This window comes from Miniopterus natalensis, chromosome 1 (genome assembly GCF_054644295.1).
Source record: "Miniopterus natalensis isolate mMinNat1 chromosome 1, mMinNat1.hap1, whole genome shotgun sequence".
Taxonomy (NCBI): Eukaryota; Metazoa; Chordata; class Mammalia; order Chiroptera; family Miniopteridae; genus Miniopterus; species Miniopterus natalensis.
Genome location: NC_142081.1, coordinates 27,612,373 through 27,682,950, shown reverse-complemented (window position 1 = coordinate 27,682,950; position 70,578 = coordinate 27,612,373). Strand labels below are relative to the sequence as shown.

At 46.0% G+C, this 70,578-nt stretch overlaps 3 protein-coding genes across 6 annotated transcripts; 1 reads left to right on the top strand and 2 right to left on the bottom strand.

Moving 5' to 3' along the window:
• The first annotated feature begins 22,401 nt into the window (after positions 1-22,401).
• On the top strand, positions 22,402-36,888 carry CHURC1 (churchill domain containing 1). Of its 2 annotated transcripts, none has more exons than XM_016223823.2 (4): positions 22,402-22,521; positions 28,570-28,705; positions 30,292-30,362; positions 34,612-36,888. In XM_016223823.2, the coding sequence occupies exons 1-4, from the start codon at positions 22,402-22,404 to the stop codon at positions 34,702-34,704; spliced, it is 420 nt and encodes a 139-aa protein (XP_016079309.2). In that variant the 3' UTR covers positions 34,705-36,888. The 2 variants fall into 2 exon arrangements, with proteins under 2 accessions (XP_016079309.2, XP_016079308.2); XM_016223822.2 differs by having other exon boundaries at positions 22,441-22,521; positions 30,289-30,362.
• Positions 36,889-40,554: 3,666 nt separating this feature from the next.
• GPX2 (glutathione peroxidase 2) lies at positions 40,555-43,787 on the bottom strand. The gene is made up of 2 exons (XM_016223821.2): positions 43,519-43,787; positions 40,555-40,972 (listed from the first exon to the last, which is right to left on the bottom strand). The coding sequence occupies exons 1-2, from the start codon at positions 43,738-43,740 to the stop codon at positions 40,622-40,624; spliced, it is 573 nt and encodes a 190-aa protein (XP_016079307.1). The 5' UTR covers positions 43,741-43,787; the 3' UTR covers positions 40,555-40,621.
• A 3,346-nt stretch (positions 43,788-47,133) lies between these two features.
• RAB15 (RAB15, member RAS oncogene family) lies at positions 47,134-70,005 on the bottom strand. Of its 3 annotated transcripts, XM_087819815.1 has the most exons (7): positions 69,823-70,005; positions 53,375-53,435; positions 52,500-52,560; positions 51,931-52,008; positions 51,127-51,216; positions 49,894-49,959; positions 47,134-49,715 (listed from the first exon to the last, which is right to left on the bottom strand). In XM_087819815.1, exons 1-7 carry the CDS (start codon positions 69,944-69,946, stop codon positions 49,557-49,559), a joined length of 639 nt encoding a protein of 212 aa, XP_087675941.1. In that variant the 5' UTR covers positions 69,947-70,005; the 3' UTR covers positions 47,134-49,556. The 3 variants fall into 3 exon arrangements, with proteins under 3 accessions (XP_087675941.1, XP_087675947.1, XP_087675954.1); XM_087819821.1 differs by lacking the exon at positions 51,931-52,008; XM_087819828.1 differs by lacking the exon at positions 69,823-70,005 and having other exon boundaries at positions 52,500-52,667.
• Positions 70,006-70,578: the final 573 nt, after the last annotated feature.

Here is a 70,578-nt window from a genome sequence, read left to right as displayed (position 1 = left end):
ATTCCCTAGACTTGCAGCTCGGCAGCTACATAATTATAGATTCCCAAGCTATAATTCCTTAGCTATAGGTTTGTGGCACTGAACTGAAAACCTGCACAGATTTCTTTGTAGCCTTAAATTTTATAATTTTTAACCATGAGAAAAAAATTAATATAAGAGCACCAACTCGGAGGACAGATTACTCCCGGACTTTACAAACCAGCTCAGCTGCTTTAGTTATCTCCACTTTAGCTGAAAGCTAAATAATTCAACACAACCTCATTTGCTACAGAGCCTGTTGCCCGGACAGCATCCCCAAATGCTTTACAGCTAATAGAGTTACAGTGAAATGATCAATCAGAACTGAGGGAGAGAGTTTATTTTTTAAAACTGATTTTTAGAGCTAGGGGAAGGGAGAGGGAGAGAGATAGAAACATCAATGATGAGTCATTGATCGGCTGCCTCCTGCACGCCCCCGACTGGGGATCGAACCCGAAACCCCGGGCATGTGCCCTGACCAGGATTCGAACCTCGATCTCCTGGATTACAGGTCGATGCTCAACCCCTGAGCAACACCAGCTGGGCCTGAGAGAGAGAGTTTGGACGTACAGGCAGACCTCGCTCCTTGTGCTTTGTTTATTGTGCTTCACAGGTGTTGCGTGTTTTACACACTGAAGGCAAGACCCTCCGCCAGCGAAAAGATTACAACTCTCTTTATTTCCATACTTGCCTTTTACGGTGGGCTGGAACCGAACCCACAGTATCTCCGAGGTAAGCCTGTACGGAGGAAAAGGGCACTGTCAAACGAGGAGGGGGAAATGGCAGGTCCCAGGGAGTGGGAATTAGACATTGAGGAGAGTGAAACAGAAAGGAAGAAAAGCTGATACAGGGGTGGATAATTGAGGTCATTGTTGTGGGCAACAGGGGTTGGTTCTGCAGGGACTTCCTGAGAAGAGAATGTCCCTGGAATTATTGGAAGTGTGGGAGATTGTCGAGGGGCTGCCTCCTCTGACCACCACCCCAGACTGCCAACCGGTGATGTGCAGCTTCGGAAGAGTTCTGGGCCAGAAGGGAAGGCGTGCTCTGAAAATAGATGCTGTCAGCCAGGAAGTCTACCCAGCTCCAGCTAAAATCAATAGGCGAGGCCAAGAGGATGTAAGTCAGGTCACTAGAGGAATCTGATATAAGAGGGAACATTCACTTTTTATCTGTTTCTATATTCTCTGAATTTTTCACATTGAACTTGTATTATTTGATAATAGAGACAATAATATAATAGGTAGAGATTGGATCAAGATGGTAGGTTGAACAATATGCCTTTACCTTCTTTTCCATCTCAAATCTTATAAAAAGGTATGTCTTAGCCCTGGTGGGCGGGGCTCAGTTGGTTGGGCACCATCCTGTGCACCAAAAGGGTGCTGTGCACACACCCAGGTTTCAGGCTTGATCCCTGGTAGGGGGCATACAGGAGGCAGCCGAATGAAGTTCTGTTCTCACGTCTATGTTCCTCTCTTCCTTCCTCTCTCTCTAAAAATCAATAAAAAAATATTTTTTAAAAAGGTTATGTCTTAAAGAGAACAGGAAATCTAACAGCACAGAGGAACAAGAAAAAGGGTGATCAATTCTCCAAGAATTTTTAGGAAGTCCTGAAATATAGAAGAGAGAGGAAGGATCTGATCTAAAGAGAAACAAAATCAGGGGAACCAAAACAGGTCCAGAAGGAATATTTTAGGCAAGTTTCAAGAAAGAGTCAAATGATACAAGAAGAGGAAGGGGCCCTAGAATAATTCATGTAAGCCTCCTCTCCCCTGCTGGCATTAAGTATCAGAGGTTTGCCTATGGGATAAAGAAGTTAGTGGGGATCCTGGGGCCAGAGGGGCAGAGTCTGGGTATCTCCTGACCCCCAGAAATGAGAGGGAACCCTCATTCTTTCTGCAAAGCATGTTGTTATTATAGTTTAACAACTCGCTTCACAGCCCCTGAAGAGAGGCTATAATAAACAGAATGGGCAGGCAAAAGCATTCTCAAATGAAAGAGGGGTGGGCAATTAAAATCAGCAAAAATTTTGTGGGGGAAGGGGAACCAGTACCATGAAAGAGAAACACCAAACTCAACTAACAGAAGTAATATCAGAGGACACTAAGTTAATAAAGGAAACAGAAGATGAAATTAAAATGAATTTAAATGTTACTCAGTAAGACTTGAAAGGATATTCAATCTATAACAGTGAGAAATCATAGAAATTAAAAAGTAATTTTCTGAAATTGAAAATTCATTAGCTGATAAGCAGAACAAACCAAATTGAAGAGCAGATTAGTGGAAGCAGACATTCTCCCCAAACAGAGCAAAAGACAAAGAAATGGAAAGTTTATGAGAATTTTTTCATGATTGAAAGCCAGGGAGGCAAGATCCTCAAGGCCCAATATCTATCTAATAAAAGTTACAAAAGGAAAGGAGAGAGAGAGAGCAGAAGGGGATAATAAGGAGAAAGTCATTTAAAATTTCTCAGAGTTGAAGAAAAATATGAATTTTCTGATTTTATTTTATTTTATTTTTTTAAAATATATTTTTATTGATTTCAGAGAGAGAGAGGGAGAGAGAGAGAAACATCAGTGATGAGAGAGTCACTGATCGTCTGCCTCCTGCATGCCCCCTGCACGCCCCCTCCTGGGGATCGAGCCCACAACCAGGACTTGAACCTCGATCTCCAGGATCCTAGGTTGGTGCTCAACTACTGAGCCACGCTGGCCAGGGTGAATTTTCAGATTTTAAAATCCTACTGAGTTTACAGCAGGATGAAGAATTTAAAATTTTATTTATAGTTTTATGTACAGTTTAAGGTTTATGATTTTATTTATAAACTCTAAGGACTTAAACCATAAACCAAGACTATAATAAACTAGACTAAATTGCTGTGCCATGAATTAAATTAACCCTAAAAAACTGCTTTTACTGGATCACAGAACCAAACTTATTTGAAGTACACTTAAAAATAACTTCACTTAGAAATGAACATATATATCTGAAAGGTCCTTAGAAACAGAAATGCAAAACCAAATAAACCTGAACTTACCTCATGTTTGGCTCATTCAAACCCCTGCTGACAACAATAGAAGAATCAATAAGTTAGGGTAAAGTACAGAAAAATAGTGCCTGGAGCTTAAAAAACATTAGTTCTCTCTTCTCTACCCTTTCACCAAGAGATGCTTTTCATGAAACTAAGCTGAAATTTTCATTCCTTTTCTGGAAATATTGAGGGGAACCACACCCTCCACACGAAAACAAAAAAGCAGGAGGACCAATCAGAAGCCCACCATTCACAATCTAGAGCAGCCAAGCACAAGGACCAAACTTTCCCTTCAGATGCCTCAAACAGAATGGTCACTGGAATGAACCAGAAGGCCTGCAGCAGGCCTGCAAATACCAAACTGACCACCCTCTGAAGGAGCAGGTGACACCAATGTCAAATCTTCCTCCATCAGTAATGGAAAGAAGTGGAAAAGGCTTACTACCTCCTGTCATCCACTAGTCCGTGGGAGCACTAGCCAGGCATGAGCGTCTTTCCTTAGATAGCTGTTCCTGAGCTTTTCCTCCCTTCTCAGGACTGGGCTCTCTGTTACCTAAGGGATGCAAGCTTGTGGAGATATAACAGCAGGCTGATGTTGGGGGTGCTGATGAACTCTGCCTGAAGATGCTGACGTTCTGCGGTTGCCTTGTTCAGGCTGTATTAATTCGTGAGGGCTATCATGACAAATACCACAGTCTGGGTGGCTTACACAATGGAAATTTATTTTTACAATCCTGTAGGCTAGAAGTCTGAGATCACAGTGTTGGCAGGGTTGTTTCTTCGGAGGCCTCTCTCCTTGACTTATAGATGGCTGTCTTCTCCCTGGCTTCACAGGGTCTTTCCTCTGTGTGTCTGTGTCCTAATTTCCTCTCTTCCTGTAAGGACACCAGTCATATTGGGTTAAGCCCATCCATATGACCTCATTTTACCTTAATTACCTCTTCAAAGGCCCTATCTGCAAATATGGTCACTTTCTGAGGTAGGAGTGGGGTGGGGTGGGCGTTAGGATTTCAACATATGAATTTGTTTGGGGGGTGGGGGGCTTGTACAATTCAGCCCGTATCCCAGGCCTCATCTTTTCTCACATGAATTGCTTCTGTTGGCCTCCTCACTGCTCTCCCATTCTTCAGCTTCACTCTCCTTCCATTCTTTTTCCCTGTAGTAGCCAAAGTACAGTTTATTAAAAGGAAATTTGATCATTTCACTCTCTACTTTAAAACAGCCAGTGGCTTCCCATTGCTTTCACAATATAGTTTTAAGTTTCCCAGCACTTAGCGCAGTGCCTAACACAGAAGGTTCATTTCATAAGTGCAGGAAGGCCTGATAAGTAAAGGAGTAAATAAATGAATTAATGAGCAAACAAATAATGGAAGCTAAAAGAAGGTTGCAACCTTGGAGATCAACAAAGAAGTAGGGAGTCCAAAATCATTTCTATTTGGCTTAAAAATGCATATTTGTGATTTTTTCCCACGAAATTCACTTTCCTATTTATGTTTAAGGTTATTTAAATGAATTCACATTCCCTGAGACATAATTGGCAATATTTGTGCCTGAATTTCGCCAACTCCTTAGCCACTATGGCACATTCTTACCTAGCTTACTGTCTGTGGGTGAGAAATGGAGTAATTAGATTTTATATTCACACCTACCACCAAGTTCACCCATGGGAGCAAGAGCCTAGTATCTTCCAGTGTCTCATTTATAATGAGATATTGCAAATACAACAGTGATGGTTGAGCTGTGTGGACTTCTGTCTCTGTCTGTTTCACCCTCTCAGTGCCATTTCTGACCTTGTCCTTGGGCAGTGGCCCTGCTCCAGTCCCCACACTCCAATATGCCAAAGCCTTGACACACATAAGCAGCAAGTTGATGTTGTTTGACATTAACACTCTATCTTGAGTGTTCCACAAAGTGGAGAATCTATATGTGGATAACTGAGAGTACCTAAACCTGAAACCTTTGGTCTCTTTCCTTTGTGAGTATTTATCAAGCCAGGAACTTAAATAAAGGGGAGAAAATAGAATTTCAAAATCAAGTTTGTTAGAGTTCTAACAATCCAACCAATTAAACAATTTTGTGTTTCTATGATAATTATTGCCAGCATATATGGTCTTGTTGCCTTTATTTGTTTGTGGGCAGTTTCCAAATTCACACAAAAAAATTTTTAATAATATTAACTAAGGCCTTTGGGTAAATTTCAATAAAGTTTGGAAAGATACTGCAATAAAAGACTCCATTACCTCTGTAAATTCATCTCATTTTCTGTTCTGTGGGATATTTCTGCAGCTGCTCAGCTTCAGTTTGAATATCTCTTCAAGGCTTTGACATCTACAAAAAACTATGATTCAACTCAAACATGATTTATTTTGTAGAGTAACTGGTTCTTATAAAAAACATCACTTTTTCTTGTTTCTTGTTTTTCTTTGTGTAGAGCTAATTCTATCTTTAAAAGATTATTTATCAGTTTCTTTTTGCCAAATGCCGTATAATCATTTCTATTCAATTTCATGAAGTAAATTGCTATCATTATCCTTATTGCTAGATAAAGAAACCAAGAAACTCAGAGTTTAAATGATTTTCCAAAAACTCACATACAATTCCAAATCCCTTGCTTATTAAAGAGTTGTTTATCTAGGAAGCAGTGTCCCATAGTTTATTGTTGTTTTTTTCCCCCCATAGTTTTTAAATGAACAGATTCCCATGATATTTAATGTAGATCATCTATATTTTAGCCTAATATTTTAAGTCAGTAATTAAGAATTTAGCCCCCAGTTATACTGAGCATGTGGACAACTCAGTGACAACTCTATACTACTTGTTCTATCACCCATCATCTTAACCTTCAAAATATACTTGATTAAGCATCCAGCTCTGGATCTTCCCCAGCAGAAATGGAAATAAGGGAAAGCTGTAGACTCTTCCTTTGAGAGGGTTTCAAAGCTGCGAGAGAACATCTGTATTCATCAGTGGCCCGGCTACTGCCTAAACCTACTTCCCAACTTTCACCCTCTACCTTTACCAAACATTGCCAGAAATTCGTAAGTCAGAGCTGCCCACGTGATTTCAGGTACTAGAGATATTCCCTGCCCTTGCCCCAAAGATTATGTAGGAGTCTACTAACTTATTTCATAACTAACAATAAACATTAAGATGCAAATAACCCTGGGAAGAGTTAGCTTTAATTTTTTTTAAATGTATTTATTAATTTTTAGAGAGAAACATTGATTTGTTGTTCCACTTATTTATATATTCATTGGTTGATTCTTGTATGTGCCCTGATCAGAGATCAAACCCACAATGTTGGGGTATCAGGATGATGCTCGCACCAACTGAGCTTCCTGGGCAGGGCCTAAGAGTTAGCTTTTAAGGTATAGCCTTCGGCTATTAGAGTTACAAAAAGTCAGTGCCACTTAGTGGCATTTTAATAGTCAAGCAGTTTCTAAAAAAGAGGAAAGCAGAGTGGATTGGAAAGATCAGTAGGCATAGAGTCAAAATACCTGGATTGTACTCCCCCTTAAACCTCTCTGTGCCTCAGTTTTTCTTCTGCAAAATGATGGCATTGAACTAGCTGGTCTCTAAGGACTCTGTTAGCTCTACCTACCTATGTTTTACATTTATAGTAAGGACATACTAGATATACATTATAATGTGCATTAAAATGGAAATTGGAAGTCACTGTCCATCAAAATGGAATTAGTTAAACCAACTATACACACACACACACATAAATTCTATGTAGCTAGTTAAGTAATGATGGGATTTTATATTTATTGCTAGGGAAAGATGTCATGACATACTGTGGAATTTTTCAAAGTAGGCTTCAAATAATTTCTATTTGACTAAGAAAGTATCTTATATAAGGGAATATACTCCTAAAAATCTTGTTAATTCTAGGTGGTGGGATTATGAGTATTTCTTACTTCTCTATTTTTCTACAATGTTTGGGTATTTTACAAGCATCTCCATAATAAACAAGAAAGATATTTTCAATTTGGGGAAAATATAGTAATGTATAAATAGTAAATATCAGATCCTTTTCTTGTGAGCCAGTCTTGATGGAAAAGAGGGCCATGGCAAGAGTAAAACAGCAGTGAACTAAAGGTAAACAATGTCTGAATATTTTCATCAACAACCCAGATAATGAAGTAAATATGTGCCATGAAGGTGAAGAACTGCTCTTGTTATGTAAATTGGGCGCAGCTGATCTGTTTTCCTCGGTCATCTCCATCAGCACCAGTGCTGGGAGATGCATCTGCCTGACCGGTGCTCAGGCAGATTCTACTGGATCAAATATGGGGATATTTGTCACGCTGTCCGACTGGCCATTGGATCCAACCCAAGGCTAACCATCTTATGATGACAGTATTAATCCCATCACTTTGTCTCCTTTGTTACTGTGCTTTAATTATTTAGAGTTTCCTAAGGTTGCCTAGTCAATCTTGATAATTATACTTATCACTCAAAACAAATTTGGAAAAAAACCCCACAGAACTAATTATTAGAAGATTTAATTATCCATTAAATCAAATAGAGATTCATGCATGGTAAGTTAGCAAAGGAGGAAGAATAAGCTTCCTAAATACAAAATGGTGAATGATAGTTTTGACCCAAGTTGAAAATTGGTATGAAAACAAAATCTTGTGGAAGATCATAAATTTAATACAGTTCAGTACTGTAGTTATCATTCAAAAAGTGTGGTGTGGCTGCAACACTTGGCAGAAGGATCCTGGAACCAATCCCCCCTGCACCCTGGCCTTCCTGCAGATAAGGAAGGACGGCTGCAGTTAAGTTTTGGGAAAGTCAAAAGTTATACATGGATTTTCCACTGCGGAGGGTCTTGACACCCCTAACCCTAGCATTGTTCAATTACTTGTCACCAATTATATCAGGCCTTCTATGCTAAAATTAACTTCCTTGCTTTAAGTTGGGGGTCAGCAGCTATACAGTGGTACCTCGGTTTTCAAACGTCTCCATTGACGAACATTTCGGTTTAGGAACGCCATACACCCAGAAGGAAATGCTTCGGTTTTCGAACACACCTTGGAAGTCGAACATGCCACGCAGCTTCCACTGAGGACAAGATCCTGAGGCCCAGGTATCGGCTGTGGATCCCTTGGTTTTCTCCAACAGTCTTCCAGAACGGATCACATTCGGAAACTGAGGTACCACTGTATAGGTTAACAGTCCAGGAGCTAGAGAGGGCCACTGGGAGAGGAGCTATGCCCACAAAGTAGAGAATTTCTGTTTCAGACCTAGAGCAGCTCAGGAAGTCTGTCTTTTGGCTGCTGAAAGTGCTTGCAGTTTGTAAGGACGATGGTAGGAGATGGTAAATCAAGGACAGCTTGTGTATAAGTAATGGTAATATTATTTTGTGAATGTATTTATTATTTATCATATTCTGCTTCCTGAAAGGAATTTTTGAAAATATTTTTATTGATTTTTTAGAGATAGAGAAACATCAATTTGTTGGCCCACTTATTTATGCATTCATTGGTTGCTTCTTGTATGTGCCCTGACCAGGGATCAAACCCACAACCTGATGCTCCAACCCACTGAGCTACCCGGCCAGCCCCTGAAAGGATTTTATTTACTAGAGCAGCTTCATGTATTAGTCTTCTCTTCCCAACTAGGTTGTATATAATGCCCGATACTCAAAAGCACATCCTCAGTTTCTTTTCTAGGTACCTAGTATAATGGCTGAACAATGATAGGTAGGCTTACATAAAAATATACTGAAGACTTCAGTAATCAACATATGTACACAGTTACTACTGGTTGCTTTAACTAGCAAAACCATATTATAGATTCTTGCTCTCCTCCTGGGTCCCACAGAAGACATAGTGACCAGAGGGTGACCATATGCTCAGTTTACCTCAGACTTACACCTTTTGTCCTGGCAGAATCATCAATAGTGCTCCCTTGTGCTCTCACAATTGTACAAATTATATAGTGACCCTATTGACGAGGTATCACTAAGGGGCTTCCCGGTAAGTTCCAATATACAAAAAGTAATTTGACTTTAGCAGGAAATGAAAACTTCGTGGCAAAAGATGACCACAGAGTACAAAGTTAAGATTACATTATTAACTACTTGCTATTTCCTGACAGTTTATCTCTCTGTAAATTTAAGTCAACTCTGCCCTCTGCTGTCTTATGACAGTATGATGACATCACGAAGGGGGCACTGCTTGGCTACATTGAAGCTGATTGCATTAGTCCTGTTGATTGCTTTAGAGAGCTGGTCCCCAAACCGGGCCTACTGTTATCTCAGCTTTTAAAATTTCCCACTGCCTGTGCCGCACCCCCAACCAATTAAATCAGAATCTCTGGGAATCAGAGCCAAGTGTCGATTTTTTTTTTTAAAGCTCCCCAGTTGCAACCAATGTACAGTAAAGGCTGAGGACCATTGTTTAGGTGTCAGATCAAATAGTCTGTTGTGGTTCATTTATTTTTTTATACCATAGCCAGACTATATATACTACACTCCTAACCATACTGGGAGAAGCCTTCGAGATTGGAAGAAAAAGATGAATGAATCAGGACAAATCTACATCACTATGTGTGTGTGTGTGGGGGGGGGAGACTGGGGGACTGGCATTAAAAAAAAACACTCTAAGGGATGGTGTCTTCCTTGGGTATCCATTTTTAATTCATAGTGATGATACAGATAGAACCTACTAGGAAATGAATCTGTTGCTTAGTCATCAGCTTTGAAGCCACAGCTCGGCCCTGATTCTATGTTGATGGAATTATCTGCTGAAGAAGTTCCAAGGTAGCCAAGAAAAATGGACCCGAAGACGGGTCAAATGAGGTAGAGCCCGTCGCACTAAACTGCTTCCTTTCCCTTGAATGTTCAGAGACTTGCTAATGGAGTTCATCAACTGGGAGAAGCGCCGAGGGGAAAGCAGGAAAGCTGCGGAGTCGAAGTTGCACTAATTAGAACATTACCTAAATTAAGTCCCGGGGGGGAAGCGAACCCCAGAGGGAATAAGAGAGGAAGCAGAAAGATACGGAAAAATCACCGATGATCAGCGAGAGGGAGACAGCGTTTGCAAAAATTAACCAAGAGGCAGGTTAAGAATAAGCCAAAAGCTTACTTCCCACTCCCTTTTTCTCAAGTTCATTAGAAAAAGCTAATGGATCTGGTATCTGAAACCAACCCTGTTAGAGGAGATTGTTGTCCTTTTAAACTCTTAACCCAAGACAGTGGAATCAGCCAGAATGTTGGCGTGGAAAGAAGGGGTCATTTTGGAATTCTGACAGTGGGCATCAGGGTAGAAATCCCCTGTGAAACAGCAGAGGCCTCCTAATACTGGAAGGATGGGCCCCGGCCAGGTAGCTCCGTGGGTTGGAGCGTCGCCCCGATACGCCAAGGCTGTGGGTTGGATCCCCAGGCAGGGCACATACAAGAAGCAACCGATAAAAGCATAAAACAGTGGAACAAATCGATGTCTCTCTCTCTACCCCCCACCTTCTCTAAAGTCAATTAAAAAATAAAAATAAAAGGATGGGAGAGGAAGATGTCTGTGACAGATGGTGAGGTTCCTACACAGTGGGCATGAGATTGCCGGATTCAGTTCTTCAGTCCGGCCAAAGGCAAGACTTGGCATTAGCAGGGACAGAGTAGGGGTCTGAAAGCAGCATCAGGAATTATTCTAAATGATTCTCTCTGGGCTCCTTCCATGTCTATGGAACAACTACTGATACTTTAAAAAATTCCTTTGCACCCGGCCGGGCGTGGCTCAGCGGTTGAGCGTCGACCTAGGATCCAGGCGATCGGGGTTCGATTCCTGGTCAGGGCACATGCCCAGGTTGTGGGCTTGATCAATGACTCGCTCATCATTGATGTTTCTCTCTCTCTCTCCCCCTCTCCTTTCCTCTCTCTGAAATCAATAAAGATATATATATATATTTTTAAAAATTCCTTTGCAAGAAATGAATGGGGACAAGGTAACAATGTTTCCACAGATGTATTGATTCATAAGAATGGATTTATGAAAATTATTATAGCCCATGGTGCTCAGTCGCGGGTTTGATCTCAGTCGGGTGCGTGCAGGAGGGAGCCCGATGTCTCCCTCTCACATTGATGTTTTTCTCTCTCCCTCTCCCTTTCCCTTTCTCTCTAAAATAAATAAATAAATGTTATAATAAAACATTAAGAGCTCATATACACAAACCTTTAAATTGAACATTCCATACACACTAAGTTAAATCGTAAAAAGTCCTTGTCTTCTGGCTCCTAATAATTCAATATATAATGCCATTACAACCTTGTAAAGGACAAGTAGCTGCTACATTGAAAAACAAAAACATTTGCATCTTGATAGGAAGGAGGAATGACATGGTGAGAGGTGGTGGGCAACAGCGGAGTTATTTAAGGACCCGCAACCTCTTTTCAATATAATCAGGGAATTAAAAAAGAAAAAGTATTGAATGCCCCCAGTGCAAGGCATAGTGCCAGACCACGGAGGGATCAAAGATGAGGATCCTATGGTCTTTGTCTTCAAGCTGCATTTACTCTACAGGGCAGAGACAGGAGCAGCACACAAATCACTGTAGTAGAAGGCGGAACTTATTAAATGCCATATAAAATTTACAAGCAAAAAATCTTGGGGGAGGGTTCAGACAGCCAGACCACATTTCACAGGATGTGAAAAATGACCTCACCGTCTCCTACCTTCTTTCTGGGTGAATTCGTTGTTGTTTTCAAAAGGGAATTTCACACTGACCATTTGAGATAGACCAAGTGACTCCTTTTTCCTGTCCCTATAAATCAGTTTGAATATAAGGAAATTGTGAAAATTATGAGAGAAAGGGTAAGCCAAAGCCATACTATGACTGGCTTTAAAAGCCAGGGTGAGGAGCCTGTACCTAATTCAGTTGACAATGGGAATTTGTTGAAGGCTTTTAAGCAAGGCAAGATAGGATCAGAGTGGCAGCAGGGTGCCGGAGAGCTGGAGTGGAGAGAGACAGGGGACAGGCTCTTACAGCAGGCCCGGTGAGAAGTGACGGGGGCGAGGAAGCAGGCTGGATGTCAGGCTGGGAAATTTGTGGGCCACTGAGGGCCTTTTAAACTGGGGGGTTGATTGGGGGGTTTAGAGAAACCTCAAAAAAAAAATCCACCGTATTTTAGAGATGTCCTCTCCTAATCTAACTGTCTGCCCCAGCTATAGACACATGCAGTTCCTGCCTGACTCGAAAGGGGCCCAGCTCGGTGGAAGAGATTAGCAGCCTGTTGATGACTGACTGTTGAAGCTTCGTCAGTTCTTTCCCTCTCTGTACCTGCCCCCGGCCTTGCTCTAGCCAGCTTCTTGCTTGGAACTCAGAGGAAGAAAGGCACCGTGAGCAATTTCAAAAATCAGAGTTCATTCTAAGCAGATAAAGTGCTATCGACGGTCCAAAGCAGAACATGAATTCCTTCTCATATCCTTTTAAAAAGTCCGTCCTTCATCCTGGCTACCTCTTAAACTTTCATTATATTGTTTTCTCCCTTTACTACCAAATTTATCACCAGCCCAGCCTTCATTCAGATATCCCCTGAATCACCACCGCCTCTCGTCCCTTAACCCATGGAACAATGGGGCCTGCCTCTATGACCACAGTAACATAGACCCCTCCGAAGACCCCATGCCACCCTCGCCACCCGCAGCCCTAGTGCTCAGTGTCCGCTTTCTGACGTCTGACTCCGTGGATCCTCTCGGCCTTGAAACTTCCTTTTCCTTTGGTCCTCTTGACTACCCACCCTCCTGTTTCCTTCCACCTCTGGGATCTCTCGTCTGCTACCTTTGCATGCTGTGTCCCTTCCTACTCTACAAAATATAACTGCAACCCAAAGGATAATCTTGGAGTGTCTACTATGTACGATCTTGCAGGAGAAAATGTTTTCATTCCATTTTTCCACTCTCCACAGAATTCCTAAATCTACACCTCCAGCCATCCCCCCTGCCTCAGCTCCAGTGTAATATTTCCTGCTGGACATTTCCACATGGATGTGTCAAACTCATCATGTGTGAAGGGGAGCTTACCAATCCTCCCCCCCCCCAAAAGCTAACTTCCTTTAACTCCTGCAAGTTCATCAGTGATACCATCATTTTCTCGGTACTCAGGTTCTAAATCTTGAGTCACTCTCCACCGGGCCCCTCTCTGTGTGTAGTTACCAGTTACTCCATCAATCCTGCTTTTGAAAACTCTCAAGTCTATCTCCTCCTATGCCTTTCTCCTGCCACTACTGTAGACTCTTACCATCTCTCTCTCAGGCATCTCCAACACTCTTTCTTCTCTTTTCAATACATTGAACACTTTAGTTGGAAATATTAATCTTCCCAAACCATTTTGTTGTAGGTATCATTCCCTGCTCAAAACTTTTCAGTTAAACTCCAATCCACTACAGGATAAATTTTAAATTTCTTAATCTGGCATTTAATACCCCCCACTACCTATTCTTTGCATGCTTCTATTATTATTATTATTTAATATATATTTTTTTATTTCAGAGAGAGGAAGGGAGAGGGAGAGAGAGATAGAAACATCAATGATGAGAGAGAGTCATTGATTGGCTGCCTCCTGCACGTCCCCTGCTGGGAATGGAACCACGATCTCCTGGATCCTAGGTTGATGCTCAACCGCTGAGCCACAGCAGCCGGGCCATGCTTCTGTTCTTAGCTTACACAAACTCTCTATACAAATTCTCTTCTCCAGCTAAAGTGATCTTGCAATTGTTCCCCAATTATGGCATATCTTTAGAGCCAACAGTTGTACAATCCAGAGGGCACCATTCTCAGAGAACATAATGTGAACAGTGCCCTGTGAATCTGTGCCATGGCTGTCTTTATTCCACACCCATTTTGGCACCTCTGTTCTTGATGTTCTCCTTTAGAACACTCTCCTCTTGCCTCTGCCCTAACTCTTCCTTCAAGGTCCAACTCAAGTTCTACCAGCCCCATCGACTGCCCTTAATTCCTAGACCACTGATCTGTAAATAACGTAACCATATAATTTATCATCCAAATTGTGATGTTTGAGAATTAAAGGGGGCACAATCACTCTGGGACAGCAGGCCTAAACTGGGAGTGTTCAGGACAAACTGGGGCATATGATCTGCTACTTACATATTACTCATCTGGCACTCAGTATGTTTTATCTGGCAGTTCTTGTTTGTTTGTTTAAATCTGTGTATCATTTATTTTTTATAAATATTTTTTATTGATTTTTGGGGAGAGAGGAAGGGAAGGGAAAGAGAAACATCAAGGTGAGTGCAACATCCATCAGCTGTCTCCTGAACACCCCCCACCGGGAATCGAACCAGCAACCTTTCAGTGCACAAGATGACGTCCATCCAACCAAGCCACATCGGCCAGGGCTAAATTTACATTTACATTTACATTATTTAAATGTACATTCCTTATATCCTCAACACAATAAGCCCTCTGGGTACAAGTCATATATGCTACCTCTTCGTTTACCTGATGCCTGGCCATATAATATACACTGAAAGTTGTTTTTTCATCATGATGGTATCTTTACTGTTATTTAGGAATGAAACTTGGACAAGGAGTGAACTTTCAAAAGTAGTAAATTCACCTAATTATCATTCTGGCAGGAAGATGAATTTTCTATGTCCCTACATACGGACATCAAAAATTTCCTCAAGTCTTAGGTACGGGCTGGGTTGTGGATTCTGGGACGTGTTCTGCCTTGTTACCTCATAACATCCACTCTCTCTATCTTGACAGCATCCCCTTTCCATTGCTCTGTCACGACGCCTCACAGAAGAAAGCTGACAGTCCAACCAGAGGGCTTCCATAACACAGCAAAATAAAACCACATCTAAGGAAACGCTAACTACCCTGAAACCAAATATTTGGAAGTTTTGATCTGCCTGACTTATTTTGCTTAATTAACACCTGCCCCCCCCCACCCCCGTTCAGCATTATCTCTGCTAACCTACCAGTATGCAAAGGGGGAGAAGGGAGACCTGACAACAGAAAAAGACAGCCTGCAGTCATGGCAGCACAGGCTCCGAAAACAAACTGAAAAATGAAAGACTTGTGGGAAAGAAAGAATTAGGACAGAATCACCTCTGAGCAAATACTTAACAGAGAGCAATGCTACCAAAGAGCAACAAGTAAAAAAAAAAATTTAAAAATGGGAGAGTGAGTGGATGTTGAAAAGCTCCTGGAAGGAAAACCATTTTGTTCAAACTTACATGGTTTAGGCCTTACTAAAATCCCTCCTGCCAAGCAGGCAACTTGCATTAGGCAGCATTCACCTGTTTTCTACACAGAATCATACGAGGAACTTTGCCTTTGATTTCTCTGAAAATTTTGTTCTCACAGAGATTTCATCTGTAAACCTTTGGTCTAAGGTTTTTGCTCCCAGCAGTCTCTGAGGCCTTCCAGACATCAGCAGTCTCCCTAAACACAATAAACAAACTACCTAGGGATCCTCACACTCTCCAGAGTCTGACAAAGAGCTCCTTAGAAAGAGCTCCCAAATATCCCTGTAGATGGCCCTTCTTCCTTCTACTTAGGGTTTTTTATACCTAGACCTCTCTGGAGGTATTGAACGTATGACCTCTTGGAGTTCCCAAACCTTTCACCTGATTCTTTTTATCTCCAATAAGGTCACGGTCTGCTCTGGAAGACTGAAGCCTGGAATAAGCATCTAATGGTGGCAGGTGTGCTGCTGTGTGTATCTCCTGCCTGCTCTGACCATTCTGATGCCTTTCCCCCTTATCTCTCACTCCCTCATTTCTGCTTGTGATTTTATTTTGTTCTCTCGCTCACCCCATCTTTCCTCAGATATATTTAGGGACCGTGGTGGCAGGCAGGGCCTAATACTGTAGATTTAAGCACTGATCTTCTTAGATGTAGAGGAGCATATTAGAAAACTTCTTGAGAGTTCTCCCTCTGGGCCTCTCTGGGGCCACAGTCCATTACCATCCCTTGATTACCAACCACCCCTTATATCTTTATTAGATTCTCTGGACTCCTGTTCATCCATCTAGCTAACATTTATGAAATATTTAATACATATATCAGACCCTGTGCTAAGCAGATTATCTCCTTTAATTCTCACAGCAACTCCATGAGGTAGGCGTATTCCCATTTTGCAAAGGAGGAGAAAGGCACAGAGGAGTAACTTGCCTAACGTGTCACGGCTAAGTGATGGAGCTGGGCCGTGAACCCACATCTGTCTGTCTCCACGAAAACACTTTGGGGGAAAATGTGATGCTGATATATATTAGGAAGAAGCCTGAGCAATTTTAAAATTCATTACATGATAACATCCATCAGGGCTGTGTTAGGCGTAATAATGAAATCTCCCCTGACTTAGGGCCAAAACTCTATCCTTCACATGAAAAGACTGAACGTTACTTAGATCTAAGCTACCGACTCTACGCACCAGCCTTTCAAACTTGATTTCCCATGCCTTGTGCTTTTGCTCATGTCGTTGCCCCTGACCAGGGGACACCCTGTTCCCTGACACTGTGTGCCTCGTCTGTCCAACCTCTCCCAGGCTGAGATGCCTGCCCTTTCTCTGGGCCACACTAGCATCCCTAAGAGCAGCTATTAAGCTATATTGGGATCACTGGTTTCTTTCTTCCCCTCAAGTCGTAAGCTACTTGAAGGCAGGCATAAAGTAGGTATTTCAAACATTGCATGAATTGAATCAAGTTGAATTCCTGAGCTTTAAAGTTATCGTATTACTTCTTCCAGGCATATTTGCACTTTCAGCACTATTTTAAATTTTGTAAGGAAGGGATCTCTGACGTAGGCATCTCAAGCATTAACTGAATTGGTGAGAGAAGACTAACCGCACTGGTAGAAGAGTCTTATACCCACCTTCAACTGAAATCAACAAACCATTATGAATCCAATTATCTATAAAAGAAAAAGACAAAACAGTGGTTAGAACCAATTAAAGTTAAGAAGATGTTGCTAAACTTCCAGGAAAGAGGTGACAAACTGAACTCTAAGTTTACAGATAATATCCTAGAGAGCAATGAGGTGTTAAATTGAATGATATTAGGGCACAGAATTCTCCTTGCTGAGTCATCCAGGCCGTAGGCAGAATCTTCCTTTTGGTGGGCACAGTATGAAGACATGACTTAGCAACATAGTCTTGGTGAGTAACTGGAGGCTATTGGGCTTAAAACAATTTTTTAAACCAAAACTCCTTCTCCTAAAAAATTTTTTTCTCAAATATTAAAAGCTTTGAAAGCAATAACCTAGAGTGAATAGAAGGAAGTCTCAATGAGATGGATGGAATGATGGTTGCTTTTGGTCATAGAATGTGGGGTAAGTTGGTGGGATAGGTGAAATTGTGTGTTCAGCTCTTTTAATCAATCAAAAAACATTACCAAGCACCCACTATGTGTCAAGCATAAAAGCTGGGAAGCAAGCATCATTCTCAAGGAGTCCTAGTCTGTGGTGACTGTGCATTCCATAGTAGGGGAGTGAATAACATGTTATTATAGGAGTTCAGAACAGGAAACCAATATCCAGTCTTCATGGAAGAAGTGATGTTTGATTTATGTCTGAGAGACTACATATGACTTCAACACGCAGAGAAAGGACCATTCTGGGAACAGGGAACAGCACACAAAAAGCTAGAAAGAAGACTTGAAAGAATTTGGTGTGGTTGGGCCCCTGAGAAGTTCAATGAGACTACAAATAGGTAATGTGTGAGGACAAGGACAGGAGAGCAGAAGGAGAGGTGGGAGCAGCTGGACATGAGGTGAGAGAAGTAGACTGGGGCCAAATTTTAAAAGGCTTTGAATGCTCTAGCAAGAAACTTGGTCTTTATCTTGAAGGCAGTGGGGAATCAAGGAGCTTTTAAAGCAGCAGCATAATAAGATATATTATAACTGTTACATTTCGAGCACTGTCTTCTGTAGATGCTTAATAACATACTTCAGTTCTCTCAAACCTTGTATGTACTTTCGCATTAGCTCTCAAAGAAGATTCTGTCAAGAGAAAGACGTAGAAGGAACCAGAAGCAGGGTTGGAAATCGGTGAGTAGGGCTCCCTGCCTCTTTGGGCCTTTGGGTAACTTTCCAAGTCTGCTTCCTGGGGGGGTCTGGCTTGTTGCTCTCTCTCCACCTTCTGTGGTTTCCCCCCCTAATGCAGTTCTTCCCCACAGTGTCCTCTCCAACACAATATGCCCACTCAGTCTTTTCAAGTGCACACAAACCATCTTGTACAAATTAAAGTACACAGTCTCATATTACCCAATTCAGCTAGACACAGAGTCACAGTTTGGGCAGGCTGCTAGTCATTACCAATCCCCTTTTCCTAATTTATTATGCTCCCTTCTACCTTAGAACTCATGCTAATGGCCAGTTATTTTTCCTAGCACCCTTGAGTCATATATATATACTTGTGTATCTAAAACAACCGTGTGAAGTAGATATATTAATTATTGTCATTATTTTACAGATGAGAAAATTGAAGTCCAGCCAATAAGCAACTTGCTTAAGGTCCTACTGTTATTAAGGTACAACTAGGACCAGAATCTAAAATCTTACCTTTAAACCACCATGTTATTTCCCAAATATTCCTTGCAGCTTCTATGTCCCCCTTCTCCATTCCAAGTCAAAACTACTCTTTTCAAAATTACCCATGCTTCTTGATTTCTATGAATTTTGTGCCTGAACTACTGTGAAGCAAACCCTCTGTCTGCTGGCCATTCTCCAGGACAAACCAGGGGCCTCCTGACTTCTCTCTCCTCACTTCCTTGGTTTCTCGAAAAATTCCAAACTCCTTCACCTCTCAAAGTCAATATAGGTGCAAAGAACAAAAGTCTGTTCTTTTTTCCTATGTCCTTGGAGCACACATTAGAAATGGAATGAAATAAAATAAAAGCATATTTAAAACCCAGTTGCATTTTGATTATTAAATTCACCCCAATCTATATAAGATTTGAGAGATAATATTTTTCTAAAATATTAATGTTAATAAAATATTAGTTTTCTAAATCACTACATCAGAGATTTTGACATATATCATAAAAATTATATATGGAAATGATCATCTGTATGTGAAAGAAAGTGAGGAGAGCTGAAGAAAACAATTGAAGAGAAACAGTAGCTATTCCCTTGCTTTTAAACACCATGTACTCGAAGCCTGGAGTTTATAATCTGAATAGCTATGAGCACCACAAAAGGAAGAAAGTCCAATTTGGCCACTGAACTAAAAAATAAATTAACAAGGCTGGTCCTGACCCTTTTGGCCAGGCTCACCTGTGTGCACAGTGTTAACCTGGAATTGCTGCTGATTCATTCATGCCAGGCAGGTGATACCAGATAAAGGCAACGGCTCCTGTTTCACACTTCCCTTGAGACAGTGGAAAGAATGACACATACCTGCACCAAGCAGTTGAACTCCTGCTTTGAGCTGAGCTTCCTTCCATCTGTGAAACTGGTCTGACAGTAGTACCATAAAAGCGCTGGGGTGCTTCCTCACCCCTTTAAACGAAGGGTGAAGAGGACAGGTATACTCAGCACTGCATCCTTCCAGCCTCTTGGCTTCAGGCATCATAAAAAGCAAAAGAAAAAGGGCTGGAAGGAGGGTGGCAGGAGATTCAACCCTTAAGGCAAAATTTTAATCTTATCCCAGGGATGTAGTTTAGCATATATAATCGAACCATTTTAACATTTAGAGCTACCTAAATGGATTCATTTACCAAGAGATAATTTCATGCATAAATTGCAACATGTGAGTATATTTGATACACGTTATTGACGTCATGTTTATTAACCTTTAAAAGATGGCATTTAAAAGACAGCATCATACAAACTCCATATATTTTCCAGGATCAACTGTACAAATAATGGTTTCTTTCCTTTTGCCTGTAAAAAAGAACATATATGCTTAGGTTTCTGAGTATTTAAAGAGAACATTCTATTAGAAGGTAACCTTAAATTAGGTTCCTATAAATTTTATTTTACATACTTACCTAGAAAATAGATTTTTTTGGTGAACTGTTTCAAAATTATTTCACATCACTGCTTGATCATTCCTTTCCGGTGCTAATCTCCTGCTTTGTAGCCTCTATTTTTCTTTCTTCCACCTGTCAACCTCAGAGACTCTCATATGCCTATTACCGTAATCACGCTTTAATTTTTGGTCCTGTCCACCTCCTCCTGCCAGTCACATTTGCTGACTCTCTCCCCCGAACATGGTTATATTTGAATAGGGAACTTCACTGGGTGGATAGCCATTAGCTCTTGAAATGTTGTGCCTATGAATAAGATGACGTTTGTACTCACTTGCTCATTTTAATAACAAGATACCATATCACTCTGGAAAGGTAAAAAGATCTTGGTAAATATGTAGATTGTTTTTAATGCCTCCGAACATTAAATCAATTCATATGAAAGAACTTAGTTATTGAGACCTTTGCAGGGTAATTTTTAATTTGTTCTAAAATCATGAATGTTCTCTATTGGGGATGAGGCAGAAAGCTATACATCTCCCCCTTGTGGTTCGTGTTTGTGTTTCCCTTTTGCATATCCAATTTCTTCCAGTTTCCATCAGTCCCAATAAAATGCTGCTTAAATTATCTTCCTAAACCACAACCCTGATATCCCTCTCCTGTTCAAACTTTCAGCGGCTCCCTATTACCTGCAGGATAAAATCCAAGCGCTCTGGTGTGGTCCACCTGAAATTCCTACACTAAACTCTCTGCTTTTGGAAATCATATACATTCTTCAAGGCTCAAATTCTTCTTTTGCAATCTTCCATCTGCCAGAAGTCTCTCCATTTTGTGGTCTAAAACCACAAGCTTCCAGTAATTATGGGCATTTGTGCTCACTTTATTTCTCACTCTATTGTGAATATCTGGAGACTAGGAAAGGACAATGTCCTTTTCATCTTCCTGTTTCATCATCACAGTTCCTTGCACAGTGATGGCACTCAAGAAATGTCTATAGAATTGAATAAAATAGATATAGTAGTAACTTTAAAAGTCACCATCAGGCTTTAAAAACAGAGGATGCATTTAAAAATCAATCAAGAGAGGGAATTCCATAGTCCAGCCTCATGCAGAAATATAATTCAAGCTACATTTGTAATTTTCAATTTTCTAGTAGTCAGATTAAAAAAAGAAACACGTGAAATGAATTTTAATAATTTATATTTAGCCCAGTTATTTCAACATTATCAATATAAAAATTACTAATGAAATGTTTTACTTTTTTCATACTAAGTTTTCTAAATCTAGTGTCCAAGATGTGCTTACAAGACATTACAGGAGCACAGTGCAGGAGGCTGGCAGCTCAGCCTGTGGCTTTTCCCTGAAATGCAGCCTGTGAGGGGCCTCTGTCAGCAATGGCTGCTGGACTCTAGTTAGGAATTTGGGCCCAGTTAACCATGAGGAGTCCTTCTTGGAAGGTATATTTCTTCTGGGGGTTCACATTACTAATTTTATAGGGTTGTAAAAGCATAAAATTAGAAACTGAAGTGCTGAAAATGTCATACACATGGAAGGCATTATAATTATTCCAAGAATAGAGTTAACTCTGGTGCACTACTTCCTGCAGTGCTGCTTAGCACACCTGCGACTTTTAGTAATTGTGCAGATCCTTACCAGAGGGTGAAATACCAAAGGTCACAATTTCAACACTCCAGTGGATATGGAATTCCCATATTAGCAAAGCCAATTAAACTGGCTTGCTTTGAAATGGTTATTAAAGAAGAAGCGGGGCAGCAATCACAAGCATTTTGAGCTCCACAAAATTGGGAAACGATGCAGAGATCACTGACCTGGCCATTTTCTACTTCCATAGTGTTGCCTGACCCTGAGGCGCTTCTGTGACACAGAGAGAGAAAGAAACACGTTTCCCATCGCTGTGTTCTCCAGAGGACTCTGGGATGGTAATTTACTATGAACATTTTACATGTTCGTTTTAGGAGATTCTCTGCAAAGCTTTAAGTGCCTCTTCAGTTATTGCTTGTTCTCCTGCCGAGATCTGATCTGTCATTCTCACTGCCCTAAGAAATGGTTAAGGAAAAATATTTAAATTATAATTTCAGCTTTATATGTATATGGAGTAAACCAAGGCAGCTGAAAGATGGGAAGAAAGCTGAACATGAGAAACAATTACCTTTCTCGTGTATTGTGACTTGCTTTTCTGTCAGCCTAGACTCAGGAAGGCGCCTATTAGAACTTTGCTCAGCCCAAGATGCCTTTCCCTCTCCCGCCACATTGCCGCTCTCCCCCCTGCAGTTCCATAATTCCGACCGCTTGCTCACCGCGGTTGCATAAGAGACCCGGGCGTGCCCTAACAACAGTTGCTAAGGGGCGGAGACCTGAACTGTTCAAGACGAACTACGCCGGAGTACTTAGGACGCATGCGTCCACCTTCTCTGCGCTCTCGCGAGGTTTCGTCTTCCCGGAAGTACTGGAGGACCTTCCCGGTTAACGGCGTCGCTATGTGTGGGGACTGTGTGGAGAAGGAATATCCCAATCGGGTGAGCGAGTGAGCGCCGGGAGCTTTCCGCTCCGTTGGCCCATGGCCGGCCCCTGGGGCTTCTCTTACCCCCGGCCGGCCTTCCCCGTGAGGCTGAGCGCGGGGCGGACTCCGCGGCTCTGCCTGTTCCGATGACCCGGTAGCTGTATTTAGGCGCTCGACGGCAGTGGCGGCCTGTGGGGGCCCTTTCCCCCCGTCCCCGCCCTTGTGGCTGACATCAGCCGGCACCCACTTCTCGGTAGCTCCCGGGGACAACAAAGGAAGCCCCACCACCATCAACCCAGTCGACCGCAGACACCCCACCCCTGCCCCTGGTCGCCTCCTCAAGCTTGATTTGATGAAGTTCAATTTTTCTTACTGAATTGTAGAGCTGGAGGGGACCTCTGAGGTCATCCGTTGCGACCCGGTTTTGCAGATGAAGAAACTAACGTCCAGAAAGGGGAACTCAGTTGCCCAGGTTCACACTGTTGTTAATATGAGGGCCGAGACCAGAATTTAGGTTTCCTGGCTGTTGTGCTTTCTTTTAGATCTCTGTTCTCTCAAGCTCAGGAGGTTGCAAACTTGTTTACTCTCATTCGACACTCGAGGTATACTTATTGCACATGTATATGTGCGTGGCTGGATTACAGAGGGGTACCTAGGAAGAGGTAAGAGGCAGCTTCATTGCTGCCCAAGAGCTTACATTTTGGGGGAGTATGTGATTAACAAGAAAGGAGCAGTCCAGTCCTTGAGTGCTGTTCAAGTTGAGAGCCACAGGGGATAGCGCTGTTCTCCCAAAAGAAAGGACTGAAGTTGGGACCTGAAAGTCAGTAGCGAGGAGGGTAGAAAAGAAGGAAAGGAGATGGAGGCTGGGGGGAAATAATAGCAAGAACAAGGATTCTTATATGGAGTGGGAGGTAGAAAATCCCTATCGTGTCTTCCGTCTCTTAATATTTTGAGTGATACTTAGTCTTCAGGGAAGGATATATAACAACATGAAAACGCATATGGGACAACCTCTTTGAAAAGAGGTTTAGCATTATCAAATGAAGTTGGAGATGTGCATACTGAGTAACCCAGCAGTTCCCATTCTAGAGAAATAAATGCATGTGCAGATGGGTTCCTGGAGACTTGTATAAGAAAGTTTGTAACAGCATTGTTTGTACTAATAGGCTGAAAAAGAGTGATACAGTCATAGAATGGAACACCATGAACCAGTGAGTAATGACAGTGAATGAATGGGAGCAGTGGTTCTGAAGTAGGAGCAGTTTTGCCTCCCGTGGGACATTTGGCAACATCTGGAGACATTTTTGGTTGTCACATCTGGGAGTACTACTGACACCTAGTAGGCAGAGGCGTTATGCTGAACATTTACGTTTCACATGCTTTTCTGTACTGAGTTCTATTTCATACATTTTTTAAAGCTTAAAAAGAGACTTTTATGAATCCAGTAATCAACATGGCACCTTGCTGGGACCATGAGGGAGATATATTAAAGAGATTAGGTTGGATTCTTAAGAGTTGAGCTAATCAAAAGACTCAAAAATTATATATTGAGAACTTTAGATTTCATACTTTAGCCATTGGGCAACCATCAAACAAAATTGAATAGGGAATTCTTCTGAAGTCTGTTACTTAGGAAAAGGAATCTATGGCTATATATTGAAATGATGGGAGGGGGGAAATTCCTGTGGAATTTCAGGAGAGTCCCCCAGAGCATTTGGAGAGCCATGACAACAGGAGCGTAGGCATGAGATAATGAAGACGTCATTTCAAAGAAAGGATTAACAGGACTCAACTTATTTACAGTAGGAGGAAGAAGGAAAGAACTATAGATGATCTCAGGGTTTTCAATCTAGGCAACTGCGAAAATTGGAATTATCATCATCAAGATCAAATGGTCAGATTGTTTTTATCATTTTTCATTCAAGGTTGAAGAAATCCAAGCAGTCTACTGAAAATATAAGATTGCAGTTTGAGTGCAAGATGCAGACATAGGAGTCAGACAAATAACGGTGTCAAATAGAAAAGATTTATTCTCTTAGGAAAAGAACGTAGACAATAAAGTAGAATCAAAGACTGAGATTCCAGGAATAAATTAATTTAGGGAGTGAAAATAGTATACAGTATAGGGAGAAGAGCGGGAAAAAAGATTGAGGTGATTGGAAAATCAGGAAAGTGCCTTTCATAAGCACTTTTCTCTCTTATGCGCTAAAATAATTAAAGGACTGTCATGAGGAAGAATTAAACTTTTCTGTGGCATTTCAGGAGGCAGATTTAGAAATAATTAGTGGGTGGGTGTTATAGGATTGCAGGCTTTGAATCAGAATAAAGAACTTTAACAGATTTTCAAAAGTTGAATAGGTAATCCTTAGAAGAACTGAACTTTCTTCCTGTTGTTTGGTAGAGACTAAGTGACCATTTGAAATCTTAAGGACCCTTCCTCTAGATTTTATTGAGTCCTGAGATATTTTTAAGGGCAGTAAGAGCAGAGCCACTTTGCTTGAGCTTAGCAAAGGAAAGAGCAATAAGATGGTGATATTAAGTGTAGTCCACTCATTTCAAAAAATTTGGCAGAGGAAAATAATGGATTAGCATGTTGAGAAGTTCTAAGTATAGAATAAGTAGGTAATATCTATCTTTGTTTTCATAAATTTTCTGGAGTTCTGTGGTAGATGTTTTTCATAGACTAGAGATACACAGTAATGAATTTCTAACAGAGTTCTGGCCTGCTTGCTTGTAATGTTACACCAAGAACTTGAATTTAAGCAATGTTTCCTTAGAGTTTACGTTTTGCATACTTACTAGGTCAGATTACAGAAGTTAGGCCACATTGTATATAATAAGGTGCCTGTGTTTATGGGTGCATTCCTGTTCAGCGTTCTGTTTACTTGAAACTGGTATTTAGGGCTTTATTCTCTTAAGACTGTTTCTCATTCCTTAATGTCTTAGAGTCCTTGGCAGTCAGTTTTTATAGATTAAAAGCAGTCCTGATTCAAACCCAATCAGGATATGTGTTTTAAAGATTTACCATAAAGCTATAGTCATCAAGAGAGTGTGATATTAGTGCAAAGATAGACATATAAATCAAAGGAACAAAATAGTCAAAAGTAGACCCATATATAGGGTGCCCCCAAAAATGTATACACACACTTTGAGTAATTATAAAGACAGTGCTTATTAAAAATACAGTTCATTTTCAAACTTGAGCTATCAGCTGTTGAGGTGTGTATACATGTTTTTGGGACACCCTGTGTATATGGTCATTTGAGTTTTCCGAAAAGGTACCAATGCTATTCAATGTGGAAAGGGTAGTCTTTTAAATAAATGTTGCTGGAACAACTAAATAGTCATATGGAAATAAATGAAACTTGATTATTGTTTCATATTTCAAAATTATTTCAATATAGATCATAAGCCTAAACCAGCAAGCTAAAACTATAAAATTTCTAGAAGAAAACATATGAGAAAATCTTTGCAATCTTGAGGTAGACAAAGATGTCTTAGAAGACAAGCACAAAAACAAGGAAAGAAAGAATTTGATAAATTGGACTTCATAAAAATCAAAAGTGCTCTTTAGAAGACACCATAAAAATGGCAAACCAATGACAAGGAGAAAATATTTATAATACATGTGTCTGACAAAGGATTTGTATCAGAGATAAAAATAACTGTTATAGGTCAGTAATTACTCTTAAAACTCAATAAGGAGATAAACAACCTAACTTTTAAAAATGAGCACAAAGACTTGAATATATACTTCACAAAGGAAGAAATGTGAATAGGCACCATGAAAAGATGCTCATCATTATTCACCAGGGAAATGCAAATTGAAGCTACAATGATGTACCATTTTACATCATTAGAATGGCTAAAATTAAATTTAAAAAAACTTGCCCTGCCGGTGTGGCTCAGCAGTTGAGCATCAACCTAGGATCCACAAGATCACAGTTGGATTCAGGTCAGGGCACATGCCCGGGTTTTGGGCTGGATCCCCAGCAGGGGGCGTGCTGAAGGCAGGCAGTCAATGACACATCATTGATGTTTCCGTCTCCCTCTCCCTTCCTCTCTCTGAAATCAATAAAGATATATTAAAAGAACAGAAATGCCCGGCTGGGCGTGGCTCAGCGGTTGAGGGTCAACCTAGGATCCAGGCGATCAGGGTTCGATTCCCAGTCAGGGCACATGCCCAGGTTGCGGGCTCAATCAATGACTCTCTCATCATTGATGTTTCTCTCTCTCTCTTTTTCTCTCTATGAAATCAATAAAAATACGTTTTAAAAAAACAACAGAAAACAAAGCCTTATAATACCTAGTATGGTGAGAATGTGAAGCTACTGGAACTCACATGCTGCTGGTGGCAACAGAAAATGGAAAACCATGTGGCAGTTTCTTATAATGTTTATATGTTTATATATCATGTTTTTACTGTGTGACTCAGCAAGTCCACTTCTAGTAATTTACCCAAGAGAAAGGTGTATGTCTACACAAGACTTATACATGAATCTTCATTGCTGCTTTATTCATAATAGTCGAAACCTGAAAAGAACCTACATGTCTATCAGCAGATAAATCTGTGCAATGGTATACTACTTGGCAATAAAAAGCAAAAAATTACCAATCCATATAACAACAGAAGTGATTAACATAGACATTATGTTGAGTAAAAGGAGCTGAATGCAAATGAGTATACTGCATGATTCTGTTTATATAAAATTTTAGGGCAGGCAAAACTAGTGTCTAGAAATAGAAATCAGATCCGTGGGTGCCTGAGGGTAAGAGAGGGGTTGGAGATAGACTGCAAAGCCTGAAGGAACTTCCTGGGAAGATAGAAATTTTGGGGTAGTGTTTACATTGGCGTATATGTTTATTAAATGTAATTTACCGATACCCTTACAATATGTGGATTTTATTGTATGTAAGTTACATCTCAGTAGAGTTTGTTGTTGGTTTTTAAATCAAAGCAAAGCATTTGTTCTTAATAGCTGGGAATTTATACTTTCACTCCAAGACTTTCCCCCCCCTTTAGTAGTTAAGTCCGTGTGCCTATGATTTAGTATCTTCAAACTATATAGTTAGTTTGATTTCTCCCCATCAGAGTTAATCTCTTCCTTAATACTTGGCACTGAGGAGCCACTCAGAAGGGAGAGGTTCATTGTGCAGGGAATCCAGGAAAGCTTCACTGTGACATCACTTCAGCTGGGCCTTAATTCCCCTGATGCTTCATAAGTTCTTTGAAGGCAGAAAACATGTGACTCATCCTCAAATTCAACACTGTGTTTTGCACAGTATCAGGCACATAGCTACATTGGAGAAATGTTGTTTTGAATGGTTTTTAGTCACATTAACTATTAAAAATACTCTAAATTTGTTGGTCAGAAATGAGATCGAAGTAGACTATTTATGAAATGACTTTTAGTTGTGAACAATCAGTATGCTTAGCAAAGACCTCCCTTGAGCCAAGAGCATAAGTTGTTTAGTTTTTTAATGATAAAGCAAAACCTTTTCTCTTTGAATGCCATGGTGTCAGTCTGATGAATTACAGAGTTTATCTCCTCTGCCTAAATCACACGTATCCTTAAGGACTAACATCTATGGAGCTGAGAGTCTATTTTGTTTGTTTATTTTATGGTATTTTTAACACTTCAGAAAATGCTATTTCAGCAATCAATTGAGCATGGCAGTGTATAAGATCATTTTTATCATTGGCTCAGTATTTCCATTTTGATTGAATTTTAATTCTAGCTTTATGATATGACACCTCATCTAATGTTGGCTCTTAGTTTTTTTAAATTTTTCCTTTTCATATTTTATATTATTAAAGCTTCATTAAATTGTTTCTAAATATCTATTTGCATTTAGAGACTTACAGCTCTAACATAGCTTCAGTTTTATTTACCATGAATAGCACATCTAGAGGAAAGTAATAATTTCAAAAATTAATTGGTGTTCCCTTCAAGCAAGTAAACTTTGGCATGTTTTTTTGCCTTAGAGATTTTAAGTCTATTAATCATTTTCACCAAGGATTTTGAAATATAAGAAAATTAAATTACTATTTTTAATATTTTAGGGTAACATCTGCCTAGAGAGTGGATCTTTCTTGCTGAACTTTACCGGCTGTGCAGTGTGTGGTAAGCGGGACTTTATGCTGATCACAAACAAATCTTTGAAAGAGGAAGATGGAGAAGAAATAGTTACCTATGATCGTAAGTAGACCTTTTCTTTTCATGGAAGTTGTCAGCAGGTATTGACTTTTGGAAGTTGATATGCTGTGCAAAGTATGATGAGGCCTGTTTTAATATCGTATTGCAACACATAGTTACTAGTTATTTAGGTGTTGAAGAGAAATTATAAATAACGCCTCATTTCTTTAGCATCAGATATTCTACTTACAAGACTTTTGGAGGCAACTGAAGCTTATGATTCAGGCACCATTTTTTGGTTTTGTTTATTTTTAAAGCCTTTATGCCTTCTGAAACAAGATATAGAGACTTTTTTTTTAACCTTAGGGTCATCCATGTGAGTTTTCATTTTCTACTCTAGTATAATACAGTGATGTCCTCCCAGAGCTATTAAAGTGTTTAGGGCTCTTTGCCCCTATTTTACACTTTATTTTAGCCAAAAGGCTGAGAAGCTATGTTTGCCCCTATTTTAAATGTCCCTGAGTGCTGTGGGTTTTTAGTCTTGTTTCTGCTTCATAGCTTTTTCTGTCTCCTATCTCACTGTCAATCTGGTGTTTCTTTTGCTGCTGTAAATATGCTACCTTTATATGCTGCTGCTGCTCCTCAATACTGGGAAACCAAACAAACTATAATAAAAATAAATAAATTCAGAGATTGGCACTGTGAAGTTCTATGAGTAAATTAAGTATATGTACACTTTAGTGCCCAAATATCGTGACAGGTAGTTCAACTGTTCACATCTCCTTTGGGCTCGTCTCCTGGTTCTTTGATATGTTCTGAATATATAAGGAGTAAATACACAAATAATGATATTTTGCAAGAGGGGTATGAAAAACACTAAGCCTCTAGAACAGACAATCAAAAAATATTCTAAATTAGAAGAATCTTTGTCTTTCTTTTAGATATAACCCTTTGACCTCAATTTTGTTCCAGGTAGTAAGTCACAGTGGTTAAGAGCAAGGGTTCTGGAGCCAGAATGCTTGGGTTTGAGTTCTGGGTCCACTTAACTAGCCTTCCTAATTACATAACCACAGTGCGAGTTTGTTTCCTTATCCCTAAAAACTGTTTCTCCTTCTTTGAGTTTGAGAAGATTAAGTGAATAAATAGGTAAGAAGTATTTAAAACAGTATCTGGCACACTGTGAACACTCAGTACATAAGAGTTATTATTATCATATTGTTTTTTCTAGAGTCTTTTGTCACCATTAACTTCACTTTAGTGTCTAGCGTTGGTTGTTTACTTATGACTGGTTGTAGTAGCACAGTTTCTGTCATTCTTGAGACTAGAAGCTTTTACATAGTTTGATAGGTCTAGCTAGTTTAAAAAACACCCTTACATATCTGTTAGTTGATTGATTACCTTAGAGAGTGTTCGATGGGAATTAATATATGCACATTGAGTTTCTGAGTTTAGGCCCTTAATTATATAGTGTTGCTATGTCATGGATTCTGGATTTCTTATCAAGGTAGATGTTATAATGGATTTCCTGCTGTGTTAAATATGGCAGTGAAGAGTCTTTTAAAGCAATGCCATTGCTGAGAATAGAAATTTTTACTGTCTTGAGACACCTTCCATTACTTAATTATTTACGTCTCTCTTTGTTTCAGCAGATCTGTGTAAGAATTGTCATCACGTAGTAGCCAGGCATGAATATACATTCAGTATCATGGATGAATTTCAGGTAAATGTATAAACGTGGGTATGTTATTGGTGGCGGGGGATAATAAAAGTACCCTTGAAAATCTAGATATAGTTTTCATAAGTGAAGCACTAGCAAATATTAAAGGAGACCATCCCTCTCTTCTACCTGTGGAAGGTGAGAGAGAAACTTTAGATGTGGATGGATCTGCTCAAACCTGTCTTCACAAAAATCAGAAATCAGAGTGTGTGCCTTACAAATGATTTCTCAGTCCTGTCATTTTTGTTTATGAAGAACAGCACATTATAGCTTCTCATGAAGTTACTATTGTGCCTCTTTTTGCTCTACCTAGTCGTGATTATACCATTGTTGGCTAAATGTTCACCCGCCCATTGCCATCATACTTGCTGGGTATGGAAATTGTGATAAGAAGGTTATCTTTTGTTTTCACTAATAGGCATGTAGAGTTGAGCAATTCTGTAGCCTCAATTGCAGTAAAACATTTATGTATTTATTTTTATTTATTTTTTAATTTTTTAAAAATCCTCACCCAAGGATATGTTTTTCATTGAATCCAGAAAGAAAGAAAGGGAGAGGGAAAGAGAGAGGGAGAGAGGAAGAGATAGAAACATTGATGTGAGAGAGAGATGTCAGTTCCCTCCCGCATACCCCCAGAGCGGGGATCGAACTCGAAACCTGAGCATGTCCCCTGACTGAGAATTGAACCCTTGACCCTTTGGCACACAGGACAATGCCCTAACCAACTGAGCCACACCGTTCAGAATGCAGTAAGACATTTTAATACTATTTGTTAAGTAAAATAACAAAATGGATGTATCAAGGTTGGAGGAGAGAAGCTGAACCATTATAAGAATAGAGAATAGGGATTTATTATAAGGATTAGTCCTTAGACAATTGTGAGAGCATGTGAAGAATACAACAGAATTCCGTATGCTGGTGTAGGCCTGAAGTAGGTCTAATGGACAGGAAGAAAAGCTGGATGGTGTGGGAGAGCCAAGGACAGACAGACACACATTAACCAGAAGGACACAATGCAGCCTGCATCTGTCCCTCACTGCCTCCATTTTCAAGCCTTCAGCTTGAGTTATTTAGTACAAACTAAATGTTCATCCTTAGGATATAAATATTAGGTTAGAGCTTTTAACAGGCAAAGGACTTTTTAAAAATCCTTTAGGTTTGTATAGTACTATAATTAGGAAAAATAAAAGTTTTCATAACAGAATCTTATAAAATAGTATAGCCACTCTCATTCTTATTATAGTGTGGCAGAAAGTGCTTAATCACTTGTCATAATCTGGACTAATATGCTTAATCTAAATGACATCTTGACCACATCTCCTCAGCATCCAGAAATTATGCCTCACAAAACATTTATATGATATATGTAAACTAGGCCAAAATCGAGATCTCAGTGAAGGAGTAGTGACCAAACAAGAATGAGCATATTAAGGGCTTACAGGAGCAGTTCTGTCCTTTCATGGAAGGAAAGGAATGCTTGTAACTGTTTTCCAGAAGCTCCTGAAGGGCCCTGTGAGCTTTTTAGAGTCCCTAAATGGATAGTGAGATTGCTTGTTCATGCCCTAGTTGATCCATTGTATGTTACTGCCATGAGACCAAAGTCTAGCTGATTTTCTTTATGACTGAATACAACCATTTTCAAAGCTGTCCTGGAAAGTATTCTGATAGGAGGAAGAAGGTAAAGGAAGGTGGTTTGTAGTCACAATGCCCAGATAGCGTGAAATTCTCATGGAAAAAAATCTCTTAATCTGGACACTCTACTCCAGTGTTCTCTCTCCTAGTATCCACTTCCCCCCTGTCATATGTTAAATTCTGCCATCAGATTATTTTTCTTAAAATGATGTGTTCAGACTACCTCATTGGTCTTTCCATAGCTTACCAGAGAAGGAGAGGACTTGGGGTCAAAATTAACAGATAGTGACAGAGAAAAAGGGCCAGGGACTCTCAGAGTAAACCAAAGGATCTGGTCTTACCCAAAGGTGAGTCCATCCACTGCACCCTTCCTTCCAAATCTTTGACCTTAGGCTTTGCCCTGATGGAGTCACTGAGGGTCTCCATGAGTGAATGGAGGGAATTCTTATTCTCCCAAGTTGGCTAGTTTGGGTAAAAGGTTTCCTAATCCCACCACATTCCTGGCAGCACACAGAGATATATTTCTGGCATTTGAGGTACAATTCTAGACATATTTTCCCACAGAAACGCTGCTATATATGGTTAGATTCTATAGTGCTTGTATAATGTAAATTTAAAAGGCTCCCTGGATTTCCTGGGAACCTAACTGTCGGGTACAACTTCTTCTGTGGGAAATTGCTTTTGAATTCCTAACAGTTGACCTACAAGGAAATTTGGAATACAGACTGCCTCTAAATTAAAGATTGCAGGTATAATCAGTCTTTTTTATTTAATAATCTTTCCAGATTATGTTAGGTGGTTTTTTTTTTCTCCCAAGTTAGGTTGTAAATTCTACAAGGTCAGACCTTGTCCTTGCCTTCTCTCATGTGTGCCAGTGTACCTAGCACACTGCAGAGTATTTAGGCAATTAACAAAAACTTGTCAATGGATAGATTGGTTGAAAACTCAGATATTTGTCTAGCTTCACACATTTTCCTATTTTGATTTTACTACTTTTTTCTTCTTCATTTCTGGTGAGAGGTTGACATCCTAGTAGTAATGTCTGGTAGGTGAAAACATAAGTATTTGAGAGCAGTAAAAGACCTTGGAAAGAGTGGATTTTTATTTTATTTCTAATTCATGAGACTTGCATTTGTTTGCTGAGATCTAGCCTCTATTTTTACTGTGCGTAGAGTAGACTTTAAGATTAAATGTGTTGCCCGGCCGAGTGTGGCTCAGCGGTTGAGCATCGACCTAGGATCCGGGCGATCAGGGTTCAGTTCCCGGTCAGGGCACATGCCCGGGTTGCGGGCTCGATCCCCAGTCAGAGGCGTGCAGGAGGCAGCTGATCAATGACTCTCTCATCATTGATGTTTCTATCTCTCTCTCTCCCTCTCCTTTCCTCTCTCTGAAATCAATAAAGATATATTTTTAAAAAATTTTAAAAATCAGTAAAATTAAATGTGGTCTTTGTGAAACAACCTTTCACCCAGCTGGTGTGGCTCAGTGGTTGAACATTGACCCAGGAACCTGGACGTCACTGTTTGATTCCCCATCAGGGCGCATGCCTGGATTGTGGGCTTGATCCCCAGTAGGGAGTATGCAGGAGGCAGCCGATCAATGATTCTCATCATTGATGTTTCTGTCTCTTTCCCTCTCCTTTCCTCTCCCTGAAATCAATAAAAACATTTATTTTTAAAAAAAGAAACAGTCTTTCCACTGCCACAACTAAGCTCCCCTGCTAAAGTCACTAGAAGGAAATGGAAAGGCACTTGCCTAATTCTGAGTCTGTACTGTAGTCCTTGTTTATCTCTGTGACCCTCTCTGTAGTACTGTCTACACCCAGACTGCTTTGACTGATCAATTTCCAGACGGCTAGCAATCTCAGTGTCAGGTGCAGAAATACATATAGACTTAACATAGATGTTTGTTTTCCTAAAGAAGATAAAAGGTTTTTAAGCAAACGGTTTAAAAGAAATGCTTCTATAGCTTATGACCATATTAAATATTCTAGAAAGAGACCTCTATAAGAAAAGGACTTTGCCCTGAAGATTTTTACCTAAAACAAAATCCCTTTTGTCACCAGTCTGAACATTTGTTAAACCCAAGAAACATAAAACTCCTTAAATAGATCAAATTCCAGACAACTGACTATTAAATATGAGGCATGCTTGACACATTAGTGGATTTAATGTAATCTTTTATTTTCTTAGAGTAGGTATAAATAGCATTTTTGGTTTAGGAATTTTCTCCCTTTGTTGTTTTAAAAATCATTTCTTTTGCATATTAGTGCTAAATATCCTAAAAAGAAACAACTCTAAGATCAGGAGTTTGTCCTTAGGGGCCCACACTCAAATTGCTTTATTACTTCAAATAGCAGCACTAAGCCCAGTGAGTGTGTTTTTTAAGTCCAAGAAATGGTCATGCATTTCCAAGATGACATCCTTATATACATAGTAAATAGGGCATCAGCATGTACTCAGTTTATATAAACAGAATAAACCTAAGGTATTGCTTATAGGTGTTGAACTTGAGACATACAGAAAGAATATCCACGACGATGTGGAGAAAAACTTACCTGAGTAAATTGGAAGCATCTTTCTCCCTGTCCCTCAAGGTAATTAGCTTTATCTTGTTCTAGGAGTACACCATGCTGTGTTTGTTATGTGGCAAAGCCGAAGATACCATCAGTATTCTCCCAGATGACCCCCGACAAATGACTCTCTTATTCTAAGGATCCTTCTGCGGCTCTGTTGGAACTAGGCTATGTTGGTTTACAATACTGCAAGCCTGATGGTTTGTCTTACTTAGTTTATAATGGAAATTACTTATTTTTTTCTGCTTAAACTTACCTATTCTTTGAAAGAAAAAAGTAATTTGGGGGAGCACCTAATGCCCAGATCTTGGCTCCAGTAAAAGGAACCAGGGCTCCTTGGATAAATGACTTATTCCACGACTGGGGCTATAAGTATACAGGACTAGGGCTGTAAATATGAGCTTGGAGCTTCTTGTGCCACAAAAAAAGAAAGTGCTCAGAAAAAAATCACAATAGTTAGGGATGTCAGAAGGACAGAAGAGCCAATGGAAGGAGCTCCCAGTGAGCAAAGCTGGAACAATTCGAATAAAAAATTAAGTAGCATTGGATTATAGCCCAGACTATAAAATAAATATTCATGAGTCCATACTGATATAAATAAATGACTGAATAAATAAATACATAAACTACAATAGGCAAATCTCCCATGCAAAAGTTTTTCAAATTATGTATGTAGATACTCCCCACTCCTTAAGTGTGTGTGTGGTGGCTTCCTTCCAGGATATAGTATAGAAAGGGGGGACAGACACTAGCCAGGATCGAGGTTAATATCACTGGTGATAAGCCATATGACAGCATGTGTCCTTGATATGATGTGATGAGAATGGCACTGCACCTTTGTAGTACTCTTCCCCAAAAAACATAACTCCAGTCTGATGAGAAAAACAGACAAATCCCAGTTAAGGGACATTCTACAAAATACCTGACCAGTGCTCCTCAGAACTGTCAGGTCATCAAAGACAAGGAAGTCGGAGAAACTCACAGCCAGAAAGAACCTCAGGAGACACGCTTACTAAATGTAATGTGTCCTGAATGGGATCTTGCACCAGAAAAGTGACATTTGGTGAAAATGGGAAATCTGAAGAGAGTGTGAACTTTAGTTAATATAAATAAATAGAATGATTTGAATTGTTCTAAAGGGATCTTAGACTGTCTTACCTTACATAGTTGAAAGAACACTGGATTGGGTGTCATCAACCCTGGCATTTAGGCCTCTCTACCGTTTGGTAGCACTCTAACCATTAAGGAAAGCATTACTATGGACTTTATTGTCTCCTTTTAAAAATTTGGACTAATAAAAGTTGATACTATACTTCCTTTATAGTATTGTTGTGAGATCCAAGTGAGTAATGAATGTAAGATGCTTTGGAAGGCACAGAAAATACTAGATACAACGAAATGGCTAGTTAGTTCTCGTAAGACCACATTTAAAAGGGGCAGGCATTAGAAACAAAACTGTTTCCTCTTCAGACCTGAGAGACTTGGGTATTCTGAACTGAGGCCTTGCTTATAAGAAAATAGTGAGCAAAGTGTTCGTGATACCAGGGAAAAGCTTTGTTGTATGACAAGGATAACAATAGCTGAAGTTTACTGAGGACTGACTTTGTGTGGCGGCCTTTTTAAGCACTTATCTAATCCTCATTCACAACTCCACGAGGTAGGTACTATTATTATTCCGATTTTAGAGCCAAAGACACTAAAGCACAAGAAGTAGCTTACTCAGGGTCACACAGCTAGTACGGTGACTCCCTCTCAGTGGGAGTGTTCAGTTCTGGTGAAGTATAGGGCCTGGCAAGGTCAGGAGGAGGCTGAGAATGTCAGGGACCGCACTCTGAGAAACCTAGGCATGTCAGACCAAGATTTATTACTTAGAAAACTTAAGTCAGCTGCTTCTTAGGAATCGGTTGTTTTATTCCTGGAAAATGTTTTCCACTTACTGCAAATCTATATCTGACCTGCTGAGGAAATCATTTGGTGAAATGAATCCAGAAAGTAGAGAAAATGCTTCATTACTTTAAATAGCAGCACTAAGCCCGTTATAGCCTCTGAATTGTCCCTTCTTGGAGTTTGAATGCTTCCAACTTAGTCTTTTGGAGCTCAAGAGTACAGTTTCAGATGCCCCGCTGATATCTTTGTCTTTTGCAGAATGTGTAATTATTATCTATCATAGACTACATATACTATAAAAATTCACAACACGTGATCCTATCCATATATTTTATTATTATTTTATCAACATTGTGCTATGTTTTGTGATATTTTCTTTTTCATCTTCTAGAAGTTTTCTCTGGATCTAAAAGAATTAAAGACCTTTTGAACCCAGTTCTACTGAGTCTGTTTTTCTGTTTAAATAAAGAAGAACCAGGCGCGGCTGGGCGTGGCTCAGCGTTTGAGTGTCGACCTAGGATCCAAGCGATCGGGGTTCGATTCCCAGGCAGGGCACATGCCCGGGTTGCAGGCTCGATCCCCAGTTGGGGGTGTGCAGGAGGCAGCCAATCAATGACTCTCTCATCATTGATGTTTCTATCTCTCTCTCTCCCTCTCCTTTCCTCTCTCTGAAATCAATAGATATTTTTTTAAAAAAGAACAACCAGGCAAAAAGCATCAGTCTTTTTTACCTTCTTGCCCTGAGATAGAAGGACAAGACTTCAACTATAGGTGTAACTGGGGACATGGGCTTGCCCTGACACCTCATTCATTCTTTATTTGCTCCGCGAGGTACAGATCTAGGGCTCTGCCTCATTTGGATCTTGGAGTTCAAAGCTCAGCATGTTTGTTGTGTTGTTATAGCTAGCAGTGTCTTTCTCAAATTGTTCTGGGTTCTCCCAATACTTATTAGTTGGCATATGGTATAGTCAAGATACGGTTAGTTACTTGTAAGTTATCACTAAAAAGTATATGTTCACTGTTCTTTACTTCAGTGTATCAAGAATCCTTTCGGTTCCATTCTTTTGTGAGCAAGGTTAAGTGACTTGACAATTTGAGGCTGTCAGTTTTCAAATGTATATTTCTTGACTAGTACAAGTCTCTATTGTGAGACACACCATGGTTGGGGAGAAAGGAAATCAAAAAACCTGGGTCTAGAATTAGCTTTGCCACCTGCTCATGGTGGGAGATTAGACAAGTCACTTACTCTCTCTGTACCTCGGTTTCTTCAATGGAAAAATAGAAATAATCATGCCTCCATGGAGTTTTTAAATCAAATGATGTAAGTGAAAGGTTTTTAGGTTGTACAGTATAGTGTGTAGGCAGCTGTCAGTGGTCCTAGTGAAGAAACTGAGATAGAAGGAAGCACTGTTGTCATGGGTAAGAGTAGGGGCTTTGGGTCAGGCTGACCTGGGTTTAACTTTCAACTCTGCTATTCTATAGCCCTTTGTCTCTGGCAGATGTCTTACTCAGTTACCTTCTATTATTTATTTATTTACTATTTTTACTTCACTTTTATTGTCGACACTATTAATTACCTTCTTTTAAATAGAGATTAAATTTGCTTACAGGGTCAGTATGAGGATTAACAAGCCTAACGTATTTATTTAAAGTACTTAGTATAATATATGTATATACTAAAGGATAGCTTGGACGATGGTTGTGATGGTGATTGTAAGAAATCATCAGATGTGAAATCACCAATTAGAGTTTGTTTAACTTTCTTAAACTAAGGACAAAATAGCTGTGGGAACATAGTCATGGAAATAATCATCAGTTTTAGTCTGTATCTTGGCCCTCTAAAATCACTTATTCCAAGCTATATTTTTGTGAGAGCCCTCAGAGAAACGATCGTCTCTGCCCCTCCTCTAAATCAAGTAGCATTACCTCAGCACTTGGGGAAAGCTTGTTTATGAGACTTCTCCCTGCTTCCTGAGTGGCCCTAGGGAAATTTGATTAAGAGATTTTGTTGATCTAGGAAAATGGGTGATTATATTAAGCTTTGCTTTGTTTATGACCATGAGCTGATACTTCTGAGGATGTGAAGGGTGACAAACAAGATGAGGAGTTAAGGAAAGGAAACATTTTCTCATTTCTCTTCATTTTAACAACAGCACAACTAAAGATTTAGTGAAACAAAGTGTCCTTGTAAAAACAAGTTCCTCCAGTCCTGCCTTCCCTGTTCCTGAGCCAAAGTGGTCAGGTCCCTTCTGAAGCAAATAGCATTTGCCCTGTGCAAAGGAGTCCTCTTCCTAGCATTAGGGTTGTTTCTGACTTTCTCTGCAAAATCACTTATAATCCCCATTCCTTTGGGAGCTCTAAATTCTTTTAACTTGAGCCTCATGGGAAAGACCCAACACATTGTACTGGCATATCAGGTCCTAAATTGCCTGTGGCATAATGCCAAAATTCAGGAGAGCTGACTCTATTATTGGATGTAAAACTACAGGCTATAGTGCTATCAAGATGAACAAATCATTTTAGCATCCAGTATGAATTCTGTATTTCATTTCTTCAGGGAAGCAATTTGTCTCTGCGGTTATTGCTCTAAAATCAGTGCTTGGTCCTGCCCCTGAGTCTATCCCCCAGTGTTGGCTTTCAGAGCAGGAATCTTGAAAGACTTGAGTTTTCAAGGGTCATGGGCAACCTTAATTTAGCAGAAGGCCCTGCTGCAGAGTGCCAGGGGATTCCCATGATAATGCTCAGGTTACCCTTTTGAAATAAAGCACGGTCAGTGAAGGTCAGACAAGGCGGATCCTTAACCTCTGTTCCACATCTGCTTTTCGGGTAATGCAAGTGCTTAGAAAATAGTTATGGAAACATCATAGGAAAAGCATTTCCCTCTCAGCATTGGGGCTCTCAAGCAGTGTGTTCAGATTGGAGAGCTGCCCTTCAGGGCTTCAATAAAGAGAAGTGAAACATTCCATCTAGTGGTCAAAGAAGGGAAGGTGAAATGAGAAGTTTCCAGGAGGAGGTTTGTGGGGCAGAGTGACAGGGCAGTGGCCTTTCAGCGGGTGTCTTTCCCAGAATGTGATAGGACCTGGCCTTGGTGGTGGCAGTGTTTGTTGAGCATGCCTGGACTAGATGAGGAATTTGGGGCACCATCGTCACAGAGACATTCGGCAGAACTCCATTGTCGCAGGGAACAGCTGTCACTTGGGCAGGTCGGCAGGCTGTGAAGGGAGGCCCTCGCACATCCCCACCCTCGTGGAAGAAGAAATGAAACCAATTGTTCACGCCTAAACTTGTTTGTCCTGTTCCTGAATCTGTGAATATACGAGTCTGAGAAAGACAAGGGTGCAATGTGAACGTTGTAAAGGAAGGAGAGTCCATCTAGCTCAGCAAAGTGATCGGGAAGCAGATGAAGTGCCCCTTTGTATACCAGTAACTTCACCCTCCCCGCCCTTGCAGCAGGGTTCCCAGGAAATTGACTTCCCAGGAAATTCTCAAGGAGTAGATAATATTTGCTTGGCCCAGTACCCAGCGATGGTGACGTTTTTCTGACCGGAATCCTCTCACTAACCTCCTAGTACCCTCGACCAAAGGGCCCTTTGTCTTTTCCTCCTCTTTAGTCCTCATTATTGCCTCCTTTCCACATTCTGAAGAAAAGCCATAAAATAATAACCATTTACTTTCCTGCAACTCCACCCCCGTCGGAAGACCTTGAGCAGGGCCTGCTTTCCGGACAGTAATTAGGGTGTCCCCTTGACCAGAGCCTCCCTCTCCCGAGCCTTTGTGTGCTGCCAGCTCCTCTGACCCACCTGCAGCGTGTACCATCCCTCCACCCCGTCAAGAAAGAAGACACAGAGAACCTGGCCGTTTCCACGCCTGCCCTTTATTGGACTCAGCTAGCAGGCTGGCTCGGGCTGTTCACACGCCTCAGACACCGCCCGTAGGGGTTTAGGAAGGTGCCATCATTCTGTGAAGGCCCAGAGCCCACCCAAGTCTTGGAGGCCCAAGTTGAATCGCCAACCAGGAGGTTGGGAGAGAGAAAGGAAACAGGCAGGAGGAGAGGCAAGGCTCCAGTGAAGGAGACTGATGTCAAGGGAAAGCTTAGGACACACTGAATCCTAAGGAAAGACACTCGGGCTGGATGGAGTAGGAGATCTGTGTGCGGAGCAGCCCGAGTCTATATGGCAACTTTGAGGAGGCGCTTGATGTCCGGCTCGATGTTGGCGGTGGGGAAGGTGCGGCTGTAGCGTCGGAAGGGCTCCCCCTCCGGCCCGATCAGGAACTTCTCAAAGTTCCAGGACACGTCTGAGCGGCGCACTGGGCTCCAGATGATGAGCTTGGGGTCGGTCATGAGAGAAAACGGGTCGTCGTAAGGGTAGGGGAGCTTGTCCTTCAGGTAGGCGAAGACAGGATGCTCGTTCTGACCATTCACCTCACACTTCTGGGTAAGGGTAAAGGTGGGCTGGAACCCACCCCCAGGGCGGACATACTTGAGACTGTTCAGGATCTCCTCATTCTGACAGTTCTCCTGGGGGAGGAAGAAGACAAAGAGCATGGAAAAAGGAAGGGGGGAACCAAGGGTCCACCACATGCAAAGCTTTCACCTCCTATACTCCCTTCCCAGGATCATTCTTTTCTATGTACCTTTATATTTTATTTTTCTCTCTCTGTTCCTTTATTTCCCTTCTTCATTTGTTTTGCCCTAGTCTTGATTTGGAGTTTTCCTTCTCACAGCTATTGATGTTATGGTTGGCCATTTCTGAAAGTTTTTGCAGTTCCTAGCTTGGCTGTTCTCATGCTGAAAGATTTAGCATTTTTGAGTGGTTGCTTCTGTCTCCAGTCTACCCTGAGCAGTTCTTAGGGTATCTGAATCTTCAAGGAACCTTAAGTTCAGGGCAGTAGGAAGGGAAAGGAGGCTCGGGTCCTACTGCCCAGAACCATCCTTCTACTTACCGGTCCACACATGCCTACACACGCATCCTGCCACCACCTTGCCCTTCCCTCTCCCTGCTTTGCCTCTGTCGCTTCTAATTACATGTGTGTTGAGGCCTTTGCCTCTGCCCTACTCAGCTCCTCAAGCTAAGGGTGAAATGGTTCCCCAGGGGAATGGGGTTTACAGCTTCTTGCTTTCATCTTGCCTTGTCCTACATCTGAAGCACAAGTTGGAGAAATTATGAAGGAAGACCCCATCAAAGGAAGTCTAGTTTTCAGGTGCCGCAAAGGCAAGATGAGTCAGAGACGTCCGTGAATGTATTTATTCTAAATGTAATTACTTAGTGACAGGAATGGATGAAAAATAGGATAGACGGTTTCGGGTTCTGGAATGGCCAGGGAAAGGGGGAGCTAAGGAAATGAAGTGCTTGAGGGTTAAAGGTTGTGAATGTGTAATTATCGTTCCTTTCACTTCTAGACTGCTACCCCAAGACTCCTGTCCCTCACAGTCACTCACTCTCCTCAGCTGTATGCTTTAGCCTGAATGCTTTAGCCTGAACCTGTTACCTGTCATTCCCTCCCCGCTGCCATTACCACTCTGTCCCCACCCGTGACATCCCCAAAAGGCCCATGAAAACCCTTATTTTCCAACCCCCCCCCCCCCCAAGTCTAAGAGTCAGATAGCTCCCTCTGGGAGAAAGTTCCTGCTCCTGACCTACTAGAACCAATTAGTACAGTCAGTTCTAGGCCAAGGTGACATCTTGAGCCCAGAGTTTATCTCTATTGACTTCTTATCTCTAATGCAAATGGCCAGTGGTTATGGCCTCCCTCCAGCAACTAGTTAGCCTGAAGTAATGGTGTGAGGCTGGAGGCACGTTTAGGGCCAGAGAGACACCTCTAAAGAGGTTTTGCCCTTTCTATCTCTCCTGCTTTGCCCAAGCCTAGAAACAGACTGAGCCCTAGCCTGTTTGGCTCAGTGGATAGAGCTTTGGCCTGTGGACTGAAGGGTCCTGGGTTCAATTCCTACCAAGGGCATGCAGGCTCGATCCCCAGCCTGGGTCGGGGAGCTTGCGGGAAGCAACCAATGGGTGTGTCTCTCTCACATCAGTGTTTCTCTCTCTCTCCCTGAAAAGCAATAGGGAAAAATATCCTCAGGTGAGGGGGCAAAAAAGAAAGAGAGACAAGGAAGGAACAGTCAGAGCAGTAATGGTTTAGGCTCAGCTTTGTCACAGCCAATGACACTTCAGCTTTCCTGCATATATCTCTGCTAGTCTCTACCGTGTCTTCATGCCACTATGCATTGAACTACGGGGATTATAATGAGAGGGTTCAGTTGAGGACATTCTGCCCACTTGTGCTGTTAAAATAATGCGTGAAAATAGGAGAATCTCTGAAAGATAGCTTGACATGTGTGGGCTGAAGCTCTACAACAACTTGACCCATTAATCAGAGACAAAGAGGTGCCTGTGATGACCAGAGGAGACACGTGCACGCTGCACGCCCTTAGCTTCCCCCCAAGTTCACTCTCCACTTGGCTGATTTCAAAAAAAACCAGACTTCAATATAAATAATAAAGTTGCTTGCATTTACATATTACTTTATGTCTTCCAAGTTACTTTTGTATATCTTATCCTTGGAGCCTCACAATAATCCTCACAATAATCCTATGAGATGAGTGGTATTTTCCCCAATTTCCAGATGAGGAAACTAAAGCAGAAAAAATAGAGTGGCTCTTCCTAGGGCACAGAGCCATTAAATAGAACCAATGCTAGCTAGTAAGGTCTGAGCCAGTTCAATCCTCACTTGGTTCTTGATCTGCTGTTTCCTCCATTAATTTATTCAGCATATATTTGATGAGTATTTCTCTACCCTAGGCACTGATGATACAATGGAGAGAAACGGACCTGGTAACAGCCCTCACAGAGTACAGTGGGAAGACAATAAACAATAAAAATCCACACCCTTGGTCTTTAATCACAGACAGAATCATATCTACTTCCCCTTGGTAGTCACATGTACTAAAGACCTGCATTAACAAAACATGTCCCACCATTCCAGGCACTCCAACACACAGTCTTTTTCCCCTCCCCTTAGGCTACCAGACAACCCAACACCTTGAATGCAATACAAGGGCCTCCTCACCTGATGTCCAAATTGGTTGGAAGGGAAGCCGAGGACCACCAGGCGCCTGGGAAAGCGGCATTGCAGCTCGTTGAGCTGGGTGAAGTCCCGGGTGGTTGTGCCTCAGAGCGATGCTACGTTCTCAATCAGCACCGCCCGGCCTCGGAATGTATTGAAATCTATCTTCTCCCCATCCAGGCTCACAGCAGAAAGGTCATAGAAGGACTTGGCAATGAACGCCATAGTGAAAGTGCAGGGTGAGCCGGAGTGGAGTGGGCCCACTTAAGGATCTATTAAAGGGGTTGGGAGGGGGGAGGAGCCTGGATGGACGGGAGGAACCTCACAGTGGGGCTTTGAGCATCCTCAGGATGACTTAGCAAAAACAGTCACACACCCAAGGGCTGTTAGAACAAAGAGGTTGCTCCTCCTATTTACAGACTAAACAAAGCCACCTCCCTGCCCCACCCTGCTGGCAACCTGGGAAAGGCCAATTTGATATCTATGAACAGACATGAATAATTCACTGCTTGCAGGAAACCAGAGCCCCAGAGGTCGCAGAGGAGGAAAAAAGGGAGGGAGGGACGCAGGATTGACTCCTACTTGCCCCAGCAGGTTGTTTTCACGTGGCGCAGGCAGACATTGTTTATTGAGTGCCTGCCGAGTGCCAAGTTCTGAATTGTGGGAGGGGGAGGTCAGGGTCTGCCGAGATCTGAAAGGTAAGGAAGAGAATTGGGCACCTGCCCCCTTGACTCAGACTACAACTGAAAGACACCTATTACTGTTCACAGTTTTCTCTTTGGCTGTTGCTTTCCACAAAATCAAAGGGACCCTTAGGGCACAGCCCGTGATTTTATAAAGGAATGGCTTTCCGTGCCCCGGCTTGCACTGGGCTGAAGAGATGAAGTTGTGTTTGTCTTGCAAAGTCTCTTGGAGAGTGAGGCTACCTGTGCTCGAGAGTACGTCTGCCCCTGCATTGGGCCATCTCCTCTTCTACACCCCTGACAAGTGAACTCAGAGTCTGGAGGCCTTGCTAGGAATAAATGATATTTATTCAAGGGTCTAGGAGTTTTCAAACTGGGAACACAGCTGGACAAAAACCCAGAAGTGTTCCAAAGAAGAAAAAAATGTTCAATAGCTTATAGTAATAAGTGCAGTCTTGAGAAGTATCAGCCCTACACTCGTAGCCCTAGGATTGGTCCAGAATGGTGTCAGTCAGGTGTCGGGCACCCAGGATGACAGATGCCAGGCGGTCACGAAGATGGGACCAGGAGGCCAGATCAGGTCCTGGAGGTCCGGAAAATGGATGTCAGGTGGATGTGTAGGTGGGTCTTTCAGGGGATAATTAGAGGGTCACCTGGAGGCCCACATGCATATCCAGGCATTGATGCAGGATTAGAAAGTTCAAAAAATTTAAGTTGTCAGGTTATTAGAATAAGAATGGAGTATTTCTCATCCCTTAACTTTCATAATAATTTTAGCAGCTTGGCTAAAATGACTTCATTTTATATATTTCCTATTTTTATTCTTTCTCCTCCCCATACTCTGCTCCCACGGAGTCGTGAGGATGCAGTCAGTTGTGGCCAGGTAAGGGTGACGGGAGTCACACAGCAGGTGGGAAACTCAGAGGGGATGAGCTATACCTTCCTCTTCTGAGACAAAGGCTCAGTACCAAAGACTTTCCAGAGGGGCTGTGCCGGTCATGCCCCCAGAGGGAACTATGCAGGGAGTCAAGCTGCTGCGGCTCTAGGCCCAGCTAGGCCTCCCATGTTTTCAACACCAGCTGTGCAGTGTATTGCAGGCCATCTGGGGACCTGCTGAGGATTATCACGGTGTGAGTACACCCCTGGAAGCCCATAGAAACTAGAAAAACCTAATGCTTCACTTCATTCCTCCAAGTACCCACCAACTCAACAAATCACTTGCTTTTTTAAGGCCTGGATTTCTCCATCAGTGAAACGGGCAATTGGGCTTTACCTGGCTTTTGGATTTTAGAGTGAGATTTCGATAATAATTTAGATGTTTACTAGAGACTGTTTTCACAGGTACAGGCCCATTGGGAATGGGCTCCTAGGACCAAGAATAAGCTAGGCTGGCAGCAGCTGGGCTTGAGAATATCATCTGTGGAGAAGATGGAGAATTACCCACCAGGGATGCCCAGCTTTTCTGTCTTCCATAGCCTTTCCCATGGCTGCTTATAGCATGTGAGAAACCACACGTCTCACTGGGCTGTTCCCTAAACAAGCCTCCATTGCCTAAGTGGGAATGTAATCTTTGGCCATTAGAAGAGGTAGCAGGAAATGCAGCTGAAGTGTGTCCCCTGCTGAGGCTGGGCAGGGTTCCCAGAAGCTGCCCATAAATGTCTCAATCAAGCCACTGAGTCAGAAGGACTCAGCCTTGACAGTGGGCTAAACTTTAACAAGAACTTTCCAGATTAACGTGCAAGCCTAGAGCTCCCCAGTACTCTCTGAGCTTCCCAACACCTCTTATCGGCTGCCCTTCTATGACCTCTTTCCAGGAAGGCCATGGAAGTTCCTGGGCTGAGTGTGTTTGGTGGTGGTGAGGGGGTCCTCTCCCTTAGGTACAAGCCATTAATTTTCTCCAGATATAGCCCAGGACCCTTTGAGTCACCCGGGTTCTCACCTTTCACAACTGAATTAAATTGATAAGGCTCTCCTAGAATTTCTCTTTGTCCAACTTTACCTCAAACCAGCCCACTTTCCGGAAGCTTATAACTTTGTGACATGCTCAAAGTGTGTGATTCCCACAGCTTTCCACGGGGACAGTAGCTGTTCTGGATTCTGTACGGGCTTAGCAGGCAGAAAGCTCAGGGCAGGGGTTCTCAACTCCAGTGGTTCTTAAGAATTTTCTAAATAGAGAGGGCCACGCTTTCTCCTCCAGAGATTTCAATTCGGTTGTCTCTAGCCACGACTCTGCCAGCTACGTGGGGCCCCTGGGCACCCGTTTCCTTACTGTTGAGCCAGGATAAAGATAATCGCCCTCCTTATCTCACAGTATGACCGGTGGAATTGAGGAAATAGTCTTACGAGCACTCTAAACTGGAATGTGCAGGCTAAGATCTTAGACTATGGTCCTGCCTTCTATCTTCAATCGACCCTCACTCCCTAACATTCTCTGCCTCTTCCATCAACTCTGTACCCCAAGGTTAGTATTCAACAGCCCCCCCCCCCCCCCCGACCTCCAAGATCCTGGTCCGCCTTGCTCCCCTGGGGCAGTCCATCACAGGGCTAGGATGAACCCCTGAAAGATGACTTAGCCCTCCTCATGCCTTCAGGAAGGCCCGTTCCTGTGCCATCTGATAGGGGAGAACCTTCTCAGCCTGAAAGACTCCCTCAGACATAGATATTCATCATCTCAATGATTCTGCTCAGTCTTATTTCTGCAGTATAAGCCCACTGCAGAGAAAGGGGGCTTTCATTGGGGCTCCCTTGCAGGTGGCATTGAAAAGGTACAAAATGGGAGACGTTTGCCACTCCCCTTGTCATCCTACTGCCATTGCTTTAGGGCTCTGGGGCCGCTTCCACCAGCACTGCCTCGCCCCTTAACCGCCAGGGTCTGAGCAAGACCTGCTCCCAGGGGCGCAGACAGGGACACACACCCACACCTGTGGTTTGAAATACTCTTTATTTTGTAAACATCTGTGTTTAAAATAGATGAACCCTGCTCACAATTCATATACTGGACCCGAGACACAGTACACATTCACCCATCACAGGGAGCTAGATGGTGGGGGCTCAGGAGCGGGTGGAGGGCCTGGGGCTGGGCCGGGTCTCGGGACGGCAGGTGCAGAGATGAGTAAACAGGCAGGAGCACCTGCTCAACAGTCTGGGCCTAATGCCAGACCCCAGGCACCTCCTGGACTGGAGAAGTTTAGGGGTGAGGCCGACTGCGGTACCTGGTAAGCATAGCTGCACCCTAACATCCCAACCCTCTGGCTCCCCCACCTTCCCCAGCTGTGGCTCTAGAATGGGGCTAATCAGGCCATAGAATCTCAACCCCTTGCTTTCCCTCCCAGAACCTCTGGGGCAGCTGAAACAGCTCCTGTCCTGAGGGTTAGGAGAAAGGCAGGGATGCTCCACCCGATCTCCAGGGAGGGCTGCAACACTGACCGGCAGGCTGGAGCCAATGCGAATGTGACTCCTCTCTCAAGTCTGGGCCGAGGGCTGGCGTTACTGACCCCCCCGCCCCCAGGCTCAGTCCTCAAGGAAGCATCTCTAGCCATAGTCACCACTTCACCTGAGAGTCAGCCCTCTAAATTTCTCATTAGCCGACTTAGAACTATTCCCGCCTTCCTTTTCCTTCCACTGTGCCAACCTACCCCCATTCCTACATCCTGAGCCACCCTCTCCTGTCTCCTGGTTTGCTAAAAGTCTGGAGGAAAGGTTTAGAGATTCCATCCCCCCACCCCTTTTGGAGTAAGGAAGTGGGGCTCTTAATCCTTCACATGGGTGTGCCCTGGATTTGGGCCCTCAGTTGGTGAATGCTCAGTGCTCAGTTGTTCGTTTTAGCTCCAGGCCCAGCCATGTGATGTGGCTAATATGTAGCTTAAGAAAGATCCTCCTGCTGAGGAAGGTGGGCAGGAGCCTACAAGGGCTGGTAACTAACTTGTCCCTTCCTTAAAGGGCCTTCTTCAAGCTCCTCTTGGGCCACATGGGGTTAAAAAGCCCTTCCTCCTGAACAGAGAGTTCTGGAGGAGTTTTCTTCCCTCCGCCTGTGGCCACAGTGCAGTCGGCAAACCCTCAAGCCTCTCTCCAGGAGCCAGAGGGGCAAGGTGAGCACTTTGTCTTGAAGGCTGAGAGAACAGCACCGAGCATCCCTCCAGGGCCTGCTTCCTTTCTTCCCATGAAGTCCCCGCTCCTCTCCCACAAACTGTGGGTCTCGGGAAAACCGTGAGCTGAAGGCTGGGGGCAGTGGGGGCCCACCTCTCCCCTGCCAGGGAGCTGTGGGGAAATGCTTTTCTCATACAAGAACTAGAAGGTGGGCCCGGGGAGCCCATAGTCCCCTTTGGTTTGCAAACTGCTGTCCCTGGCCTGCTCTCCCTTGCTCCTAACCTGAAATACAGGAACTAGTCCTTGGTTTCCAAAGGCTCCTCTTCCTGGAGTACGCGGTTGGCTTGCCCATCACTCCCCCCAGGGCTCTCCTCACCCCTGCAGTGCCCTCAGGCTTCAGTTCACGTCTTTAATTCAGGAGCCCGGGTGGGGAGAAACTGTGTACAGGCTGCATGGGAGGTAGAGAATGGAGGCGCCTTTTTATCCCCTTATCATTTTTTTCTTCTCTGAAGCACCTCAGGTGCCTCCGAGCTCAGGTCCCCAAGAGGCAGGTGGGCAGGTAGCCAAGCAAGTCCAAAGCTGGGGGGCAGGCAGGGAGAGGTAGGGCAGCCCCTGGCTGAGGACCACGTGGGGTGTTTCCTTCCTACCTGCTGTTCCACGTCCCCAGACCATTGGTGAGGCGGGCCCATGGCACAAGAGGGACGGTGGGGAGGGAAGGACAGGGAGAAGCACCCCACCGCCTCTGGCCCACCCACGAAGCAGGGTGGGGTTCTCCCAGGAGCAGAGAAGGAGCATCCCCATGAGCCGGAGTCCATCCCCTTGGCTAGGGTTGGGAAGAAAGGAAAGAAACAGGCTGCACCAGCAGCCACAAAGCAGGACACACAGGGCAAAGGGCACGAGGGGACAGAGAAAGAGAAGAGAAAATGCAGACAGGAGACAGATGCACTGAGAAGGAGCCTTAAAGAGGCCTTGACTCCAGACGCTGTTGTCTGGGGAGCTCAGGCGGTGAGTGTGCTCGTGGCACATCGGGGCTCATAGCAGGCCTGCGGCTGGGGAAAGGGGCTGAAGGGCACCCCTCCGGGGGAGGGGCTGGGGGCAGAGGCTGCTCAGAGGTGACAGTGGAGCTGCTCTCAGGGCCGGGCAGGGGGAGTAGCAGCTGCAGATGTTCCACAGGGTCACCCAAATGAGAGAAGCAGGGCACAGCCCAGGCTCCCTGTCAGCCCACAGGCCTCCTGAGGGGCGGGGGATTTGTGGGTGCTCCACACGGGACCCTCAGCACCAGCAGGTTTTTGAAGAGTTCCCTGGGCCCTCAGGTTTGCTCTCATCTTCCTCGAGCTCTGCCAATGCCAACTCTCTGCTGGCACGTGTCCGGAGACCATCCAGCTCCTTCCTGTGGGCCTGCAGCACCAGCTCCGTCAGACGCGTGAAAGACTGGAAATAAACCAAGGGGCACGAGTTAGTCCAGTGTTTCCTCTTCTTCCTGTTGCACCCCTGTAACTGCCCAAGGGGCGAGGTCTCATCTTATCTCGGCTCCTATCTGCCACCCTCTCCTCTTGCTTCCCACTCCAGACCCAGCCGAGGACACAGGGCGGCTGGGCTTCAGCCTCACCTCTTTGATGTTGAGGTTGGTGCAGGCACTTGTTTCATAGAAGTCCATGCCGTACTCCTTCGCCAGCTGCAAGAGAAGAACATTCCTGAGAGGGAATCAGTGGGGGAAGGGGGTGCCCACAGCACTTGTACATATTTCTGCCATTGCCCTCACAGCCCATGCTGTCTGGGGACAATTCTCAGAGTAGATGACTTCTCAGGTGAGGCTGAGAGCTCCTTCTAAGACAGAGGCTAGCACAGGGTCACATACACACCCAACATACATCATATATCAGGAGACAAAGACACCCAAACGTTGCGGCGATATGGCAAATTAATGAAAAACATGGGCTTTGGAGGCAAAGAGGCCCAGACTCGAAAATCAGTGCTGCCCCTTGACAGCTGTACAGCCTTGGACAGGACACTTATTCCCTCTAAGCCCCAGCTCTGCCACCTGTTGATGGGGGACGACAGCGTCTATGAACCAAGGCTGTGGAATGACTAACTGAGGTCATGCATCTCAGAGCTCTTGCTCAGGACATACGGTGTTCAATAAATACTATTATTCCAGTAGGGTCTGCTTCTACTTTCAGATTCTTCTATGACTATTATTTTTTAATATAAAAAAATCAATTTTATCTTAAGTGCTAGAGGAATGCTATTGACTGGAGAGGTAGGAAAAAGCTCTTGAGGCCCTTGGAGTGGATGGATGACTCTTTGTCCTAGCACTATCTGTCCTTCTGTCCTCTGGGAGGACGGTCTCCCTTTGTGCTTGGACATCCCCTCGCCACCACCCTCCCACCCTCTCTGCTCCCATGGGCCCTTCATTCCTCACATGCCTTCCTACCTCTTTCCCAGTGGCAGGAAGACAGGGAGTGGGTGTGGCGGGGCGGATGACTATGAGAGGACAGCTATGCCTGGATGCTGTGAGAGACGAAGTCAGCAACTTGAGGTCCTTCCTCATCACTAACACTGGGGTGAGCTCTTAAGCAGAGGTAATCTTGCTCTGGGGGACTTGGAGCTGGGAGAGTTGCTTCCTCAGAGGTCTTTGTATGAGGATGGACCCCAAATCACTGTCCTGAAGGGCAGAAAGCCAACCCTCACAGAGGGCGACTGACCCAGTGCCTTAGCCTACCACAGAAGGTGTGAGGGTGCTGATGGGGGTGACAGAATCCTGGGTCCCAGCTCTCAGGACTGGCCCTGGATGCCAGCAGAAAACCCCAGGGGAGGATCCATTCAACTCCCTCCCACTTACCTGCTGCCCTTGCTCTCGTCCCACCTGCCGTTTCTGCTCCTCATCGGCTTTATTTCCTATAAGGATCTTCTGGACACCTTCTGGTGCATACTACAGACAAAGGACAGGCAGAACCACCAGTGAGTGCCACCTTTCCCTCCTGTCTCCCCACCACACAGTCTACACTGGCATCCACAACAGCACCAAACCTAAGGGCCCTAGGACAGAGTGGGCTGACGGGGTGCAGGTGCCGGGCTCACCCAAGAACCATGGTTGACCCCAGGGAGTGTCATGGAGACAGCTTAGGGCAGGACACACTCTAATTCTGAGGAACTCTCCCCAGTGCCCCACCCTAGATGATGGAATGCTTCCTTGGAATGGGCCACTGGTATCTGAGCTGGAAAAGACATTGGACTTAAGACCAAGCCCTCATTCTACAGATAAGAAACTGTGGATGCAAGAGAGTTCAAATGGTTTGCCCCAGGCTCCATAGCTGCCACAGCAGAGCCAGGACGAGAATCCCAGCAGTCCTGAGATTTCGGGAAAGAAGGTGTTCACAGGGTAGGCTTAGGCCTAACTCATCTCTGGGGCAGAAATGGCGATGGGAGCCTGGCAGGGTACAGAGCATGGGAGGGAATGGCAGCTTGGGCGTCTTCCCCATGTCGTATGACCCAGAGCTCTTCATCCGGGGCCGTGGAGGGCAAGCCTTCCAGGTAGCATTTGCTCCCCAACCCCAAGGGCTTCGACCTTTCCCATCTGGCCCTCCCTTTGCCTTCCCCTCTGAGGTGCCCTCCCCCACCCCGAGAGTGAGGCGGCATCTCCTACCTCATCCACATCACTGACCCACTTCATGATGTGCTGGTAAGAACGCTCGCTGCTAATGTCGTAGACTAAAAATATTCCCTGGGAGAGAGAGCGGGAGAGAGGGTGGGAGAGAAAGATGGGGGAGGGGTGCGCATAGGGATAGCAGAGAGGCGTGGGGCCAGAAGTGGGTGTGGCGCCTAAATACTGGGTCCCACTCTCCCTGCTTTCTGCTTAGCACAATGAGGACCCCTCAGCACCCAGCACTTCTTCTGTCTCAGGCTCCCAAAGCTATTGCTTCCTAGGCCCACCACAGAACTCAGAGGTAGGAAGGCACCAAATACTTGGACCTGGGTCTTTGGCCCAGGATGGATGGAGGGTGAGGGTGGGGGCCTGCCTGGAGTGAGTGCTCAGAGAATAAGTGATGAATGAATGGTCCATGAACCACCTAAAGGCTGCCCTGAGGCTCCCCTCCCCAGCAGGCAGTCCGAGGGCCCTATTTTGGGGGTGAGTGGCACAGATATCTCAAACACCCGGAGCTAGGAGTGTGGATGGCAGCATCCCGCCTCTGACCCCTGAAAATGGTGGCTCACCTGGGCCCGTCGGTAGTACTGCTTTGTGATGGTCTGATATCTCTCCTGCCCCGCTGTGTCCCTGCAGTAGAAAGCCAGTCCCTCAGAAGAGCAGGGACCACAGAAGCAGGTGAGAAGGGAGGAGCAGGAGCTGGGAGACCCTGTGCCCATGCAGGGAAGACTGGGGAGCTGTAGGGTGAAAAACCAGTGGAGCTTTGGTCTCTCAGGGGATCTGAACATACCTGGCTCTGCAGAAGAGATTCCTGGTCATCTGGTGCTGACAGGGCTTGTGGGGCCTTGTCAACTACATCCGCACCAGAAGCCACAACCATCACTGGGCCTTGACAACTCTCTCTAGAATTTGGCCAGAGTGGTTGGACTGTTCCACCTCCAGGTCCTATGGGACCTCTGAAGGCAATGCCCATATCACTTTGAAATTGGGAGGCAGCGCCACAGCTGGCAAATGCAGGGCGTCCAGGAGCGGCAGGCCAGAGCCACAGCGGCCCCCTGTGGCCACTTGTGGGAACTGCACCATGCTGCCCTGAGGAACTCGCACCAGCGTCCCACCCTAACCGATGTGGTGTGGCCCTTCCTCCTTCCAATCCCACCACGAGGCCGCACAGCCCCAGCACAAAGCCTAAATCTAAGACAAACCCACAGTAGTTAGTTTGCCAATTCCTCTAGTTCCTGCCTTTTGGTGACTTGTGGTCAGTCCCATAAAGTTTCTTTAGACGAGATTGGAGCCTAAGGCTCATGGGAGCAGGAGATGGGCTTTGGGACTTCCATTTCTCTCCATCCAACAGGTGGCCAGTTGTCCCAGGTGAAGCCTCAGGATTTTACACATGACAGTGGCAGCTAGAGAGCAGCCCAAGGTCCTCTCCTCCCACCCAACTCACCAAATCTGTATCCGCACTTTGATGCCATCTACCTCTATGGTCTTCATCTTAAAGTCAACACCTGGAGGGAGGAAGAGAGCAAGAGAGTTAGGGACTGAGAACCCTCCGCAAACTGACCAGGAAGGCCCAGGGCACTCACACTTGAAGGGATCTCCTTTGGTTGAATTTGGCAGGAAGACGGCATGAGGTGAGGGCCTCCTTGAACCCAAAACTGACCCTGAGGAAGTGTCTGGTGCTCTGAATGGGGCTTCCCTTCCTCCTTGAGCTGCAAGTTGCCAGCAGTAAAGGGCTCGGGGGCACAGGGAGTGAATATGAGGGAATACAGGGGAATCCACTCCATCGCTGCCTCGCTTAGCCCCAAATGTGTCTCACTCACATGTGACATCTTCCTAGTTAACCTCCAGAGAGAGCCACTGTATTAATCCCTCCTGGAAGTCTAATTCCTAGGAACAGCGATCCACCTCATGGGCCTGAGTTTTTCTCTCTCTCTGCCTTATTAACAGGAAGGGTTACAGTGCTGTCATGAATGTGGGGAAGGCACAGGGACCCTGGAGAGAGGAGGACCGTTTCCCACTGTGGTGTGTATGATGGGCCACCATGGAGAAGGCCTGGTGGATCTGTTGTTGACTAACTGGTTTACTGTGGGGGGGCACTGCTGTTTGCTGGGAGCCTGGGCTTTGAAGTCGGGCCTGAGCTTGAATTCTGGCCACTGAACTCACAGCTATGACTCTAGGCAGCTTGCTTCTCTGGGCCTCCATTTCCTCATCAGTAAAATGGGTCATTACCAGTCGTTTCAGAGGGTTGCTGAGAAGTGCCTGGCACCTGGTGGCCATTCAGTTGACTGTAGCTCCCATCATGCCCCAGTAGTGTCCTGGTCACAGCAGGAGCTTGTGAGTGATGCCAAGGACCAGATGAAGAGGCAGTGGCACAGCGTGTTGTTGGGGAGGGACAGGAAGACAAACAGGTCGCAGGCGTGAGGAGCTCAGCTGCCGTGGGACATGGGGCACGTAAGGATTTGGCAAACCAGTGCAGGGCAGAAACATATTTGGGGAAATTTGCAGCAAGAGCAGTCAGCACTACCAGCAGCACACAGGCCTGAATCAGTGATGACGGGGAGATGAGCCGAGAGGTTTTATCACCGCGCCTCTCCCCAGCTCTGACTATGCCGGTCACTGCCCAGTGATTCAAGACTGCGTCTAGTAGGTTAATTAAGCTTAAGTCTCCGTGTACTCCTTAGAGACAAGTCAGGAATGGGCATCATTAACCAGTTTGCAGGTGGAGAACGTGGGAAAGGCAGAGTTCTGGACCATAGTCCCTGAAGACCCCAAAGGTGCTAGAATTCCTCCCACGGCTGACACTCCACCTGGGCATTGGTTCTTTGCCAATGGGAATACATCTGCCCTTATCCATCCTGTCCCCAGCTTTCCACAAATTCAGACAGATTAAGTTCAGGCTCTTCCCTTTTACCGTCGAGACCAATCATCATTTAATTAGAGGGAGACAAGGTTCAGAACGAACAACCTGAACTAAACTGAATTGGTCGGATGTGAATCATTTTGCCTGCCCACGCTGATTCCTATCTATGGAGCTGTACTTTTCCAAATGGACAGTGCCTGGCAGTCATTCTTCCCGGTCTGCCGAGAGGTGCAGAGAGGAGAGCGAAACGAGGAGGGGGCACCTGGCCTTGGCGGGGGCATTAGCACGCTCACGCCCTCCCTAGACAAACAGTTGTCAAGAATTTGCCTCTCCCCAATACCTGGCATAGAAGGGAATGAAGAAATTCTTGGTTTTTTTTCACGCTACAGTGCCTTCTTCCCAGGAGAACCAGCAATTTTGTTCATTTTATAATAAACCAGCTCATCCTCACACTAGCCCAGCAAGTCTGGTCACGGATGGTGCCTCGTGCAAAGTGGTAGCAAGGGGGCTGGGGTGGGGGTGGAGATAGAAGGTTCTACTCCCTTTATTCCTAAAACTTCTACGGGAACTTACTTTGTGCCCTGCGCAGTGGCAAAAATGACATATGGTCCCTGCCCTCAGAGATTAGTGGGAAGGAAACCAAGGCCCAGGGGGTGAGATAGCCAGCCCGAGGTCGGCACAGCAAGAGCAGAGGCCTGTGTGAGGCCGCAGCCATGCACCCCTTCACTGTTTCTTGAGGGAATGATGGGCACCTGTATGCTAACTAGGCATAGAGGCCTTACCTATACTTGGGGACCCCGTCCCTCTGTAGGTCCCAGAGAAGGACTGAGCTGGGTGGGGGGATCCCAGCACTAGGAAACCCTCCCTGAGAAGGAATACAGGCTGTTAGAAGAGGCAGGACAGACAGGAGGATACACAACTACCCTGGGCGTGAGAGCTAGGCTTGGATTCCTTCCCCCTCCTCCCTCAGGAATCCAGGAATCCAGGCTGGGGAATTCTGGGGGCTCACAGCACCCCCACCATCTTGTAACCTAGCCCTCTTGACCACCCAATAAAGTGTTTTAACCTCTCTGAGAAGTCAAATGCTTCAATTTTGTCTCTTCACATGCCCTAAGGAAGGAACAGAGAAAGTCTATGACTTCGGAGGGATTTTCCTCTCCCTTCCCACGGCCCCACGCCTCTTTTTTTAAACTTAAAGATGAACAGCCCAAGGATCCCCAGTGGGGTCTATTCCTCTTCCCTACTCCCGCACAGCCTGCACCTTCCACTGGGCCCGCCCTGCCAGTCACCCCCCGGCCGCCGTGGCCTGTGCCCACCCGTGGCCCCTGCCGTCTCCCTGTGTGGCTGCTGGTTTTTGCCATTGCTGAGCATTGTGACGGTCAACACACTGGCCTTGTTCAGTCGCCTGCAGACTCATGCTTTGTCACCTCAGCTGGGCCCTCGCGGCTGCTCAGCAAACTGTTTATTGGATGTGTGTGCACCCCTCACATTCCTCACAGCCACTGTCCTCCCCACTAAAGGCTTCGGTCCCACTGTGTGCCCTGCTCACAGCTGAAGGGGTTCAAGAGAATACCGTTCCCGTCTGATGGGCAAAATGACGGCCGCCTGAAGAAGCCTTTACTCTGAGGCCCACCTCACTTCCTCAGATTTTCCTGATTTCTCCACCTCCCTGGGGAGGAGTCCTCTCTCTCTCCCTTCCAGGTCCCGCCCTCAGCTGTCCGCATCAGCCCCTCTGGGTGCACATCCTACCAGGTTCGCGCTCTCTGTTCCATCTGCAGAATCAACAGGAAGAAGAGATTCTCCATCCCCCCCACCCAGTGTGTTCTCATCCTGGCTCCTCTAAGGTAGCACTTCTCAAACTTTAAGTTGCATGCAGATCTGTGGGGATTGTGTCAAGATGCAGATTCTGGTCCAGCAGGTGGTAGATGAGGCTTGAGATGCTGCACTAAGCCTCCAGGTGAGGCTGATGCTATTGGTCCATGGGTCTCACTTCTGACAGCAGCTTCCACGACAGTGGTTCTCAAAGTCTGGTCCCTGGACCTCCAGCCTCGGCATCAGGTGGAACTTGTTAGAAATGCGAATTCTCCAGGCCCACCCAGCCCTACTAAATCTCAGGCACGCAAAGTTTAAGAACCACCATCAGGCCCATCTCTAGGCAGAAGCACACCCAAGGCTTATTACCATACAGAGAGAGCACACCCCCTGGCTAGGGAATCCAGAGCGCTCAGTTCTTAGGCCAGCCTACGAGGCAGGCAGGAGTGGAGATTATCATCATGAGACAGAGAGGCCAAGTAACTTACGCATGTTCCCACATCTTATGGCTGAGCCAGAACTGGACACCAGCCTCTTTAAAACCTACCCAGGGTACTCGTCACCCGACCAGTGGCTTCCCAACTCTCCGAGGCTGTGGACCTTCTGCCACGCCTCAGCAGAACCCGCACCTGTTCTGGTATTAGGAGGCATCTAGGAGTGACACAGTGGGCACACATGGGGCAAGCCCGCCGCAGCCCATTTTCAGGGAACCCCTTGGTCCTTGAGAGTTCATGATTCCACCAAGCCCAGAGCATCACCCTGGATGGTGCCACCTCAGGGTCCCTACGGAGAGCCCATTTCCTGCCCCAGGCACAGGGACGGCTCAGGTGTGAGGAAACGAGCAAACCACCCCCACACAGCTTCGGCAGAGGTTCCTAGAGACCTTGGAGCCCCCAGAGGAGAGTCAGGGAAGATGGGGCCCCTCCCAGCCAAGGGCCGACAGCTTGGCGAGCAGCTCATGGTTTTTCCCAGCACCTCAGATATGATGATTGTGGTGTCTGCCACACCCAGTGTCCTTGTCTGGCTGGAACTGCCCAACCCAAAGCCTCTGCTCAGCATGTTCTTTGCAGAGAAGCAGCTCCTGACTGGACCAGGGTGGATATCTGACCGAGAGGAGGCCATAGGTGGGTTTGCTAGTGTCCCCCAAGGTGACCTGGCCAATAGGGACCAGGGGAGCTACCTAAGCTGATCAAGCCAGCTTCCTCCAGATGGTGCAGAGGGGACTGGCCAGTTGGTAATGAGAGGAGCATGAGATAGACAGATGGGCAGAGAAGCGGGGATGCCAAAGGCACAAACGTGCTGGCCAGAGTGAGGCTTAGGGCGCTGTTCCCCCGCACAGCCGGCAGCCCACACCAGACCCACCTTCCAGCCTCACTGCAAACCCCATTTTCTTAGACAGCGCCTCAGCTGCCCAAAGAGTCACAGCCTGGGACAGTCCACTGCTACCTAATGGCTCCCCCCAGGCCCCCCACCCCACCCTGGCTGGCAGGCAAGACATTTCAAATATGGGGCTAGGAGGAAGACTTCTAAAAACGGTGTGCCTTGCCCCTTGCTGCCTCCAATTTTTTTTGTCTTTTAGCCCCAACTGGATAGGGCAACTAGTGCCCCAAGTAGTACCTAGGGGCAGATAACATACTTTGTATTTGACAAAGTTTTTTGTTTGTTTTTAAAACCTCTGCCTCCATACAGTGCCACGCATAAAGTAGCAATTCCATTAGTGGCATTCCCCTGGCCCAGGGAGCGTGTCCTGCCATCTGAACACTTCACAGACACTAGCAAGAAAAAATCCTCAGTTAAGTGACAGAGCCAGATCCTGATGCACCCATGGCCTCTGGCTCTTCCTGCTGTGTCCCCGGCTGTGTGGCCTCTGCTCCTCCAGCAACCCCAGCAGCTGCCAGGCCACAACCAGAGGCCTGGAGCACAGGGACAGCTGCTGTCAGAAAACTCAGGGGACATGTGAGGCCCTCTTCTGGGTCCAGGGGGCTGGGCAGGTCAGTGGGACAGGGCGAGGGACAGATACTGGCACTCACTTGGTTCCTAAGATATGCACCTTGGGCAGTAAAACAGGGCCAAGCTTACTGCCTCCCCAGTACAGCAGTGGAGGGGCTGTGGAGACGGTGGAAAGAGGGGACAGGACATGCCCAGGGGAAAGAACACCCCTTACCATCCCTGTTTGCTTCCAAAGGAAGCCCTGGGAAGCATGGAGGAAGTGTGGCTCAGAAATCAGAGCGGCACGGTCGTCCAGGACACAGGTGTGAGGTCAGTTTGGTTTCAATCCCACCTTTACAGCAAATTCCCTGTGCGGCCTTGGGAAAGCTACTTAACCTCTGATTCCATTTCCTCATCTATAACATGGGGGTGACAGTCCCTGATGTCAGAGAGTTTTTGTGAGGATTATGAGATAAGGTATAAAACCCATCACACAGGGCCTGGCACACAGAGCTTTACTGAACGTTGGCTGAAGCTTTCAGTCCCTTGGGAGGATGAGACTCAGGAGCCCAGGGTTACAGCCTGGGACGTGGAAAGAGCTCTGGGAAGCAGGAGGGGCTCATGTTAGGGAGTGGAGTCAGAATCGAGACAGAGAGCTAGCACTAAGCTGGAGCGGTTTAACGAAAAGAGAAAATGCCACCCACCATGGAGCCCCGATGGCCCCCCGAGTCTGGCTACAAGGGTGTGCCTGTTGGTGCGCAGACCCTCATGGGTTAATGTCAGGTGCCAGCCTGCCTCCCTGCTAAGTGCCACATGCTTCAAGTGGAAACAGGGCTCTTCTGGGTGCCAAATGTTATCACCGTGATCAACCGCAGCCCGAAGGACCAGCAGCGTGACCTGAGCCTTTTCAGGAGCAATGAGACGCCACAACAGGAACAACTTAATACACCTGAAACCCAAGGCAGACACCCAATCCCTGGAGCCCTGTTGGCTCTAGTTACCCAGCCCAGGTTCCAGGAAGGCCCCAGCCCTCCTTCACAGGACACCAGCATGTGCGGGACATGTGCAGTTCACGGGGGTTGTGGCAGGAGGTCACCTCCAAAGAGGTCACCCTGAGCAACCCCAAGACAAGTTTAGGGATGGGCAGACCCTGCGGGGAGGAGGCTGCCTGACTTTGCCACCCCAGACAAAGCATCAGAGTAACCCCCATTTCAAAACCCCATTCTCTCAGCGAAGGAGACCAAAGCCATTTGGAGGAGACCCATGACGCCATTTCCCCCAATGGAGGGGCAAGTGAGGGGGAGAATACCGAGGGGAACAAGAGAGGTAGAGCTAAGAGACAGGCTCAGGGGAAGATTCTAGAAGAGGGCTCCTGGCACACAAATGTCCCTCCTGCCCGTCAAGTGAAGGGCGAGGGGAGAGTGTCTGCCCAGACCTGCCACTTGCAGTGTCCGCTTCATTCCGTCTGTCTGGGGACGTTGGCCTCAGCCTGTGGACTACATGCCCACTGCCCCCCCTTACCCAGCTGCAGGCTGACTGCCCCTGTGCGGCCTCGCCCAGGCTCTCGCAGCAAACGCTCAGTCAGCCTTCGCATCATCTCGCCCTGGTGCGAAGGGAAGGGAAGCAGAGATACAGGAGGCCCTGGTCTGGGACAGACAGAATCCTGATCTAATGCCAAGGCCACGTTTTAGCCTCCAGGGAACCGGGGTCAACGGTCTGATTAAGACGCCCACCCGCAAGAAAGACTGGAGATTTCAGAATGATGCTCTGTCCCTCTTCTTTTTTTCAACATGGAAGGTGGTATGGGGACCAGGACAACTCTATAGAGGCTACCACCCTCACATAAAATCTTCAAGGGTGGCCCTGGCCAGTGTGGCTCAGTTGGTTGGGCGTCGTCCTAGGCACTGAGAGGTCGCAGGTTCAATTCCCAGTCAGGGCACATGCTTGGGTTGCGGGCTCGAACCCCAGTAGGGGCCGTGCAGGAGGCAGCCGATTGATGTTTCTCTCTCTCTCTTTCCTTTTCTCTCTCTCTCTCTCAAATCAAGAAAAGCATTTCAACAATAAAGATAAATTAAAATCAAATCAAATCAATAAAAACATATAATTTTTTTATAAATCTTCAAGGGTCAGTCTTTAGTACACCAGGAACCCAGGGGCTTTATCATGCAGAAGGGTTTCCCAGTCAAACCCAGGCCGCCAAGAGGCTGGAAGGAATGCTTATCCCCAGTACCTGAGCCCTAGGAGCTCCCTACTCCAGAGCCTCCGGCCTTGAGGTGGTCCTGGAAGACTGCTCCAGCAGCCTGGCTGAGCTGATGGCATCGTATGACACCAGTAGTGACCTCAAGTGACAGGGAATACTGACCTTAGTCTAAGATGTCAGCCCCTTGTCTCTTCATACACCAAAGAGGACCCACTCACACAGGGATCACAGGAGCAGGTTCTTGCTCCCTCCTACATCTGAGCTTCTCTCATATTCATCTGAACAGAAGAGCTACAGGCTACTGGAAACAGTTCACCTCTACAGGACTCCCCCCTCTCCTCACAGTCCCAAACCCCTGTAGCATAGTGAGTTCCTCATTGCCTTAAGAGTCCCAAGAAGCCCTGGTGGGGTGGCACAGTTGGTTAGAGCATTGTCCCCGTACACTAAAAGGTTGCGGGTTCGATCTCTAGTCAGGGCAATTAGGGGACACAACCAATCGATGTTTCTCTCTCACATCCATGTTTCTCTGTCTCTCTTTCTCTCCCTCTCTCCTTAAAATCAATAAAAACATATCCTCAGGTGAGGATTTAAAAAAAAAAAAAAAGCCCCAAGAAACCGATACTGTTTGCAACTCCCTCAGGGAAGAGCAAAAGTACTCTAGGAAAATGCATGCACGCATCCATCCATTCATTCATACTGAGCACCTACTATGTGCCTAGAACTAAGCTTAGAAGACACAGCAGTGAATAATACAGAAAGACCCTTGTTCTCGGAGAGCTTCTGCTCGAGTGGGGAAGACAGATAGTATGCAAGTAAACTAACAAACAATTTCAGAGGGCAATGTGTGGGGAAGCAAGAGTGGAAGGACGACACAGACGGTGAGGTGGTCTGTGCGCAAGCTGCTTCCCATCAGCTGGTCAGAGACCTTTAAAGCAGCTGACCTTTGAGCGAAGAGCTGAATGACAGGAAGGTACCAGCAGGGAGAAGATCTGAAGGATCTGGGTCCCAGGCAGGGGACGCAGCCAATGTCCCTGAGACAGGAAAACGTTTCAGGCAAACTCACGTTCCTCAGAAGAGAAAAGGAAGAGGGACCCACGTTACTCCTTCCTTTGTTACAAAGGGAAAAAGCACGGCAAGACCCTTCCCTCCCTTCCCTTGGATCCCATGGGGACACACCCTCACATGTGCACACGTGTGCGTGCACATACATACGTGTAAACTCGTTTACAGCCTCTAGCCTGAAAAACGTACAAAGAAACTTCTCAAACACTAGCAAGGCAGAGTTGAGGGCTCCGTGACCCCACTTTATATCTCTACGCTGAATGTTCATGTGTAAAACACACTATTTCTGTGTACACAGCAGGTACACAAAGTCGGTGTTCAGGGAACATCGGTTCCCTTCCCCTTGCCCTGTCCACTGCTGCGAGCACAGCCCTCCACTGGGTCTGCGCCGTGTGCTCCAGCTAACCCTGGCCCACTCCCCTCCGCCAGACCCCTGACCTGGGCCTCGCCTTCCTGAGCCTGCTGCTGGGTGGTCGGTGGGCACTGACCTCTCAGTCCTCTACCCTCCTCCTGAGCCTCTTCCCAGGTAGCACCGAGTTGACAGGCAGCAGAACATTCTGGGGGGAAGATACTGGGGCTGGGAGCCTCAGGAGCAAACATCTTGGAGGGGAGCGGGCCTCCAGGTGCATCTAGCCTCACAAAGAGCCTAGCAAGGACTGAACTGAGCCTCAGCTGGTCTGACCAGGACCTGGCCACTACCCGCTGCCCAGCCAGGCAGAAGAGAGCACCTCCTCCCCCAGCCCTTGTCCCCTGGGAAAGCCTTCGTCATCTTCAAGGCCCCACTCAAATGTCACTTCCTCTGTGAAGCTTTCTCCAGCCTCCCCGGAAGAATCAGTCACTCCTCTGTGACTCCAAAGCATTTTGACGTTGCTTTTGCATAATATTCCAGTTGTCTGTTTGGAAGCCTGATTCCCCAGCTGTGCTGTAAGCTCCCAGAGGGCAAAAAAGCATCCTACTCATTTCATATTCTCATCGCCTGGTAGAAGGTAGATACTCACTACATATTATTCAACAAATCGAATAAGTGAAAGAAAAAATGAATGAGTGGGCAAGTGAGTGAATAAATGAAGTCAGTACGTGCAGGAGAAAAGATGAGTAGAGAAAACTTTAGTCAGGAAGAGAGATCAGGAACAACCCACATTTCAAAGCCAACTGTCCTGTCTGAAGATCACGGAGCCCTGGTCACACAGTTCTCAGTAAATATATTATCAAATAGTTATAAGGGGGCAACACTCAGATCTCATCCCCAAAGGTCTGCCAGCCGGATTCCTCAACCACACCCCATGATAGTCCCCCGGCTGGAATCCCCAATCACACCCTGACTGTCCCCCACAGGGACGCTTCAAGGACAGCAGCAGAGGGACAACTGTCCCTCCATCCCTAAGCCCTCGGATGGGGTGGGGGAGGCACAGATCCTCTTCCCTTTGGCTCACAGGACGTTTTGCTTGGCAACCTGTGGAAGGACCTTCCAAAGAGCAAGGGCATGCACGAAGCCAGTCTGCAGAAAGTGGAGGAGGCGAGAAGGTTCAAGTTTGGGCCACCTGCCTGCAAGATGTGAGTCATCACTTATCTCAGGACCTCACATTCCCCAGTTACAAAATAGAGCTGATGATGAGCCCTTTCCTTGTCAGTGTGAGGAATTAAATGTCCAGGAGGCTCTGTGGTCCCCTTGACAAAGCATGCTGCCCAGGCAGAAGAGCCAAGAAGAGGTCAGAAAATTGGCAGTTTTGCAGGGAAACGGGCACAAATATTAGATTACAGAAGAAGGCACTCTGAGAGGAGCTGGCAATTGGGGTATAAAGGCATTGGCCAAATATCGACTTTCATGTCATAAAGCTCATCACCAAGTTGTCAGGGAGCAGGAGGAGGCTGGGAGGAGGAAGGAGCAGGAACCAGGGCGCCCAAAGAAAGCCGTGGGTGAATCTGCAGAGCTGTGAAGGTGGCAGAGGTGCACAGAGCAGCAGAAATGAAATCCTCGGAGGGCTTCAGAGCCATTACTGGGGATCATGGCCTTGGGGAAGGGGGTGGGCAGAAGGTGGCCTGAGGCAGAGTGACGCCTGGCAGAGAACAGAGCCCTGAGGCAGAGCAGCCCCCAATCCTCCACTCCCTATTCCTCCACTCCTCCTCACCAACTCTTCCTTCTCAGCCTCAGCACTGCCAGGGCAAGGGGGAGATTGGCACAGACAAGGGAATGAAACCCAGAGCCTACTCCTGTGCTGTGTTCACTGCTCTGTCCCCAGCTCTTCACACGGCACCCGGTATGAGTGGGTGCTCAGTAAACAGTGCCCAAATGACCGAATGCATGAGTGGTGGATAGTTTATTCATCTCTACGACTCTGTTATAAGCTAGGAATAATAATAATAATAATAATACAATGAGAACAGCTACCACTTTTTTTGAGGGCTCTGCAAGTGCCTTGTATTTACTAGCCTCTGAAATCTTCACAGCGACCTTTAAGAAAGATTCTGCTACTATATTCAATTTATAGATGTGAAACTTAAGCAGAGATGTTAAATAGATGTTAAATAAATGTCCAAAGGTCACGGAGCCAGGAAGGCTGTGGGAAATTCTTAGAGGTTGTTTGAAATCTTTTCTTTCTTTCTTTTTACAGTTTGTTTTTTATTGATACAGTTGAACTTTACAACGGTATCATAAAATACTGTAAACAGAGCCTTCAGAAAGGAAAAAAACAAATTTAAATATATTAACCAGATTAAAGCATGCAAAAGAGCCAATGATAAACACATTAAGTAATAATATACTAATGGTATCTAATTTACCCACCTCGTATTGTCATAAAAATGTTAGTAAACATCAAATTGAAATTTGGCAAATGGGCTTGATTCCTGATTTACGTGCAAGATATGATACACCCTTCGCATGTGTATGGTTAACCTTACTGGTTATGTTGCGGTACATTTACAGAAGTTTGGTACTGGTATATATTTACCTCCCACGGTGCAGTAAATAATGGTTAGAAATGCATTCTCCTAATTTTCTCTATGAACTTAGAAAGCACTAATGAATTAACAACAGAGATCACTAAGGGACCAAAATTCCTTACTACTCACATTCACATCTGTGCTCTTTTCATTCTACTCCTGGCGTCTCACCCTCCCTTCCTTTCTGGGGGGCTTTGGGAACAGGGTGGGAAGAGACCTGTCTCAGGCTGCCCAAGTGCTGGAGCACAGACCCTGCCCAGGCCCTCCCACAGTGTCACACGGCACAGGTCCACAGTGCCTCATGGTCTGGTCCCACAGACCCAGTGCCCAAGCATTGGCCTGACGTTCCTTAGGCAGCTTGATTCCAGAATCAGATCTCTCCCCTCTGGTCTTCCTCCAGCCCTCTCCCTACCGTTCAGTCACCCACAAGTCCTTGCCCCAGGCGGCCAGAGTCAGTTCAAACAGAACTTCCTGAGAAAGGTGATATTACAGCACAAACCCAGCCAGAGAAAGCAGCCCTGAAGCCAAGGCCAGCCGTTTAACCAGCCAAACCGGAAAATCACAGGCTGCAGCCTCCTCAGAACCCAGAGAGGTGCAGCTGAATGGTGGGTGGCCTTTAACATAAAAGGTCTACAGACCAGGGACAGATGTACTCAGAGAAGACCAAGGATGAGCAGGAGAAAATCAACTCATGAACCATCCCTTCAGCTTGCGTTAGTGCCTTACATGTCACCTCTGGCTGCCACACAGAATGGAAACCAAAAGTACCTGCCCGCAGATGTCCACGTAGGCTAGGACACGGTTTCCTTGCCTGGGCACGCAGCGCAGGTCACATGAGGCCCTTTCAGAAGTTGTCAGGCTGATGGGTGGGAACAGAGAACAGGTGACAGTGTGCAGTTTGGTGTTGGTGCCACAGGAGGGGTTAGGAGGGAGACGAGAGAGAATGGGTTGAGAGGTTCCTTCGTGCCCAGACACTACCATAGCCCTTGACTGGTCTACTGCTGCAAGTCTGAACCCCTCTTCCAGCCAACACCCTAAGTGCCATTATCATCACATCATTCCCCTGCTCAGGAACTTATACTATTGTGAAGGCTCAAGTTCCACCCCTCGGCCAGGCCCTCAGTGCCCTCGGCCCCCTTTCATCCATTCGTTTGTTCATTCAACATTTATTGAGACTGTGTCTGGCCCTGTACTAGGACTATGAAAACAAAGAGGAGTAAGATTTGGTCTCTCCTCCAAGGCACTGAAGTATAGTCTGGGGGAGAGAGAGAGAGTATTGTTCCCACTCTTCCCCTAAAACCCCCCTCTGTTCCAGCCAGACTGCCCAGAGTCCCAAGAACACCCACTGAATTCCCACCTCTGTTGTCTCAGCGCCTGTTACACCATCTGCTCCTTCCCCGACAGGAACTGAAAAGCAGCTCCCATTGCCGGCCTGGTTTCGGCTTCCCCTCCTCGGCCTTCCCTGCGGCTTCTGGTCCACAGGGCCCCCTCCTTCTCCGACCTCCTCTAGCACTTGGTTGTAGTAACGGCACTCACGGTCCCCTCACCATTCACTGGCTGCCTCATGCACAGTCTTACATCAGGGTTTAGCTGCTGATAATGACCGTAAGACCTTCATTAATAGTAATGATCACGATGATCATCGATCCCCTACATTTGAAGAGCGCTTCACTAAGTGCTCTTCACAGATACTTTATCTGGTTGTGGCCAAGGCTCTTCTGGCCTGCCTTGCCTCCCCAACTACAGGCTTCTGGGCAGGAAAAGGTGGACTGCAATACTTCTCTAAATGCCAGGCGCAGTGCTTCATAGTAAATGCTCAATTAATTTAACAGGTAAGATGGTCTTGTCAGGAAACAGCAGAAAGCATTAAGGCACCAGCTGCACACCTCTGAGCCACATCTGGATCAGCACAGCTGCATGGGAAAGGCATGCCAGTGGCACAGGTCCAGCTGCCACCTGCCCACCTGCTGACTAGAAAGAAGAGTGGTGGTCAGTGCCTTCAGGGAAGGTCTCCTCACTGGCAGGCTGCTCTCTGGAATGTCGCAAACCCTTATAGGAAGTGGCCTAAACAGTAAATCACAGAAGTGCCAGCCTAGCCCTAGCCAGTTTGGCTCAGTGGTTACAGTGTTGGCCCATGGACTGAAGGGTCCTAGGTTTGATTCTGGCCAAGGGCATGTGCCTCGGTTGCAGGCTCGATTCCCAGCCCCAGCTGGGGTGCGTGCGAGAGGTAACTAATCGATGTGTCTCTATCACATCAATGTTTCTCCCCCTGCCCCCCCCCACCACTCTCTCTGAAAAGCACTGGAAAAAATGTCCTCTGGTGAGGATTTTTTGAAAAAAAGTGCCAGCCTAGAAGATATCAACATGGTCTACGTGTCTGAGCTCTATCTTAGCTCTACTTGGTGAATTGCCACATTTTCCCCATTCACAAAGGAAGCTCCAAGAAAGGTGCCTAGATCAGTGCCCAGCAAGGAAAAAGAATGTGCCTCAGACAACGTGTATTATGCGTCTTGGAATCTCCAGGTCTCAGCACCAAGCCTACCTACAGGACCCATGCAGACTTTTGACTGGGTAAATTTATGACTATGACTTGGTAGCACCCCTTTTCTTGGCTCCTTGATGTGTCCCCTGGCTGCTCCTTCCATCTCTATGGAAAACGTTCTATATCCAGAAAAGGAGAAAGCTTTTCCTGATCATCCCATTCCTCCCCCAAGTCTTAGCTGCTGCTGAGAAACACGCCCAAGGGGAGGTACAATAGGCTTTCAACGAGAACACGTTTAGGAAACCCAGTGGGCAGGTTTTAAAAGGCTGATGTGAAGAAAGACAGGGTTCTTTCTCTTCCACAGAATCCAAACTCCTAAACACTCCTCTGCATCCTGGGGAACCGCGGACCCAGCCAGCAGAAGCAGAGAAAAAACGAGAGCGGTCTTCAGGGTTCAGGTCAATATACCAAGGGCCCTGTGGGGACAGGACGGTTAGGGTGCCGTGGAGACGCCTCCACCCAGTTCACTGATTCACCTCTGCTCACGTGGTGGTCGGCCCCAGAGGGATTCTGGGGAAGTCCCTGTGGCCTGCAAGGGAAACTACACATTTCCTCCCAGGCTGGAAGAAACGTCTACGATGGGAGAAGACACGGTAGAAGAGCCATTAAGGAGAAGGGCTGGCAATTAGCGATACAGGGCTCAGGGACTTAAGGAGGGCTTTTCACAAGCTTCGGAAGGGCCATCTTGGTATTTCAGAGACAGCAGTTCCCTCGTTTGTTTATGGGAAAGGGAGAAATGACTCCTGGGGGGGTCTAACTCCCCCACAACACTGAGCAGGAGCCCAAGAGCTTCTGAAGTGAAGTAGATGAGGAAAGCTCTCCAGTGAAAAACTTCGGTCACTCCTAGGACTTGAAATGTGGCCAGGATACCACGGTGCAAACTACTACTCTTTAGGCAAAAGCCTGGGGTCACCAGACAGCCCCCTGCCCTCTGTGATACCTCAGCAGCTCCTGACACCAGGCCCATCCCCAAAATAACCACTGTAAGTTTCTCTAAGTGCTAACCTGCTGCCCTTTGTCCCCACACCTGCACCTGTCCTCACGTCCCATCTGGCTCCTCAGCCACTCCTTTGCTCACTCCCAGGCCTTTCTCTAGCACCTCCTCTTTCCTCTGAGCCTTCCCGGGGGGCATGGAGCCCTCTCCCGGTCTCTGTGCCCTACCCATCCCTCTGAGATGTCTCTCATCCAAGCTTCTGGACCTCCTAGGAGCTTCTCTGGGAAAAATGAAAGCATCTGTTCCCTGACCTTTCGAAGTCCCTTGAAGATAATGAAGCAGAGAGAGAACAAGCCCCTAGGAGGTCAGTGAGGATGACAGGAAGGACACCAGCATTATCCAGTTTCGCCACGTGTTTGAGTTGGTGCTAAGTGCTTTTACAAACATTATCCCATTTATTCCTCACAACACTTTGGGAGGTAGGTACTATTATTATTCCCATTCTACAGAGGAAAAACTGAAGGTCAGAAGCTTAAGTGATATTCAAGGTCATGTTGCCCCAAAGCGAGGGCTCCAGGTCCCTCTGACAACAAAGACGGCCTCTTAACCACAAGGCCCTGTTCCTCCTGACTCTACCTGTTCCCTCTTCTCTTGACAAGAAGTGTGTGTTGGAAGGGAGGGCGGAAGCTTCAAGGGCTAGGGCCCTGTGTGACAAGAGGGGGCACCTGGGCATTGCTGAGGCTACTCCAGGCCTCAGTCAGGGCACCTATTAGATGTGGGAGTAATTCCCTCAGCTCAGACCTCCACCTCCCAAAGGAGGAGCCCCCTCGGAGGGGAGGCCACCGTCCCCTGCCAGAGCAAGTGATCCCATGGCAGTCCTGTGGGGGTGCCACCAGGCCGGGCCCTCTAAGCACCGGCTCCAGCACTGCCAGGTCAGAGGTGTTTCTAAGGTAAGGTCCTGCCTGCCATCCCTCCCCCTGTCTGGGAAAATACTCCTGCGGTTCCTCGGCCTCCTTCAGAGCAGTTGCTTGCGTTTCCTGAACTGGCTGTAAGTGCCCCTTCCACAGGCCACTGGAGCCTCACCTCATCTACACCCTCCTCCAGGTGTCCCACCGCCTGGCTGCCTCCGCGGCTGTGCCCTGGAAACTCAACCCCTTCGGCCCCTCCCTTCCTTTCTTCCCCCTCCAGGCTCCACATCGGGTCATCCCTGATCTGGGGGAACCCAGTGACTCAGGGACTGGGCTTTAGTCCCCCCAACCTGGGGGTGTGGGGGTGTCATTTCAGTGGCTAGGATCCTCGCCGCCCCAGCTCGGGGTACCCAGGCCTACACCCGCCCCGTTTCTCTCGGCTTCGATGGGAGGGCTCCCCAGCGCGAGCCCGGGGAACCCATCTCTAGCCACGGACAGCAGCGGGGACCCCTCACCTCCAGGAACCGAGGCTCAAGTCCCCAGCCCGTGGCCCCGCACCCCGGGATTTATGCCCCCGCCCCGGCCTCTCGCATCCCCGCCTTCGGCCAGAGCGGCGAACAATTCCTCCCGGGCGGGTGGGGAGGGAGGGGGCCCCGGGTCGGCGGCGGGCGGGGCGGGGAGCCCCGGGCCACCGCCCCTTACCGATGGTGGAGATGTGCGAGGAGTGGAACTCGTTGTCGGTGAAGCGGCAGAGCAGGCAGGTCTTGCCCACGCCCGAGTCCCCGATCAGCAGCAGCCGGAACAGCACGTCGTACTGCTTCGCCATGGCTGGGCGCGGGGAGCCGCGGCTGCGGCGGGCGGCGGGCTCAGCCCCGCTCGGCCGCGGCCATCTCGGCGCGCGCCTGCGGGGGAGCCGCGGGCGGCGGGAAGGAGGCGGGCCGGCCCCGCGCCAGCCTCCCGCTCGCCGGGTGCGGGGGAGCGCCGAGCGGCGGGCGCGCGGTGGGAGGAGAGAGCGGCGCTGCCCGCGCGCGCCCGCCCCCTCCCCTCCCCTCCCCTCCCCTCCCCTCCCCTCCCCTCCCCTCCCCTCCCCTCCCCTCCCCTCCCCTCCCCTCCCCTCCCCTCCCCTCCCCTCCCCGTCCCCCCCCTCCCCTCCCCTCCCCGTCCCCCCCCTCCCCTCCCCTCCCCGTCCCCCCCCTCCCCTCCCCTCCCCGTCCCCCCCCCTCCCCTCCCCTCCCCGTCCCCGCGCCGCGGCCACCTGGAGGGGCGCGGGGAGCGCGCGCGGGGAGCGAGACCCCGCCGCGGGGGCGAGGCCGCTGCGCGCTCCCTCCCCTCCCGCGGGGCGCGCTGCCCGTTAGTGCCCGGCTCCCTCCCAACCCCTCCCCGACCCCTTCGTGCGGGGAACCAGACCCCGAGGGGAACACTCTTGTTTTTCCGTGGACGTTCGGAAAGGGAGAGTTG

Coding starts and splice junctions, on each gene's coding strand:
- RAB15 (XM_087819815.1), bottom strand. CDS start 69,946: ATGGCGAAGCAGTACGACGTGCTGTTCCGGCTGCTGCTGATCGGGGAC. Junction 53,436..69,822: donor CTCGCACATCTCCACCATCG/GTAAGGGGCGGT, acceptor TCCTCCCTCCAG/GTGTTGACTTTAAGATGAAG. Junction 52,009..52,499: donor AGTACTACCGACGGGCCCAG/GTGAGCCACCAT, acceptor TCTCTCTCCCAG/GGAATATTTTTAGTCTACGA.
- CHURC1 (XM_016223823.2), top strand. CDS start 22,402: ATGCGTCCACCTTCTCTGCGCTCTCGCGAGGTTTCGTCTTCCCGGAAG. Junction 28,706..30,291: donor AGAAATAGTTACCTATGATC/GTAAGTAGACCT, acceptor TTGTTTCAGCAG/ATCTGTGTAAGAATTGTCAT. Junction 30,363..34,611: donor GTATCATGGATGAATTTCAG/GTAAATGTATAA, acceptor ATCTTGTTCTAG/GAGTACACCATGCTGTGTTT.